This window comes from Octopus sinensis, unplaced genomic scaffold (genome assembly GCF_006345805.1).
Source record: "Octopus sinensis unplaced genomic scaffold, ASM634580v1 Contig12494, whole genome shotgun sequence".
Taxonomy (NCBI): domain Eukaryota; kingdom Metazoa; phylum Mollusca; class Cephalopoda; order Octopoda; family Octopodidae; genus Octopus; species Octopus sinensis.
In genome coordinates this window covers 1762-73850 of record NW_021832605.1, presented here as the reverse complement: position 1 = coordinate 73850, position 72089 = coordinate 1762, and the positions used below count along the sequence as shown (strand labels likewise).

The 72089-nt window shown below is 38.1% G+C and overlaps 3 protein-coding genes and 2 pseudogenes across 3 annotated transcripts; 1 reads left to right on the top strand and 4 right to left on the bottom strand.

Annotated features, from left to right (window-relative positions):
• Positions 1–10867: 10867 nt before the first annotated feature.
• Positions 10868–12921, top strand: LOC115229360 (oxidative stress-induced growth inhibitor 1-like). Its single transcript, XM_036499179.1, has 2 exons — positions 10868–10950; positions 12006–12921. The coding sequence occupies exons 1-2, from the start codon at positions 10868–10870 to the stop codon at positions 12919–12921; spliced, it is 999 nt and encodes a 332-aa protein (XP_036355072.1).
• Positions 12922–21169: 8248 nt separating this feature from the next.
• LOC115229359 (calcium-binding mitochondrial carrier protein Aralar2-like) lies at positions 21170–24613 on the bottom strand. Its single transcript, XM_029799722.1, is given in 6 exon segments — positions 21170–21607; positions 21610–21750; positions 21781–21921; positions 21954–22037; positions 22884–23008; positions 24121–24613. Coding segments are annotated over 6 exon segments (1422 nt in total).
• A 16277-nt stretch (positions 24614–40890) lies between these two features.
• On the bottom strand, positions 40891–42676 carry LOC115229358 (annotated as a pseudogene).
• A 1330-nt stretch (positions 42677–44006) lies between these two features.
• On the bottom strand, positions 44007–44467 carry LOC115229357 (ubiquitin-conjugating enzyme E2 11-like). Its single transcript, XM_029799720.1, has 3 exons — positions 44442–44467; positions 44228–44411; positions 44007–44177 (listed from the first exon to the last, which is right to left on the bottom strand). Exons 1-3 carry the CDS (start codon positions 44448–44450, stop codon positions 44035–44037), a joined length of 336 nt encoding a protein of 111 aa, XP_029655580.1. The 5' UTR covers positions 44451–44467; the 3' UTR covers positions 44007–44034.
• Positions 44468–44935: 468 nt separating this feature from the next.
• On the bottom strand, positions 44936–45644 carry LOC118761346 (annotated as a pseudogene).
• Between the last annotated feature and the right edge of the window lie 26445 nt (positions 45645–72089).

Sequence of the window (72089 nt, the reverse complement as noted above, 5' to 3'; positions counted from 1 at the left end):
CTTGACACACATAAGGATGTGTTCGTTGGTCTAAAAGTGAGACTCCCGGCTGACCAGAAATATATAAGCTGACTTTTCTGACCGACCCTTGACCTGTCGGGATATGGGAGACTCGTAAACAAACGCAGTTGTGTTTTCGTAGAATGTCTGGGTAGCCCCAAGAATGAGTGATTTGGTTGTAATCACATTCTCAAATTGTTTCTAAGAGTTACCCCGAAGGTCTACATAAATGAGCATATTCTTATCTGTGTGAGCGACAGCAGACACAATCAGTTCCATGGCATCTAACTAATAAGCAGAGAAGGGTACCTTTTGTGGGCTTAATGTCCTTGTGTTGCGGTGGAAGTTCTTCCATGTACCCTGAATGATTCAACTCGACCATACTTTTGAGGAGGAGTTCATATCGGGGCACTCTTTGCACCAATTCGAGCATGTGATCTTCAATAGAGAGTCCCGGGTTTTCAGATGAGTCTTTTATTTTGTTCAGGAGAGTGCAAAAGTGAGAATTTTTTTTCTTGTATTCGGTAATAAGTTTGACGGAAGTATCAAAGGAGGTGAGAAACTGTGAGTATAGCTTCATAAACGGGGCCTTCTCTTTGAACAGTTGTCCAAATGAAATTTCTTCTTCTCTAAGGGTCAGCAGGAACCCACGTACGGTTTGTTTGAGCATTCTGTCAACTCTGGGAAAACGAATTCTTTGTGGAGGTTGTAAATGCTGCTCAGATTGGAAAAAATGTCGGCAATATCTTTTTCGGGGATGTTTTTTTGTATTTCTGGGTCTGTCTTGATTGTTTTGTAGTACCCCTAAAGGTTCTCAGGGAAACATAACTTCCTGGAGGAGTTCTAGTTTTTTGATATAAATCTGCTCTGTGTCAACAAACTCATCGACCAAATGTGCTAATTTACTTTTCTAAGTCCAAATCGAGTAAAGAAATAACTGGATTGTCGTCTATTTTCAGCGATTTGGGGGACTAGGATTACACATTAAGACTCCTACCATTGGCGGAACCTCCTTCGACTGAGTATCTTCCTAAAATGTCAAATAAATATTCTCATCAGAAAGATTATTTGGGAGTACTTACACTGGAGACCACACTTACTGCTATCTGAGTCGTCTTGCTTCGCGAAAGTCCTTTTGACTTTCCCGGAGTTTTTGATTTCTTTAGCTTTTTATCTTCTTCTGAGGTTTTTGGTTCTTTGGGCATGTTTCCGCGTTCAAACCGTGCTTTATTAATATATTTAATTTCTATCGCATTTCGCATAAATACTACCGCATTCTCTACGTCGTAAGCCATTTTTAATACCTGGCTGAATAAATCGTCGTTTCATGTCAGAGGTTTGTAGACTTTAAGTTTTACGAGTCTTTGAGTTTAATCTACTTACTTAATGTAATACTGTAAGATTATAAAAGACAAACACAATTTATTTAACATATTCTTTGTTTATTGCCATCTATAATTTGAATAACATCTTCTTGAAAACAAACGGTTTACTTACCTTATTCAACCCCTGAGTGACATTAACAAACAGCCATTCCAATTACAATCGACAAACTCTCAAAGAGATTACTGAGATGACCTAAGACATTTGCTCTGCTATTCTCACAATGCCCAATTCCCTGCTATATTCTGCTGCGATTAATAAATTAGGCAGAATTCTGGACTTGATTTTTTGTTTGTGTGATAACAAAAAATAGCCGTCAACATTCTTCCGTGGTAGCCTGCCAATCGTGTATAAAAAGTTTTGCTTTATGTAACAGGTATATTTCTCCTAATGTACACTTTCTTACAAATCAAATATATTAAAACTATGAGGATTAAATTATTTGTTATTACGTGGCGACTTTAAATTGAAATATCTGCTCTGGGTACTGTCCTAATCAGCTGACAACCCCAGAGAACATATCCTTCCTGCTTTGGACCTTATAACCATTCTGAAAAACCCGATTGGCTATGCAAGAACATCAATCCGAAGTATGGACAATCCCACTTTCCAGACGCATCGTTTTGCTTAAATTGAATGTTAACCCAAATTTACCAATTCGAGTTCTAACACTTATCAAAAAGCGGGATGCTTTAAAGAAATCCCGATTGTGACATGCGAATCGAGTCTCTCCCATACGTTCTCTCAATTCCGAAATCTCAATTAATTCAAATTTACCAAAAACGCAAATGGAACCCTTTGTTGGATTTTATATTACAAAAAATCAAATGTTCCATCTGCCAGTTAGACTCTTCACACAAAGTTGGTTATTCAGGTAGAAAGATTTGAACAATCCAACACATTGCACAGGAAATCATAATCAACTGAATCATATACTTTCTTAACGTTAATCCAAGTGGCACATGAATTTTTTTTCGCGAATTAATTAAAAGACAGTTAGAAAAGGAAGAAGGATTGTTTAAGACTACGCAGGTTAGGGCGCCCTCCCAGCCTCACGGATTGCGGCAATGGAGAGATGTTGAAGAAGCCAAGAGGACTCTCTCGTGTCGTCCCTCCTTTTGGCGATTCTTCTCTTCAAACCCCGTAGGTAACAAAGCGACTTGCGGCCGAAGATCCCAGAGGTCTCAACGGCGATGGGCGTGAAAACGAAGCTAAAGAGGTGACCGTATTTCAGCATTTTAAGATCTTCAACGCGATTGGAAGCAAAGCTTGGGTCGACGGCAGACCTGGCTAGATTCCCGTTGGAGAATGTGTTACAGCAAGTGGAATCCCATATAAAGGATTTTCCCTGCTCCAAGGGGAATGTAGTTAAGCCGTCAGGGCGTTTGGCGTCGCCTCTGTCCAAACCGACCGATTCGAGGACGGACGGCACATAAATTGTTTTCATACTCGGTATTTATAAAATAATTAACCAGTCCCGAAAATCGTTAAGTTCCAGCGGCGAGTACGCAGTGTGCGTTGCCCCGAACAATGGCCAGGCCGATGCGCTGGCGGAACCAGAGGCTCTCTCTCGAGTCCTTGAGCCTCCTCCCGATGGACTGCCCGACCTCTTTGAGGAACGAGTCAGTCTCCTTTCCTGCAACTCCAGCGGTCTCCAGGGCGATTGCCGTAACGCGGTAGCGGTCTGCAAGCGAAGAATATTTGTGTATTTTTATCTTTTCGGCGTGGTTTGCAGCCGAACAAGGGTTTGCCGCAGAAGAATGGATCCTCGATTTCGAAAAGGTATCCACAACGGTGACATCCCATACGAGGGCCTTCCCCGACGAGTACGGGAATATTGTCATCCCGTCAGGCCTTTTGCCATCTCCCCGATCGGGTCCGACCGGTTCGAGGAGGCACGAATGGCCCGCCATTTCGAGACCGGCCTTCACGATTTCATTGAGGGCCTTGTGTCTGTGTTCCCTGCCTGCGCTCCTCTTGCAGGAAAGTGGGTGCAGTCCCTTTTCGTCAACGTCCTCACCGCATCTGCAGCGGTGTTTTGCACAAACATCCAGCCCGAGACGGTGAGCCACTCCGATGCGTATGGCAGCATCGTCTAGCCACGTCCCTATGCTGGAGAGAGGAAGAGCATTCAGCCAGCTGCCAGAGTGAGGGGCGGATGCCGCACGAAGGCATGCCAGGCGGTGTTGATCAAGGGTTGCCGAGAGCTCAGACACACGCGCTCGGCATGCAATAGAGTCCCAGGCACGTTGGGAGGAGAAATCTTCGGGCCTCTCAGAAAAGGAGCGATCCCAGGTAGCGAGCCCATCCGAAAAAGCACCATCCAGGCAAGATCCGAAAGAGTTGAGTAGGATCTCAGAGGCCAGGTTGTTGCACCAGTGCTTGCTATTTTGCACCTTTAAATTTTCTTTGCATCCAGCTGATTTTTAGAAATAAGATCTAATAATTCCAGATAATCAGAAAGCTTAGAATTATCACACCTTGTGAATATAAAATTGGAATTCATGTGATCGGACGTAAATCACGTGGTGATCCGCAAATTTGTTTTTAGGAATTAAATAGGTTACTTCAGTGTAAAACCATATTTCTAGTAAGTATCTTTACTGACAATTAGTCGCATAAGAATCCGTCGAGGGACTCAAATTTTTTGACGAAAAACCATAGAGACCATCGCACCCACAACTATTATTAATAAATTCTCGCGGAATCAAAAAGTTAATTATGATTTCACTGTTACCATGCGACTCGGGACACGCTCTTTTAATCGTTTCCACCATCCCTGTTTCATGCAAGATCTTTCAGATCGTTCGAACAAATGCGGGCCATCAATTTATTTTTGCGCCCCCAACAATATTGTTCTATAGCGCAAGAAAAAAGGGGGAAAGGGGGTTCAAAAAAATGGGAAGAAAGTTTTTTTATGATTCAAAAGAATTGAAAAGTATATTCCTTAATATGTCATGCAGCGATAAAATCGTTAAAAACCTTCTTCGTCAAAAGACATTATAATCTTCAAAAATCAATTTATGATACTTATTAAGTCAATTTTAGAAAACAAAGACTAGATTTTTAAAATCTGAATATGTAAAACGATCATCATTTTTTGGATGTGGCACCACATCCAAAGATTTTCTTTTAATGAGAATTAGTTATCTAATTACTCAACATATGAAACCGTATACTGATGGCGGAATTTTTAAGGAAGCTATTGCAATTTTTGCTAAAGAACGTTGTTCTCAGAATAAACAAGGTATAGTCAAAAAATTAACACTCAGCAATGATACATTTGCTAAAGAATTGAATCTAATTCGGATAGTATTCTCACAAGCTTATGAAATAATTTTTATGCAATAACTTTTTTTAGAGCAGGAAAAAAGTTCTTATACTTTTCATTTGCCATTGACTGTTCTAAAGATATTACAGACGTATAACAATTAATTTTAAGAACAGATACCTTAAAATTCTTGAGAACCGCTGGTCCAGATCATCTGCAGATTCCAATCGACTTGAGTTTAGGTCGAGACAGCGCGGTGGCTTTCGACTATTCTCTTAGTTACTTACCTAGCTAGCATCTAATTTTGTTTTTGATTAGTTACTAAATAAAAAATTTGAGCAACAGAGAATGTAAAGATTTGTTGTTAATCCTCACAATAACCATTTTAGGACGTGTTTTATTTCTTGCACCGTCAATATAATTTTTTGATAAATCTTTGTTTAAATTATTTTCCTCGAATAAAGGGAATATGAAACAAAAAATTCTTATCAAAGCCAGCCGTAAATTCGGAGGAGGCGGCACAATGGTTTAGGGCCTTTAGCCATATCGGGCTCTTTTCGTTCATATCACCACAAATAATTACATTGCTGAAAGACTGAAGGTTTTGAATAGAAGGGCTCCATTTATGAGGACATGACGAGTGATGAGGCATGTACATATTGATGAGTCTTCTAATTAATGACCCTGTTGAGACAGTTATAGTTGTCATTTCAATCACTGGATCATTATCAATTAGCGAGTAAGCTTGGGAGGTACAGTTAGTGAACAGAATGGATTTTCTAATAAGAGTTAGTAGGCTATCCCCATTTACAGGTCTGTCCCCCGGACGTATGAGTAACCAGGGAAAGCGATTTTGGTCGAGAGCTTCGTTTCTTGAATGTCAACATTGTGCTTCTTCAGGAAGGAATAAAGTTCAGCAGTCTTATGAGCAATCCCATTGATGTTGATCTGCAAGATACGTAATAGGTTCTTCTTGCTGGGTCCAGGATTTGGTTCAATGTCTCCGGAAAAGAGAAGGGTGAGTTTGATAAGCAAAGAGGACCTTGGGAGAAACGCCTTCGCGCCTCCTCTGCTGCCACCGACGTCACGGAATCAATCCGATCCGACAGGGGAGTAGTTGTGGGGTCTTTTCGTAGTATGAAACTTTTTTCATAGTATGAAATTTTCAAAAATGATTTTTTTGATTGTTAACTTAGCTAGGAAATAAAATATTAATAGGTTATAATGGACTTAAATGTGGTCACTCTCAACACTTGGTTAATAGCCATTCGTTATAGCGAATAGGGGAGTCCCGATACCCTTCGTCTCCAAAGACAGAAAAACACGAATGGAGGCGATTGGGGAGACACTTTCAAACTGTCCTTATAACGTAGTTTGTCTGCAAGAAGTATTCTAATTATTGACTAATAATAGCTGTGGGATATTAACGACTACCACCTTATTGCTAATACTGCTAGGTTTCGTTATTCTCACTACTTTCTGAGGTATGGAAAATTAGTCATTCATTAAGTGGTTTTTCTGGGTCGGGATTAGCCGTGTTTTCTCGACATGAAATATTGTGGATATCCTTTTATAAATTTACCATGAATGGATATCCTCATCAAATCACACACGGCGATTGGTACGGCGGGAAGGGTGTCGGAGTCGTCAGAATTGATTTTTATGGAAAAACCGTTGATATCTTCAATTGCCACGTTTTTTGTGTTTTATGACACTTCAAGACTATTGCCAGTTATTCGGACACAAATTCCTTTGCTGTGGACAGGAGGGCACAGTTCTATCAGCTGGCCTGTTTTATAAATCAGTGCCACCAGTCGTCCGATGTCGCCATTCTTGCGGGGGACCTCAATTCTCCCCCTCAAAATGAAGATTTCTCATTTTTAAATGTTCTCACCGATTTGCACGATTCTTGTTCTGATCCAAAGGTGGATTTGACTATAAAATGTTGTTAGTTGGTCACATTTGGATTTCCGGGTAACCCTTACTCGGGAAATAATTCCGGATCACGCATTGACTATTTGCTTTACCATTCCAATTACAGTAATCTCATTTTTGTAAAGTTAGAGTGTTCGGTTACGCGATTTGGGACTACTTTTAAGGAAATTGGAACCACTAAATGTTGGTATTCTGATCACGTGGGGTATTTTGCGACATTTTTGATTGATTTTAACGAGAAATTAAAAACTGTAAACACAAATATTGGCTGCAATAAAGGCCCTATTGAAGACGCCGAACAGTTATTTCAGGAAAATATGAAACCAAAGTTATATTTCCGAGGCGTGTCTGTAATTGTCGCATTAATGGGACGTTTGCAGTTTGTATCGTTTTGCAGTTTGTATTTCCTGAAAATCATTACTCCGTTCCTATGATAACTTTCTTATTTCCCTTGCTGGTTATGACAGGATTGTATTTCTATATTATATCTCGCACTGATGCACGAACTACCTGTGCCTTCTACCACGAACTCCTAATAAATTATAAATCCAAGTCATCGCCTAATTACTAGGGCAACCAATTGCAATTTTTTGCAATTAAATATAATTTAATTAAAATTCGATAAATAATAAAGTAATGAATAGACATTAATTTTAATTATATTTTTATCGATTTAAATTTGCAATTTTTGCAATTTTTTGTAGTCATTTTACAATTTTTTGCAATTTTTTTAATTAAAAAAAATTTTTTTATTACAAAAATATAATTATAAGTAAAAGATTATTAAAACGTGTTTTAGTTGTTTGTTGTAATGGGTAAAGGACAGTGTCACAGAAAATTTCATTTTATGCAAGAAATTCCCCGAGTTTGTTATTGACAGTGAGGGGAATTTATTTTTGCTCCAATTGCTCAACTGTTGTACGGTGTGACACAAAATTTTTTGTTGATGCGCACCGTTCTTCAAAAAAAACATTTAAAAGCACACAGTATTTCTTTGAATTTAAATTTATAGAATGGACAAATTCATCTCAGAGTTCACAAACATTTCTTTCGGCGATAACGGATACTCGAAAGGATTGGGGGATCAAAGTAACACAAGCGTTTTTGGAGGCAAACATACCAATTTATAAATCACATCCTTCCCTCATACGGCTTTTTGAGCAGGAAACATATCCTTTGCCATCTGAATCATCTTGCAGGTTTAATGTTAAAGAAATATCAAAATATAAAATTAATACCATTCAGACTCATTTACTGTTGTTTTTTTTAAGTTATTCAATAGTGGGGAATGGTGTTTTTTTTGTTTGTGATGAAGCCCAATCAATGGAACTCGTTTTTTAATTACTTTGATTGGGAAAATCTCCACTCCAAAAATCTTCATTTAGTATCGTGTACCAATCTATATTATCCGCCACTACTACTTCAACAATTGTGTTGAGGTGACAAGTAATAAAGAAATTTTCTATTGAACGTGAAAATTTTATATTATTCGTTACAGATGGGGCGAGATATATGACCAGTGGTATATATAAATAATTTAATTTTAGCTGGGGCATCAATGAAATTGATATACCAAAATCTTTTCCACGTGACTTGCGTGTCACATTTATTGCACAACTGTGCTCTAAAGATTAAGGCATACTTCGCAGATGTTGATGATTGATTTCGTCTATAAAGGCTGCCACAGTCAAAACAAGAGACGTTTGGAGATGTTTTCACGAATCGGAAATCCACCCGAAGTTGTGGTTACAAGATGGGGAAGCTGGCTAAAAGCAGCAAAATATTACTCCCAGAATCTTCCAGAAATTATTAAAATCGTATCTGAATTTGAAGGAGATGGAGTTTTAATACAAAATGTTTTAGTTTTTAATTATTTTAGGCAAAAAAAATCAGTGAATAATCCTACGTTGTTTTCCAGCTTAACCCAATCAGTTCAAATTATTTGGGATTAATTGAAATGATTTCAAATACTGAATGCTTGATTACTCCATTGCAACAGCTTATGGTGATCTAAACACCCTAGACTTTACATCAGATCCATGCGACATAAAATCCTATATATCAAAAAAGCTTGAGAAATCAGGAATACTAAGTATTCTTGAATTCTCAAATAAGAATCTATCGCCAGAAGTTTATTCACATCTCAGAAAATGTAGCGCAAGTTCAGCATCTATCGAAAGGGCAATATCTCTTTTGACGAAAATTCTTAGTAAAGAGAGGAACTTTAAACCTGAAAATGTTCAGGAATATTTGATTTCCTATTACAATAAATAATTTCGTTAATTTTTTGCATAATGTAATGTTTACAATTAAAAAAAATTATTTTTGCAATTTTTTACAATTTTTAAAATTCATTTTTGCAATTTTTTTATTAAAAAGTGCAATTTTTTGGTTGCCCTACTAATTACTATAACGAAAAATAGCCAGTTAATATATAATTAATAAATATGGTTTTCTCACCTTTTACGTATTTTTTGAGCTATTATTGTGGTCTAAGAACACCATCTAGTGATTTTGTTAAAGTGTCCTTCTTGGGGGAGGGAGGAGATTGTGAATGAACTGTCCTTGATTAGCAATGGTAGTTTGTGGTTGTATTCTAGTTAGATATTTCCTAATCTGGTCAGCGCAGTAGCCCAAAGAATGTGGCCGAGGGGAATTGCTCCATTCCTTCCTCATATTCACTATAATGATCGTATTCAATATTAATAAACATTACTCAATGTCTGTGGGATATGTTTATTGCTAAGGTGCGCACAAACATAAGCTTCTCGAAATCAATTAAATAAAAAATAATTTTCAGTATTTCCTGACAACAATGATAGATAAAGATTGTACTTTTTCTTTACAAATTTTGACTACCTGATCAAAAAAGGGATTGCTTTACTACTATATCTAGTTCTAATATGGGTGTTACCCGATTATAGTTTAGCCCAGGGGTTCTCAACCTTTTTAGCTCAAGGGCCAAATCGATAATTAAGATTAGCTTCGCGGGCCGCACAAAAAATATTTTATATATTTTTATATTTTCCAAGCCGGTAACTCGCTTGCAATCCGAAGTGAAGCCACTGCTGATGCGTAATGAGATTTTGGACTCTTTTTTTTCTTTTTTTTTATTTCAGAATAAAAAATGCCACGCTAAAATAGTTTATTTAAAGTTTATTTTAGAATAGAGAATAAATAATTAAATTTTAACATTATTAAAAAATTAAAAAAGTTAGTTACTCTAGAGGGGCCGCAAAAAATCCTGGGGGCCGCATTTGAGAACCACTGAACTAAATTTTAATGGTTTGGTTGTGTTGTGATCTCATGTTTCTTAGGTTTTGACCCGTTTTGTCTCAGATTAAAAATTTTAATCTGAAAATTTCAAGTGACAATTTGAAATCCCGTAGATCTTGCCATCGTTAAGAAGATGTGCTGTCCTTCTGTAAGATGGTCCATTAATTTTTTGACGTTGAGTGTATTTCTCAATTCCGAAGTCGGCGTCATTTTATCACGTTTCAGTAAAATCCACGTTATCAGATGTAATGACGTTATAGGACGTAATGAATGTGAATTTTAATAAACTTTTAAATTTCTTAACAATAGTTTGTTGTCTAATTTTTTTTATTTGAAATTAGGTTTTAAATTTAGTATTTAATTAGCAGCAGAGGATAAGATGGAATGGCAATTCCCACGCAAGATGGCTATTGATATGCGTTGGAAAAGCCATGTCCGTTCCCGACGATCATTTCTCCTTCTGCTTGCCAGGTCCCCCAGTTTAATAAGGAATTTTTTAGTTCTGGGACCGAGGACTCCCGACGTCTCCACTGCGATCGGGGCAAAGATATGGCGGTGAGATAATGCACTGTATTTCTTGATTTTTAGCGTTTCGGCCAGGTTAGCTGCGGAGCCCGGCTCTGCGGCTGACGTAAAGATGTTTCCGGCAGAGAAGGTGTCCGTGCAAGTTGCGTCCCAGATGAGCGACTTGCCATTTTCAAAGGGGAAAGTCGTTAGGCCGTCAGGACGTTTACCATCCTCCCGAACCAGGCCAACCGGTTCCAACTGTGATGGGAATCCGGCAGTTTCAAGAGTCCGCTTGACTATGTCGTTCAGGGCAGTATGTCGAAGGGGGCGTTTGGAGCCTTTCTAGCACGATAATGGATGCAATCCAAAGAGGTCAACGGTCGATCCGCAGCGGCACCGATGTTCCCGGCATACGTTTAGCCCCAGGCGCAATGAGACGCTGATCCTCATAGGGTCTATGCATCGTCTAATAATGTTCCAATAGATCCCATAGGGATGGCGGTCAACCAAGCCCCCGAATATGGTTGCGAGGCAGCCAATAAACAAGCCAAGCGATGTTGGTTAAGCTTAGGCTTGAGGTTGTTCGACTTCTGATTGCAGAGAATCCTGTCCCATTCGTCTTGTGCGTGTGTATTCTGCGGAAGCTCAAGAGACATCCCAAGCCAGCGACTTTCTGCGGCGACAGACTCTGAGTCCATAGGAGATTCGGTAGCGGGTTGGAGAATCGACAATTAAAATTAAAACAATAAAAATTACATTTATTGATTTGTTTACGGTCAGCTGCTATTTGCGGCAGTCAGATCAATAAAACAATTACGAGCTAACTTGTTAATTAATTTACAAAAGTTAGTGGACGAATAAAATACCACTGGGCCGTAGATTGGCCAACACTGACATACAAAATGACCTTATCAACCAAGATATTTTTGGTAGCCAATTCTTTATTCTAATTATGGTTGTATTCTACACCTGAGAACCCTGTTACTAGTCTATACACCTTATAAAATTATTCAAATTTTTAATTAATAAAATTCAAGCATTTTTTCCAATTGCAACAACCTCATTTATCTGAAATGGCAAATGAGAGAACAACAGTCATTATTATTGGTCAAACTGGCTCTCATCATAAGTAGGCAACGGTCCCGTGGGGTTGATGACATCATACTGCCTCTCTGGCAACTGGCCCTTCTGGAATGGACTAGAGCATCCGATTCCCTGCCTTTCTCTCCATCTAAAACAGCACGAACTCCTGTCTTTATTCGAACAACCGGTCTGAGAAATATAAGGCATAGTCAGACATCCCGCCTGACTGAACTCGGAAGGTTCATTGGGGGACGCTCTTCGAGTGCTGCTGGGAACATATACGACTCCCTCACATCCGCCAACGAAATGCATTTTGAGGACTTTTTGCTTTGGCGATCTATGCCTAAGGGAAAAGTAGATCACATTGTTTTGGGATGTGACGGGCCTGGGGGTTCCTGGACTGTTATTTTTAAAAGAAATATTATTTTTAGAGAATGGAAGACTCCTCCGTCAGATCTGTGAGCACTTTCCGTGACCTTGAATTGCCAGGTATGGACAGTCAATCATGGCTGAGATCACAGGAATGGTACTAAGTGATAGAAACTTGTAGTCATTCTGTTGAATTAACAGATCCAAAAAGATATCGACCAACAGTTGATACTCTCCAGAGGTATTACTCTCAATATCCATACGTGGTTGGCATTACAGAGCACCAAAGACCTCCATTTCTTGTCCAATCTGTCCAACAAGTCCCTGCATGTCCCACTGACTGTCCTTCTGAGACATTCAATGACAAATCTCTCAAAATAGAGTGGCAAGTGATTGGAAAGTACAGTCAAACTGGCCAAGAAGTGGTTTTCCGAGCTCGTCATATCATCCTTGCCCTCGGAAGGTCACACGACAAAATCAAACTGCAAGTGGAGACCAAATCTGGGTCAGAATGTCCTCTCATCTCATCCCTCGAAGAATTGAGGACACTCACATACAATCACCCTCTCCTTATTGTCGGTTCTGGATTAGACGCCGCGGATAAAATTCTTTTCTGCCGACGGAATAATATTTCCGTGATTCACGTTTACCGCAAAACTTTTGAGGCTGCCTCTGAATTGTACGCCCCAATGGACCCCCTGACTTACCCCGAGTACATCTGGATAAGGGACCTCATTCTATCCAAACATATGGAAGAGGACTCTTGGACCTACACAGCCTTCGACTCCTCTTTGGTCTCCTACCTCGACGTGGGTCACCAAGTGTGGGTGAAGGGGATCGACAACTGTCATTTCTTTACTGTGTTGGCCTGTGGAGTGTTGCCCTGTCTGGGATACTCCCCGCACGTGTTAGAGGACTTTTGTGGACTGTCGGTTGAGGATTTAGTCATGGACTCCTCCACATATGAGAGTGTTCGATATCCTCGACTTTTTGTGCTTGGATCTCTTTCGGGGGACAGATTTGTTCGTTTTGCTAAAGGAGGGGTCATTTCTGCTGTCTCAAACATTCTTTCGTTTGAAAACTCGCAAAAATCTTAACATTTCATATTTTTGACTCAAAATAGCAAAAAATAAGACTGATTAGAAATTCAGGAAATATTAGTAATAATTGACTAGTTTTTATTCTATCAGTAAGGAATGAATGATCTTACTTAGCATTTTGCCGTTCTCCCATTTGGTGAACTTGAGGGCCATTTCGTTACGTTTTGCTGCCTCCAACTGGTACTCGGTCTTGAGACATTTGCGTACTATTTGTGCACATATGTTTGAGTAACGGATATAACTTAGATTTTGATTATTATTAGCACCTTAATCCTGCATCACGCCAGAAAGACATTGTTCACTACGAGTCCGGAAAATATATTGATATTAATTAATTACATTAAACTTGAAAATTATTATTATTAAATTCATTTTTGCAACATATGGTCGCCTCCAAATATACGATGAATAAGACCGGGGATAGGGCGTCTCCTGTTTGTTTTGAATATTCTGGATTTCTGATTTCCGAGCTGGATGAATAGTTGAGTGGAGGAGAGTAGATAACGAATTATTTTGATGCAATCTTCCTCGAGTAGTTTTTGAAGCTCATCAGGAGCAAATTTCATGAGCTCTGCATTAACATTATCTGGACCTGAAGCTTTTGAGTTGTTTAGTCTGGTCACAGATTTTTCAGCAAGGTTTTGTAGCTCTATTTCGTAATTTTTCTGACATTTTTTCTTGATTTCTCGCATGATTATTTTTCTTTAAATTTTGAACTCAGCTGCTTTCACTTGGCTGTGAGTGTTTATATTTGATACGTATATCCTTTTGTAAATGAGAAAGGTAATCTATATGCGGGTCATGTATTCCTTTGAAGATTTTGGGAATTGTCCCAATCGTATGTTTAGCCGCTGATTTTATTTTGTTTACGGGTTTATTCCATAAACTTCCAGTAAGTAAATTGAGATTTATCGATTCTATGGTTTGTGATATTTTAGCTGAGTAGTTATTTCTGTAGACAGGATTGTTTCTTAAGAGTTCGACAGCAAATCTTGCTTATCTGTGTCCGTTTTTGACTCTATTAATCCAAAATCTTCTTTTTAGGAGAAGTTTGATTACCAATAGTTTATGGTCGTTCGATGTTAGCGTTCCTCCATATGTTCTGGCGAATATTATTATAGTTGATTTAAAATCTTAAAAATATACTAATTTTTCTAAGTTTTAGTAAAGTTTTTCGGGAAAACCTGTTTTTAAGTTTTTTTAGTCACAAATGTCATTTTATAAATTAAATAAAAATCCAATATTCGATCCATCATTTGTAAAGTTGCCAATCATCCATAATTTATAAGTTTTCAGAAATAAATTTAATCATTGACAAAATTATCATCAAATGATAGATAAGGAGTGGCAAACGCCCTGACGGCATGTCCACCTCCCCTACGAGCAGGGGAAATCCCTTATTTGGGATTCTACCTGCTCGGACACGTTCTCGCTGGAAATCTCGCGCTGTCCGCCGCCAATCCTGGGCACGCTTCCAGGCAGGCCGAGGAGCGAAAGATTCTCAAGTACGGCCACCTGTCCAACTCGCTGCTCTTTACTCCAATTGCCTTGGAGTCCTCCGGGATCTTCGGTCCAAGACACTCCGCTTCCTTCGCTCGCTCGGTCGACGGATTTCAAGGACTAGTCACGATCCAAGAGAGTTTTCTTGGCTCCTGGAACGTCTGTCGATTGCTGTGATCCGAGGAACGTCTTCGCCATTCGCGCGGCTGGTCGGGTGTCTCGTGAGGCCTTTAACTAACTTAGCTATCTGTAATTTTTGTCTTGTTTGTTATTTTAAACTTGATAAGGAGTTATCCTGACAGATCAAGGTCTTTTTTTCCAGGAAACATTTAAAACACTTGCTAATTGCCTAAATAACAATGACGTAATAACTAAACAGATTTATTGAATTATGAATCATGTTAAATATTAGCACTGCAACATCAACGTTATCGAAAATTTTGCTACAAGTCGAGTACAACAAATACAGGCATTTCTCGATAGCGAGTCTCAATGGTAAGGAAGAGGGAGGCCACCCCAGATCCGAAACACGTGGCCGAGTACACAATCATGGAGAGTGGCAAAGATGTCCTCAACAAGACCTAAATTTAGAAAAATTGTGATACTTGTCCCACGAAGGGAGTCAAAAGTCCTCCAATTCTGGAAAAAGCCGAACCAATGCCCAACGCCATTCCACGAACGATGGTGGGATAGACCTGAATTAGAAACACAAATCACTTCGATGGTGTACAAAAAGACCGTGTTGATGAGCAGTGTCGTGGAAGCTCTGATAAAGAAGATGACGACCGCCTGTGCAGTGTGAGGCATACAAATAGCCATAATCCCAAAGAGGACTCCATTCGAGAACAAAATACCCGTAAGCGACTGTCGTCTCCCCACAAACAGCAACATTACCCAATTTATAGGAATGGCTAACCAACTAAGCACACAATCATACCAAGGAATTCCCCGAGAGTTGAAATCACTAAATAAACCATTTCGGATGATGTCGTATGCGAGCAATACGAAGAAGTATGATGTTTAGTTCTGCCTGCAGTGCCACAGGCCGGGAGGTTGAATATCTCTGAAGAGGCCAGGACCATTCCATAATAAGAAAAGGCAAAGGAGAACCACATCAAGGGAATTATAGATGACACCACTTTATACCCCGGGTAAAACAAATCAGTTATTTTTCCGCGTTTATCCTTTAAATTAACAAACCTTATCTACAATATCCACAATGGGGAGGAGAGTTCCGCGAGGGAGTGGACGTTTGTTGACTTCGGAGGCTCTCATAAGAATATCCTTTGCATCTTCCTCACGCCCGGCTGCCAAAAGGAACCTCGCAGATTCGGGAAGCAGCTGTGATAACGTCATTTATACATACTCGGAAGAGGAAAATAGACAAGCCGATAGGAATAGAGGAGAAAGCGACCAACCATCGCCAGCTGAGCCTCGGCAAAATAATTGCAGCCAAAGAAATTTCAAAAGCAGTTCCCACTGTCCATAGACCAGTTAAGACCAAATAAACAGTCGATCTCTTGTCGGAAGGGAGGTACTCTGCCAGAAGAGTAGAGCTACGAATGAAGGCACGTGACAACCCCTGAGCAGACCCGGCTATGGAGAACCCAACCAAACATCTGAGAAAAACAAGCCAGAAGTAGCTGGGACTGAGGGAGGACAGAAATCCGTAAAAAAAGACATTGATTGAAGACAAGAAAAGAGCCTGCCACCTCCCGAATTTGTCGGCCACGTATCCCCAGAAAAGAGCCCCGAAACACATCCCGACAAACACGAACTAGGGACTCCACAGAGAGAACAACAGTGGTTATGAGGGCTACTTCGACGTCATTCAACATCCAATAGCAGCGGAGAGGAGGAGAAAGGACTGCCAGAAGCATCATTTCCATGGCGTCTGTACACTTAACTTTTTTCCTAATTTGTGTCATTACCAGCAAAATAGCGACGATTCCGAGAATTTTGAATTGGAATTTCCCCATTCCTATGGAGTCGATTGCTGTTTCAACTGAGTAGAACTCTGATGGTTCTCCGTCTTCGATGAGGTTGACCGCACTGAGGTCCTCACTCTCCTGAGAATATTACTAAATGTCACCATTCAATCAATTCTAATTAGAAATAAATTGATTTTACTTTATTAAAATGAGGGTTTCCCAATGTATTATATTCCTCATTATTTAATATAATATATCATTTTTATTTTGTACAAAATTGACAATTATACTTATAATTTCATACAAAAAATAAGAATTATAAAGTTTCGCAATAAAAAAGTACACTTTTTTCAAAATAAAACTCAAAATATTTTCAATTGGATCGAACTTTGAAGTTTTTTTTTATTGAAAACTCAAAAATATACGCATTGAGCCTTTTGGATTTACCCACAAGGACGATCTTTACTAGTTTCCACCTTCAGTCCTAACTGTTTAATCCCGTTTTAGAGTAGCATCAAGTCCTCGTTCATTATTAGGGGTTCTTTGACGTTTTATTGACCGTTTACTGCACATTTTCTTACTTTCTGAGGTGATGTTAGTTCAATCAATATAAATCTTAAGTGTCATTAGTGAGGTACCCAACAGAATATATTCGTAGTATCCTATGTCATGTCCTTCTATAATTGGGTCAGTCGATATCCAAATCGTCCTGTTACTGTGAAATAATGAATGATCTAATGAATTATTCTGTGAAATAATGAATTATTCTATGACTGTTACAGGAATCTGGGTTGGTTCCTTAGTCTGAATTATATCAAATATCACAATTTTGAAAATAATCATATTCTTTTCAATCTGAACTGCATGTTTTATTTTAAAATACTAATTTTTTTACTAAAAAATAAGGTGTATTTCATTTTGCAACATTCGTTCACTTTTTTATCTTTTATTTTTTTGGCAAACTGTGCTTTTGTTATTTATTAACCCCAATTTTACAATCATGTAAGATAGGGGTCGACAAATACTTTTGTAGAAAAAAAAATTTTGTAAAATTTGAACATTTCGTCGAATTGAAGAGTCACTTTTTACCACTTGTTCAAATCAAAAATCCAATAATAATTAAAAATTCATTTAAAAAATAAAATTAATTAGTTGCATTAATGAGAAATGTGATTCCTCATTTATTTGGAGAATTTATGTTGTCTAGGCCGTAACTAGTCAATTTTAATCTGAGGGATTCGAGTGTGTAATTTTTTTCTTAATTCGATATAATTCATGTGCAAAAAACTTTGTTCAAAATATATAAAAGGACCAAAATATTATCAAAATTCCATATAAAATTTTTTTAATTCTAAAGAAATCCAAGTTTTGAAAATCATGTCTTCAGGTTTTTTAGTATAACATCAATATCTCTCTAAATTTTACTAAATAATTTTTCTTCTCCAAGGTTTCAAGTTCGTTTGAAAAGCGAATAATCTTTGATGCCTATAATTCCTTATATGTTAAGTCTAATAGTTGGATTTCGAACTCAGCTGTGTTAATTTAAATGGCAATTAATCTAAAGTGCTAGTTAGCTTATAAAAAATTTATAAAGAATGATAGAGTTGTCTTTTCTTTTCTAAAATCATAAAACCTATAAATATTTAAACATTCATTTTGAATCTATCAATGAAAGATTAACTATTTTAAGATTAAGCATAAGAAAGAGAATTTTTAAAATTTTACAGCTTTCTTTCGTGAATCATCATTTGGATAAAACGGAAAGCTATTACTGCAGACATAATAAAAAGAAAACGTAATCTTAATTAACAATATATTAATATTGACCCTTTTTTGAAAAAGGAGTGGAAAAATGTATTTTTCATATATTTTTATATATTGGAAAAACTGTCGTGACAAAACAACTGGAGAAAGTAAAAAAGTCTGAAATGTATTTGAACTTCCATCTGGACACCTAAGGGGACGTGCATACAAAGTATCCCCAGCATATTTGAATAAAAGTAAGAATTTGTGCGACAAAATATTCCGTTTTGTCGTTTATAAAAATAATGTCATGTTCTGCTTTGGATTTTTTAGTAAAGCGGAAGCATTGTCGAAGGGTGTGGTCAAAAAGACGGTCAATTCTGAATAAACCAACAACTTATAAATTATTCATATAAAATTAACGACAATTTATGTTTTTCCTTTTCCAACAAGTTTGTAGAGCTCCACTAATAAAAAATTGAGAGAAAAATTGGTATTTGACTTGATATTTGACTGAAACCTATTTCTGTATTCCCCTATTTAATTTTAAGAAGAATATTTTAGTCTTCCTTTTAGCTTGAGCATATCATCTTTATACAGTTTTATATGCTATTGGAAATGAATTTTTGTCTTAATAATATTATGTTTTCATTTTATGATACTTTTTTCCAGAAATGACTCAGACAGTCCATAACCACATAATGCAACCGCAATTCAAAATAATTATCGCAAAAGACAACAATTCCAGTTTAAACAAATTACGATGTGAAATTTTAACGTCACATTATTATGAAATTTAATTGAATAATCCGATCAAATTGCCCACAGAAAGTTAAGAATTTAACTGCATTAAATGATTGAAAAGAATTTGTTAATTTAAAAATAGTTTAAAGAATATTTCCGCAATTTTCACAAATTTCTTCTCTCATGAAAAGGCAGCAGAGGACTCCTAAAGGAAAAAATAAAATAGCCATAATTATTCCACAAAAGCTGAAACTCCACGTCCGCAGATGACACTAAAAAATAAAAACCAGAAATAAAGGACCCCGCAAATTGGACATCCGTAATCCTGTACAACTCTAGAAGACACCAAGTAAGTTTTTTCAGTTGGTATAGAATATTGCTTTTCTATTACTACTTCAGTATAAGTGGCTAAATAATATTTTTAGGTTTAATTCTTACGAGGTTGTGAGCTAAAATTAGAATTCATTCAATAGTGTACAAAGAAAAAGATACCACAACTAATTTAAAAATATTTTAAATATTAATTAATAAAAAAATATTTATTAGTTAGCATTTTTTTAATTTTTCACAAAAAAACTTTCTCTAAGTACACCATCCAAATTTATGACGCAATTGATCATTTTACGCAATTAATCATATTTCCATTCTCATCCGTTTTAATGTAACTTTTTTTTAAATGTCACAGTGTAATAACTATCGACCGTTCTATTCGATTAAAGACTATATTTCCGAACGGCAAATATCCATCAAATGAAAGTTTTAAGCATTAAAGATGATTTTTGATTTCTTTTTTCAGATTTTTATCAAAATCGACTTTGATTCAATAGCAATTTTATCTAGCTTTAGAGATTTGTCAAAATTATTGTCGCAAATACGTCAAATCAACAACAAGAGATTATTCCGGAAGATATGGAGATTGTCAGAAGCATTAATTATGTTCATCATTTTCCTTTAAATTCAAGGACTCAACTGATTGAGATCGATTCGAGGAGAAGGAAATAATAGTTTCACATTTGAATTAGAAAAAATTGTATCAAAAAACATGCACTGGGCCCATTAATTTCATTAATAAATATCTTTTTAAACCTTATTAAACATTGTCTTCTTTTTCATTTTCACATTTTAACACAATAAATTTGGATAACTCTGCGACAAATGTGAAATCTTAGTCTGACAAAGCTTATTTACTCAATAGACTCGACAGATACCAATATCTATTTAAAAAATAAGAACGGCAATGTTCTCAAAAAATATAGAGAAAAATTATGTATAAAATTTGATGAAAACAAAATTAAATTCGGAAAGTCTCTTTAAAGCTATGAAAGAATTTGCTCTGTCTGTATTGATATTACAATGGATTGATTGATATCGAGCCTATGAAATTTGAACGAATGGATAAAAATGTTTTTAGAATCCTTACGGAAAATGATATTTAATTACGACCGCTAAACAAAAAAGGCTTTATTTACCTAGAAATAAACTCGGAAAAGCCCTCGAGTCTATCACCTATCTCCAAGTCATGACCTTCGTCACATTCATGTTGGATAAATCCAATTTCATGAACAATTGATTAATTTCATTGTTCTTATAATACATGTTTGTCGACTGATTGACAAATCTGATCAAATGCTTTTTCAATTTTTCATATCTTAGAACAAAAAGCCAATTACTGCTTAAAAAGGGCAGGAATTCCACGGTTCGTTAATTCAAAGAAAAAACACATGGCCATTATCGTAGAATTCATTTCCCGTAGGTACAATATTGAAAATGTTAATAATTCTAATTTTCGAAATATCCTCGTCTTGCTTTTCAAGGATAGATTTCAGGATGTTTTATTCTACATCAACTTTAACAAACATCGTGGTATAAGCCAGGGGTCGACAAAAGCGAGCTCGCAAGCTTCCTCTCAGAGAAACTTGTCATCCACAAATTCATGAACAAAAATAAGAGTTACAGCATTTCTCAGAGAATACTACAATTAATTTGTGGTTATGCTCCAACGAAGATTAAAGCCTTTTTGAAACTTAGCAAAGAAAATAAATTTCGTACATGTTGAATAAGATTACTATGATGTGCATCTCTGCAGTGTTTTCAAAAGATACACACAATTCCCTTACCACAGTAATCCTTGTAGGTTTCCGTGTAGAAATTAAATCCGGCACTTCCGAATGAATGTGGAATTGTTTAGTAAATCAATAAGTTCTCTCTTAATCTTCAATACAACATCGATGTACGCGTAGAAAAAATTTAAACGACTTTGCTAAATTCAAAAAACATCTTAAATAAATTATCGAAAATGAATTAGAAGTTAGTTTCTAAGAACAAAATCAGTTTTTAAAACAAGGAAAAAATAGACCGAATCTCCGTTCAAACCCAGAAAATGCTTTAAATGCATGTTTGTAATTCCCGATATGGTCGGGATTCACAGAATGATCGGGTTCAGTAGATCTTTAAAATCATAACACAGAAGATATATACTTGTTTCGACCTAAAAAACTGCACAAAACTTCGTAGGTCATCATAGTCACACCAAACTGTGGACACGAACGAAATATTCTCGCTAAAATGAGAAAAATAATACAACCCGCAGATCCTTTCCAAAAAGCGGAAAAACCTTCTTCTGCTTTAATCTTTCTTACACAATCGAAAATCCCGCCATAAGTTGTCTCCCCACTTCGGGCTGCCACTTGGAGACGAGTTTTTATGACGTCGGCAGGTGTTACAAGTCCCGCAGCAGGAGCCCCTGAACGATAAAACTTAAATAAAACAAACCTGCAATTGTTGCTGCTAATAATAAAGTAAAAATTGAAGGAACATTATCGCCTGAAAACTTATGTTTGAGATGGTTATAAAGAGGGAAATAAATGGCAGAAAATGGAATATCACGCAAAAGACAAGCCCTAGCCCCCTATTAATTTATATTCAATCAAAAATAAACTTTATAAAGTCCAATTAAGCCAATTTGTTTAATGACCTGAGCCGCAGTTAAATTAGACGTGTTTTGTAGCTGCCCTGCAACTTGCAGTCTGATTTTTACGATTTCTATCGGATTCGTGAATATTACTTGAGAAGCCCCCGCCTACCAATTTAAACATCTTAAAATGTATAAACCGAGGCTCCTGCGATAATTTCTCCGCCCAATGATATGCTTCCGTCAGATTTGTTAGTCAAAATCACGCGAATTAAATCATTAGTCTTTAAATTACAATTTTGATATCAAACACAAAGTTTTATTGCCTTTTCTGGGGCTACTCCAGCAAGTTGAGGTAATATACCCCTGTATAGTCCACGTACTCCCTCATTTCGAACTACTTTAAGAAAGCAGTCGACGCTATTTTTGTAAAATTCACGACTTTGTTCAGGAAAATGCATTTTATCAACGGAAATCCGCTGGTTCTGAATTCTCGTCTTTACAAGATCGATGGGATAGACGGTGAATGCCCCGGCCCCTGTTTAATGTATTTTCTCAACAAAACCGCCTGCGATTCCTCCAAGAATGAATATAAACAAGGCATCTCCCAGTTTAGACAATGAAGAGTTTAATTTTCCCAATTCCTTTTAATATTTGCATTTAAAATAAAAACATTGATTTTTTGTGACTGTCTATTCTCATTTTTGTAAAAATATTTTGCAAAGTGCTTAGTCTCGTTCTCGCCCTCAAGAAATCCAAGAATTCTGAAAGCTAATTGTGCTTGGGATGGAGTGAAATTATATTTGTCCATCAATTCAACTTTTATTTCCTCTAAAAATTGAAATCATTTTTTTAACTTTTTTCTTTATTCTTGATCAGCGAACCAAAAATATGAAAATTAAAAATCACAAAAATCCACGCGGAAAAGTCGTGAAAGGAAATAAATTCTTCATTCCGACAAACTTTTAGTAATAATTCACTGAATTTAGGATCAAATTCGGAAAATAAATCAGCAAAAATGTTGAGTTTTAGTTTTCCGTCAGAACCACAGAGATCTTTGTAAGTTTTTAAAATAAATAGTGGTCTATATAACTGAAATTCTATATCATGATCGAAGAGAGATTACTCACCTCTAATAGTTCACAAAATTCGTAAAAATCAACTGATCTTTCATAATTTTCACCAAAAAACTGCTTTTCAAATTCAACCTTGAGTTCTGACAACTTTTCTCCAAATAACCCTTTCCTAAACGTCACTATCGAAAGTTAAATTAATTTTATTACCATAATCTAATTCATTGCTATTCTTTGAAATATTTTTGTAGAGTATTGAGTATGGAAAATTCGGATCCCCTAAATCCTGTTCAAGTTGCAAAAAATCGTCGAAGGAGATTATCCTGGTATTCAATATTTATGGAAAGTACGTTTTTTGTAACATTTTGTTGATTTTATAGGTCATGGGAAGTCCAATAAATTCAGAAAAATTTTTCTCCGACATTATAGGCATTCCTTCTCTGTCAGTTTCAGTCGCATGCTTATTTTTTAAGAAATACAATTTACTTTACAAAATATTTCATATGCCCTTTCTTTATTCACCATTACAGAATAATTTTAAAAATCAAAATTTATTGTCAACAATAAATTAATAAGCCACAACGGCGTAATTTTTGGTTATATTGCTAATATCGTACGATCATACCACGCTATTTAATTTATTATGATAATTATTTATGCTAATTGTTAACTCAATATTTAAACTTTTTTAAGTAAAAGAAAGTGCAAAATACAGCGACCGAGATTCGCTGAAAAAGCCAGTTCTCTGGTAGTTTGTATTCAAGGAGATTTTTCTGCCAATGTCGCAGCCTTGCCGATTATTCCAGGGGTTTCGTTTCTGTACTTTTTGTCGTATCAGTACCAATCTCCACAAATTAATTATTATTATTAAACACCAAGACCACAACAAAAACCGAACAAACGTCACATGATGCCGATGCACTCAACAAGGGACCTCATCCTCGCTCGGTGTGTTTGCTGGACCTCCTTTGGCTAAAAGCAGCGTTAGGTTGACGTTTTTGTATAGCCATTGCTTTTACTTCCAGAATAATCTTCGAGAAGCTGATGGCCTTGTCGAGAGAGCTAAAGTTGTACAAATTGCAATTATTTAGTTTCGAGTTCAATATCTCCATGGCCAGTTCGGCGCATTATAATTGTATGGAACAGCAACTTTCCTGGTGACAATTTCCCTTTTGATCTTCATCGCGATCAGATTGTGGTCGCTTCTCGTTTCATAGAGGACTGACCACTCCGTAGTCGATGCAAGGGATGAAGAGCATAGAGTTACATTGAGTGACGTAGGTTTATCAGTCACTCTGAGTGGAATCCTTGTGTTCCTCGCAAGATCGTTCAGAATTGTTAAGGAGTTCAATTGGAAAAGTAAAGATTTCTCTCTCGAATGAGTTGACAGCCAAAGGGGGTGTTTCGCATTGAGGTCCCCGCATAAGATTACCCCATCGATGCGTGCCAGAATAGCTCCTTGGACAAGAACCGATCACTTCAAAGGAGACGTATATGAATTTCAGGTTATTTCTTATTAAAGTGAGCAGACCACCGTCTCCTTTCGTTTTCCGGTCCAGCCTGATAGCCTCGTAGCCCGGGAATGAGGGCGTATGATTGTTAGGAGATAGTTTGGTTTCTTGAAACTTTTTTAAGTAAAAGAAAGTGCAAAATACAGCGACCGAGATTCGCTGAAAAAGCCAGTTCTCTGGTCGTTTGTATTCAAGGAGATTTTTCTGCCAATTCAGGAGTGTGCGGAGTTCTCTGATCTTCCCTTTGATCCCGTTGATGTTTAGTTTGAGAGCCATAAATTGCTTTCTTCTTCTGCGGGCTGTGGATGTCATCCAGGTTGAATCAGTCTTAGGTAGAGTGCATCCTGGAACGAGAATATCGCCAAGGGAACGATTTTTGATGATTTTTCCCGATGGGCATTATGTGCCCCCTGAATGTTTTCAAATACGTCTGAATTGCGAGATTCAAGCGAATTGATGAACCACATAACGCCACGTTGATGATCAAATTAATATTTCCAGCCATTGACTGAACAAAGTGGGTTTTTAATTTCCTGGATTTCTTAATTCCATACTCCATGCATAAATGAAGATTTACAGATTCATTATTTTGTCGTGTCTTAGTCATTATTTCGCATTTGACCACATTTCGTCGCAAAGTGATCAAATGTTTTTTGGCTGAATTAAAGTGACTGCGCATTGCTCCATGCATTGTACAAAGATAGATTATGGCAATTCTTCGGTTCACGTTGAGTTATTTCCATGTGATGACAGAAGGTTACTCATGATGTTTTGATTAAAGCGTTTTAAAATTCCTTCTATAGGAAAATATTTTTTCTTTTATGTATTGTATCTAAAATACATTAAACTCTGCATAGATTTCGTAAAGGCAACATTGTGGAATTCTGACAAATATCCGATTGCAAAATTTTTGAAGGTCCATATAAGTAAAATAGCGATTTAAAATTTTTGAAAACTACATTTAATAGTTTATTGAAAAACAAAAATTAACATATTTCACAATTTCAAGTGACTTTCTGATTATGTAATTTTTAACAATGAAGTAGCTGTCATCACTCAGTTTTGGAGCACTTTAAAAATTTATTCCCCAGACCAAAATCAGATGAATCAGGAATAGCGTTTTGTTAACAGATTTTTACTAATCACATTGTTAAAACGATAAGCACGAAGTGTAGCTTTGAAAGCACGCTTTTTAAGAGTATATATGTGTTTGACGTCTGAAAAAACCCTTATATCGACGACCTGACCCATGATTCAAAAATTTCCATGAATTTTACGTTAAAATTAGGTTTAATTCAATTAAAAATAGTTGCATTCATCTATTTAGAATGACTAGACAGTTTTGGATTCTTTGGTCTGTACTTTTTTACTATAAAAGATAAGTGAAAATAAGACCTTTATTTAAATTAACTTTTTATAATTATTGTAGTCACTTTCGCGATGCCATGGATCATGACAAAGCTTGTGCAGCACAGGAAACAAAACGAGTAATTAGTTTATTCCATTTCCCGCGATCTTGGGCGACGTCCCGTAGTGCATCGAGATCGTCCCCGTCTTTCAATTCTTTACCAGCCCTCTTTAGGTCTCTATCCAGCGTACCCGGGAGAGTATTTCTTGGTCGCCCACGGAAACGTTGGCCTCCAGCTTCGAAATAGCGGCGTTTGCCGGTGCATCCAAATCCATCCTTAGAATGTGTCCAAACAGCCTCCATCTGCATTCGGTAATTTCGAGTGAGATTGGTTTGCTTGATGTTCTGGCATAAACTGTTCTGCTATTCAGCTTTGAATGCCACTTGGAGGCTAGAGTACGTCGGACGTGATTTCTATGGAAAGAGTCTAGGTTATCATTGTCTGTAGCGGAAAGTCCCCAAGTTCCGGCGTTATATAGAAGTATAGGCTTCACTAGTGAATTGTATAGTCGTATCCGTGTTTTTGTGCTGAGTCCTTTGCGTTTTAGCCAATTTTCCTTCAAGCTGCGTAGTGCACTGTTTGAATGTGTTTTTCGCATAATCACGTCTTGTTCGTCTCCCAATAAAGATCCGAGTTTCTTTACTTTTCTCCAATGTTCGTCCAGCTTAGACTTCTGTCTTGCTAGTTCAGTAAATTCTGTTTTCTCCACATTTACATTGAGGAACCACTCAGCAAGTCTATTTGGCATCACCTCCAGTAGGCTTTCCAGAGCGTCCCTGTCGGAGGAAATAAAATCCACGTCATCCGCGTATGCCACCACATTGATCTTTCCTTCATAGTATGGTTTTAGTTCTCTCAATGCAGCTTCCAGATATATGACAAACAGTATAGGAGATAACGGATCTTCTTGAGGTGTTCCAGATGTTGTTTCAAATAGTTTAGAGCACTTGTCTCGTACCCTGACCGATAGATAGGTTTCTGATAAAAGTGCCCTGATCATCCGAATAGAAGATTCATCAAGGAATCCTGCAAGGACTTGCATTAATTTTTGACGATTAATCGAGTCAAAAGCTCTTGACATATCAATGCCAAAAATGTATGTCGCATTTTTGAACCTTTGAATGGCGTAACAATGCCATCTATGGGTCCACACGATGTCAGAAGTCGATCTTCCTTCCCGAAATCCGCTGTGAAAAGCGGATATAAATAGTTCGGTGCGAGGTTTTATTCTTTCTAGCGTAATGATTGCAAGAACTTTCCGTATGCTATTCATAAGAATTACTGGCCTCAGATTCTCCACTTTTCCCTTAGCTTTGTTCGGTTTTTGGACAGGGACCAGTATCCCTCGTCCAAGGGGTAAATGGTTGTTTGTTTTAAACATTCCGTTGAAGAGGTCCGCGATGAGGACATATAGCTTTTCACTTCCATACTTGAGTAGCTCTGGTCCTAGTCCGTCTGGTCCTGGGCTTTTATTGTTTTTGAGTTTAGCACATGCTCTTTGTATTTCTGCAGGAGTTATTTCCAACTCCAATTTCCTTAGATGCCCGGTATATCCATCAATTTCTTTGCTGTTGGATCTAAACAGTTTCTCGAAGTGGCCGGCAATTAGTTCTGCTAATTCTGCGGAATCTGCAATTCGTCTTCCATTTTTGTCATTTATGATTAGTGGTTGTCTGTGTTTACGTCCTCGTAATAATCTGATTGCCTCATAATATCTTCCATTGTCTTTCAAGGCTTCCATGGCCTTAATCTGTATCTCAGCCTCCTTCCTTGACATATAGGAGACGCACTTCTTGATCTTCTTAATATTCGATCTTTCCCACTAAGTTTTTCTTTGATGTGCTTGTCCTCCGTATTTTAATATTGTAGCCAAATAGATTCTTGTTTCTTAACAAGGAGCGATATCTCATTTGTTCCATTTGGTGATGTGGTAACCATTTCTGTGTCCATGAGCTGTTTTTCCGCTGCTCTTCGTATTGATTCCTGGATTTGTCCCCAGAGTTTGGGGAATGGTTGATTTGTTTCCACACTTCCCAAATACGTATCAAGGCATTTCCTATAGTTATCTCCCTTTTGTTGTATTGAGAGTCCATTTAGGTCGAATTTTCTCTTTCTAAGGATATCCTGCCTCCCTTTGATATTTATTTTGTTTAGATGTTTATTCAGTGATATTCTTGCAATGACCATTTTGTGGTCACTGTCAATGTTTGACTCACCATATGACCTTGCGTCAGTGAAAAGAGCTTTGTCTTTAGATCGACAGATTACATAATCTATCTGGTTGTAAATGTTTATAAATTCGCCGGATAAATTCTTCCTAAACCCCGTCCAAGTAGTTTTGTGTCTTGCATGAATGCAGTGTTGCAAATGAATAGACCGTTTGCCTGACAAAAATCGGCAAGTAATGTTCCTGCCACGTTCCTTATTCCTCTCCCGTGTTTTCCCATAAAGGTTTCATCTGGGTTTCTTCGTAGTCCCACTTTGGCGTTAAAGTCGCCAGCAATGATAGTTATTGACGAGTGAACAAGTTCAGAATAAGCTTCAGACAGGCACGAGTAGAACAAGTCTATCTCAGTGGGGTCTTTTTCAATCCATCCACTGTGGGGTCGTATACGTTTATAATGAATAGTAAGCTTTTAGATGGGCAAAGCTTATTCATGCAGATCTCAAATACACAAATCCGATCATTTATGCTCCAACAGCGATGAACCATTGGTTTCAATTCCTTCTTTATTACAAATCCTTGGCCAAAGTGTCTGCATTCACTTCGGAATGAGATGAAGTGATAGCCCGACAGTTCCTCTTCTAATGCAGTTTTGTCTCATGTAAACATCCAACAAAGACTTTGTATCTTTTCAGATCTTCGCACAATGCTGTTCTTTTCCAAGATTTAGCGATTCCTCTGACATTAAACGAGAGTAGCAAAAAAGGTGTTAGTATCCTGCGCTTTTTAGACTCCATCCTTAAAGAACCACGTCACAAGTTCAATCAAAAAATTTTTATAAAATAAAATATAGGCAGGGAGATAAAGTAGATGATAAAAATAACTGAGCAATTAAAAAAAAATTATTTTCTTTAATTTTAAATCAAATTCAAATAATAATATTATAAATTAATTTAAATGTGTTCAGCTCGGGATGCCCTCTACGGACTCCATTCCATATCGATGGCTCTCACAGCCCGACGACGCACATTTGAAGGACTATACCTCCGCCTGACCAAAGACAACAAACTGGCCACCCGACACACTCAACTCCAAACAGCCGCCCTTGCCCAGGGAATTCCTTAACATTACTAAATTCCCAACAATTCACTCAATTCACCACCAAAATGCGTCAAAGTCTTCCCGAATCAATAATCAGGTCACCGAGGATATCTCAGGGGGCATACTTAGTGTGTTCCCCACTACAAAAACTGCAATTCAACCCCCACAAGTGTACCCTGTCAGTATAAATAGTCAGATTTGACTGGAACACTCCTAAACAACTGATAATCGTACTCGACTCAATATCTGTAGGTTTGAAGAATTCATTTTTTGCAGGATCCAATGAATTTATCCTCAGTCCTCAGACTGGCTAACTTCTTCGGACTTGTCCACGTATTTACAAGTCCATTCAGGTAGTCGGGTCACTAAAAATCAGTTGTGGACTCACTCCTTGTGTCAGTAAGTACAGTGCTGGGGCAATGGAGGTCATCCAAGTCTATTCCTGTCACGTAGAAGAACTCATTCGAGTACAATTTCACTTCCCCACTGTCTAGACTGCCAAGATTCACAATTGGTGTGTCATCGGGACTAGTTGTTCTGTACAGGCTACTGACTTGAGTGAGATCCCCTATGGGTCGACTGTTCTTGTCCTGGGTGGGCAAGTGGGGTGATTATTAGGCAATGAACGGAGAGGGATTGGGCCAGAAATTGTCTCTTTGTGTGACTTGGTTGTGAGTGTTCGAGGATGTCCTCAAAGTTGTGTTGGGTCGTTGAATGTGGCCACAGCGGCAGGGATTATTGTGCATTCTATTCTTAGAGGGATGGGAAAATGACTGCTTTTTTGCTGTTTTTTGTGTTTTTTGAGAAATAGGTGGGTGTGGTGTCGAATAAGTATGTTTTGGTGTAAAATATATATTTGAGTATTTATATTTATTTAATTATTAATTAAAATATTTTCATGGCATGTGTATTCAATAAATCGAATAGCATTTTTGTGTTAATTGACGAGCGGTAGTTGGGCTCATATTTTCCTCAATGTTAAACAATGACTCCTCCGGGCTACCCGACAAAGTGGAGAGCATGGATGCCACCAGTCCCTACCCCAAAATGGCCAATCCAGCCCCTCCGCCACTCAACTATTCTTTTCGTATGGGGAATGCTTCAGAATTTGGCAATTTTACTAATTTGAGCAACTTTTACACAACGTATATGCCACAAGTCGATTCTAACTTTATGGACTACCCGGGAAACGTGATTGTCAATCCATTTCCTCGTTCTTACCCCTCATATTACTACGACATGAAACCACCGAGAAATGGAGGGGACACAAAACCCCCCAATCTGACGTACCCCGATTATTACAGCCAGAATTCGGAGTATTCAGAGACTGATAATTCTGGGGAAATAAACACAGCAGAATTGGCCCACGAAGTGATTTCAGAACTGAAGAAACACAACATTCCGCAGGCTGTGTTCTCGTCTATCGTTCTCCGACGCAGCCAAGGGACGCTTTCGGACCTTCTGAGGAACCCTAAGCCGTGGTTTAAGCTAAAGTCGGGGAGGGAGACGTTTCGGAGGATGCGGAGGTGGATGGCCGAGCCGGAGGGGGACAGGATTGCCAAGCTGAGACATGCAGGTAGTTTTCCGGGGCTATGGTAGTTCAAATTCGGAAGGAAATCAACACGATGGGACCAATTTCTCAAAAGGACTGCGGTCGGAAAAAGCCGAGACTGGTTTTTACGGACTACCAACGACAGGCACTGACCGACGCCTTCAATCAATGTTCCAGACCTTCGAAGGAGTTTCAAGTGACTTTGTCGAATAAACTGTCATTGGAACCAAGCACGGTTGCCAATTTTTTTATGAATGCTCGGAGACGACAGATTGATGACCCCAAAAATGGGGAAAAGGAATCGTCGATGTGTGACCCTGAGACATGCCGTGTGTTTCTCAACCAAGACTGACTTGTATACATTTACTGCCTTGTTCATTCTGAGAATATTGATCTTAATTATTGGCTCTATTGATTTGCTGGCATAACAATATATTCCTGCTGTGTATCAGACTGATCAATAATGTCCTATTTTGGCGGGGTTCGGGTTAGACTGGGATGTTGATTATATTTCTGTCACTTTGTTATTTATTGAGCATGCCATTCTTCCCTGTACTTGGTGGTTTTTTGGTAGGCTATTGCCTTTTCTTCATAGTTTCGATGTAAGGTCTGCTCTCATATAAAACACTTTTCATCACTGTTAGTGGATTCTACTAACATTTTGGGTGCCTGCTTGACTTTTAGATTCATTTTATGTGTATTTATTCCCGCTAAACATTGATTTAATACTTGAAAATTAACGTTTAATCGAATAATTTAAAGACAGACTTTTACTTTCTAAAACAGCGCCTGCACACGTTTGCTCGTGTCTTTTAACCACAGATTAATTATTTTATTTACGTAAATCTGATATTTTACTACCTAGGAAGTATGACGGGTACCTGACAGAAGCAATGTTCAAATTTGCCGGCAAAATAATTCATAAATAATATTTCCAGAGATTTATTAATGAGATTCGTGCCTGTTTTAATGATTTATCTTTTTTATCAAAGCTAACCAATTGCTATTGTTTTGAAACCAATTACTTTTTCAAGTAAAATATACTTTTTGCACGTTTTATGCCAACAGTAGCTGTTAATATCTACTGTACCTCCAAAGCAGTGATTCCCAAACTTGTTTGAATTAAGACACCTTTTCTATTTTCTAAAAATTTAAGGTACCCTATTTTTTAAATAATATCTAATATTTCTGACTGAATGCATAAAGGCAACAAAAATAAATTAATGTGACATGTGCAACTGTTTTCCAATTAAATTCTGTCGCAAAAAAGAAACAATTCCAGTTTGTATCCATATTTTAAAATCAGGACTCGATTCTGGTTCCGCCAGCGCATCGGCCTATTGTTCCAACGCACACTGCGTCGCCGCTGAACTTAACTATTTTCGGTGTTAATTTTCCAATTCTAGTAGTTTTATGCAAAAAAAATTTTAATAAATAGTCTTCGGGAAAATTCATTTAGCATAATGAAAATATTCTACTAGTTGCAACCAAATGAAATTCTTAAAAAATTACAAAATTGAGATTTGAGTAAAATGAACAAAATAAGTTCTCTCTTAACACAAAAAAACGAGACAAAATTTTAACTTTTGATAACCACCTTACTTCGGTATGCAATAACAGAGATGTATTATTAGATCCCATTTTTTCATATAAAACTTTTAATAGACGTGATTTTAACTGCTGTGATTTATAGAGTTTCTCCATCTATTTCGAATTTATAGGGATCAAATCAGAATTATCCCAACCAAAATTAGAACATTTATTTTAGCTATTTAATTAGTTTCAATTAATATTACAAATTTTATTTCGCAACCAAAATCAGAATTAGCAGGAACTTTACCTTATGTTAGGATAACTGCTGCTAGAAGTCGCAACATTTCTATTTTACAGCTATATAAAATATAGAAATTTTCCATAAAACCTACAATCATGCTCTGAATGGTGAGAATTTCAAGCGAGGTTTGATATAAATTATTGAATCTTGTAAAGTTACAAACATTGAATCTCCAGTTTTTATACCTGATAATGCACAAATACATCATTATTCGGCTGTAAAGTTTTGATTTGATTTTTCTTCTCTTTATTTGCCGTTCATCAATCCCATTGAAAATATTTTCTGTGCCTGGAAAAATTTAGTTATAAGAGCTGAAGTTCAAAATGAAACTTAATTAAAAAACTGAAATACTCATTCTTGTCTCAGAACCTGCTGAGTCGCATGCACCCCTAAATCAATTGCCACAACTACTGAATGCAAAAAGATGCAGAAGTAATCTTTACTTGTGGAGACGTACCAATTCTTTTCATTCGCAGAGACCTCCAGCACCCTGGGAGGGGAGGCAATCAGGTTAGTTCAGGAGATCGGGTCTTGAATGTTCACATTCACAGGCGACGCCTGCGAATCAAGATGATTTTTTGAGCGAATATTCCTTGGAAATTTTCTCCTCTTGGCAGAACTATCTATTGTCACAGGTAAGAGACGGAACCACGCCGAAGGCGAAACCTGGAGGCGGAATTTTTCAAATTGTTTTCAAAATTAAAATTGTACACTAAAATATTTATTAAAACACTCAAATTTATTTCACTTTTTCCCCAAGTGAAAAACTAACCCTAACGCTAGCCCTAACCGTAACCCTAACTCTAACCCTAACCCTAAATGATTTTCCAATGAAAATTAAATCAACAAATTATTGTTTATTAAAAATTCCGCCTCCAGGTTCCGCCTCCGGCGTGGTTCCGCCTCTTACCTGTTACATCTATTAACCCATTATCACTTTTATTTTTCAAGTTATTTATAATTTATCAATTTGTTTCATCCGAGGGGTCTTCGCAAAATTGGTTTGTCATTTCAACCAAAGGAAGTTTCCGTAATGAATTCTTTTTGAGGCGTATGATTTTTATACCTATGCTTCACCACCATGCTTTCTAGTGTCTCCTTCATCACAAGTGCCTGAACGTACACTTCGATTTGCTTAAGTCTTTCCTGTGATGTGATTCCCACTTCAATTATGGTAATCGCATTCTTCAGCTTCTCGTAGATCAGCGTTTCTCAACGGGGTCCCCAGAATTTTATATTTTCAATATATTTTTTTAATGTAGTTCTTGGGGAAAATTTTCCCCAATTTTGAAGTTTTCGTCAAAAAAAGGGTTCTCCTTAATAAATATAACCAAGACGGACAGCTACAATTTTTATTTTTTTAATACAAAAATCAGTTAATTTTAATCGAGTGTTTTGTTTTTTTTGCATCGAACTCATAATATTTGCTTTAAATCTGAATAGATCAAGTGCATTTTCCGGAGTCTCTTGCTTAATTTAGCAGCATTGTGAATGCGCATTCCGCTTTGTTTATAACTTGTTGATCATCCAAATATTCCAGAAATTGTTTGTTGCAGTCCTCTTCATCAATACTGTTATCATCCCGGAAACTCTCAAAAATCGCATTTTCCACAATATCAGAATCAATCAGACTTTCTCCAATGTTTTCTTTTTCCCGACAGTCACATTCTAAAGCTTTTTAAAAGCAATGTTGTTTTGAAGTCTCTGTAATTTCGTCCCATGCAAATTTCGAACATGAAATAGAATCCGATATTCTGATTCCCTTTATTACTTCATCTATTTGTGTTGCAAACAAAAGAAGTATCATACGTTCTTTTCTTATTTTACAAGATCGTACTGTAATCTCATTCTTCAGCTTTCGGAGATAATCTGGCTTATTGAACTAAGCTTGGGTATCTGTCAATAATGATGTATCTACCCGTATCTCGACAAATTCTACAAAGAAAATAAATTTCCTTTATAAAAAATCAAGAACTTTATTTTGGAAAAATTTACTAAAATAACCAAAAAACACTTAATGTTTTATAGAAAAATGCTTGGTTGTATTTGTATGTCTGAGGGAAAAGAAAGAATTAATGCATAAAAGTTCTTTTAATGAATGTTGTTGTTTTTAACTTTTCTAATTTGATTGCAACAATTCTGATTTTCGTCTGGAAATCCTGATTTTGGGTAACCGGAATTTACTCACGATTTGATTATCAGGATGGATTTCTTTGCGATAAATTTACTTACGAGATAATTACCGACGGTGGATCTACCGTAATGAATTTACCTAGAACCCTGATGTTTGTCCCTACAAATCCGAAATAGATTGAGAAACCCTATAATATAATTTATCATTTTTAAAACATGATTATAAAGTATTTAAGTATTACAAATTTTAACAGCGATAGAATATTTTTAGAAACATAGGCATAATGATTTAAAATATAATGCGAGCTTGAACACTTCGGGACTACTTGCTTTATAAGGGATACTGCTTCAGCAAATTTTCCCATCATTGCTTGAGTACAGTCAGTGCAAACTTCAATACATTTTCCCAACATAATTCCTGAGAAATGATATAATCATCGATTGCGTTGAAAATCTCTGGACTAGTTTTTTCATGAGATTTACAAAATAAAAATTCTTCGTGGATTGTAGAATCAAATAGCTAACAAAAACTAATAATATTGGTAATCGTTCAATATGACTCGTTTTGTCTTACTAAATAGAAAAATAATTTTTTGAACAGGAAAATACTTGGTCTTCAATATTATCGGAAAGATTATCAATGCGTTGTTTTACAATGTTGTTAGAAAACTGAATCGAATTATTTTTTTGAGAATTATCATTTCCATATATGAAAAATAACATTTTTATAAGACAAGGTTTTATTAAATATTCCGCTATAAAGTAGGCTTCTCCATTTTGTCCAATAATATAACTTAGCTAAGATAAATTAAAAATATAATGAATTTCATAGAATACTTCAGTGGCTTTTAAACCTTCATCTTTTGTGAAGATCATCTTGAAAATAAGATGCATCTTTTTTCCAGTTATTTTTGTCTTATCGACACAATTTGATGGCGGATGATAAATTCTGAGTCCGCAAAATCATATGCAAATAAACTATTAAACAAGGAAAGGGGATAATTAAAGAACATACGAAGCCATAATGTTAAAAATAAATAAATTTATAAATGTCACGACCAGAAAGAATCCTCGTCCCTCCACGACGACCTGAAATTCCTCCCAGAACTCCTCCTATCTTCCACAAAATGGTCCTCCGAGAGCCGATTCAGCACCTCCGGAACCTCCTGTCCAGCATGGTTGAGTAACTGCCATACAAAGACACACCCACCTCCACAATTCGACCAACAACTCCCCGTTCAGGTTGTCCCACAAAGGACAGGGAAATCCCCTTCTTTCCAGCCCGACCAGTACGCCCAATTCGGTGGACATAAAACTCAAAGTCCTTAGGGAAGTCGTAGTTAATGACCACGTCAATCCCCCCCACAATATCTGCACGTGACCACCACACACTCACCCAGTCCTCGAGCAGCCACATTCGAGGCCACCAGAATTTTAGTGGCCTGTCCACTCTTCACATTCGAATAACTCGCCAGGACGGACTGTCGGTACTGCTGAGACTTATCCCCGTGGAGTGCGGCCGCCTTCAGTCTGTTTCTACACAGGAGAGTGGCCAGACGGTCACAGGACATCTTGGTCTCACAAAATACAAGAATTCGAGGCACATTGGCCTGCTCACTCCTCAAGAATTGTAACAATCTGATAATAAACAAATCAAACTTTGTGTTCTTGTCACTGTATGACTGATAGGACTCAAACAACTGAGTAATGTCTGGATTGCATGTGACTTCCCCTCCCCCAACAGTGAGCATCACATAATCCCCCGCAAAGACATCCTTAGCCAGTGCCCTGATCTCCCTAGGCCATGTAGCACTCCACATCATCACTTGTCGGTCAGGCTAATATAGAGAGGACAACAAACTCGAATAAAGTGGAGAATGCCTTTGAGTTGTTGGTAGAAACCCATTTGTAGCATATGGTCAGCCTCGTCCAACACAAGCATGTCCACAGCAGAGAGAGATATGTCCCCCGAGTTGATGTAGTCGAATAGTCGGCCAGGAGTGGCAATCAGGAGGTCAGACCTCCCTGCAAATATGTCCCCCAATTGCCTGCTCCTGTTCATTCCCCCATAGGCCAGACACACACTCATTCCTCTCGGCAGAATAGAACGTGCCACTCTCTCCACTTGCAAGGCAATTTCCCGTGTTGGGACAACCACGAGGGCCTGAGGTGAGGGGGACAGTCATACCGCGAAACCGTTGTTTTTACCGGCATTTCTGGTCTCCTGGATGAGTCTGATGGCAGGAAGGAGGTACTGCAGTACTGACAGACCAGCCAACCGAAATAGTCTTCCCTGAGCCGGTCTGGGCAATGCCGACGAGACTGTCCCCCCGCATTGTGATGGGGAGGGAGACTGCCTGGATGGGAGTGCAGTCTTCTATCCCCTGCTTCCTCAGTTTGCCGTCCACCTCGTCTGGACTAGTCACGGAAAGGGAAATACCGTTGAATGACAGGTCGGTGAGTTTTTGGGCCAGGAATGGGCTTTTTACTCCATCGAGTTCTATTTCGTGTTTTTTGAGATAGTCTTGGATGTACTGTGGGGAGAGGGAACTGACGGACTCGGGGATGGTCAGTGGAGGGATTATTCGGGGAGATTTATCCTTGGCCTTCCAGTCGATCAAAGTCGAGTTTTTGACATCGAAATAGTCGGTATACTGCTTCCTGCTACGTCTATTATATTGGCTGCAGATTTAACACATTAAATTATACTAATATGAGGCGATTGTTCTGATATTCAACAAAGTGGTGTTTAACAAACGGCGTGCCAACATGAGTAAAGAAGACTCCTCATTTAAATGTTTTATGACCTTTGGTTAACCAATTTATTTTAATTAAATTCTCAGAGATTCAAATTAGAAAAATATTTGAAATAATCAAAATGGTATTTACATAAGAATTCCATTCAGGCAATCAATTTGACAGACTATTGTCTCTCCAAATTCCTCTCCAAACAAATACCAAACAGTCCTTCAAAAACCAGCCAAATACCGCCAAAAAACCGCGAGGTTAACCACCAATAAATTTAAAAATTTTATTAAAAGAAATCCATTCATTTAAAATATTTGTTTATAAATTTTTTAAAGCGAAATCTCTTTTTCTTCTTAGCCGGAACGACCCCATTGGTCTGCTCGTCCTTCACAGAATTAATCATTTTGTGGACCGTGAGGAACACCTCGTCCACATTAAGCCGTGATTTGGCAGAAGTCTTGATAAGAACCAGTCCCCACCTGTCCACAAAGCTCTGAGCCTCACTGACGGCATCCTCATAGTCCTTGTTGTCCAAATCGAGGAGGTCAATCTTGTTGAGTGCCACCACCATGGGGATTTGACGACTGTCCGTGTCAGAGTGGGACATGAGGATATTATTGCGGAATTCCTCGAGGGAGGCCACACTTTTGGGGTTGTCCACTGAACAGACGAGGATAAAACCCTCCCCATTGATGTACAGCTGTTGTGTGCTGGACACAAAGATCTCCTCCCCGGCTGTGTCGAACACGTCAATGTTCTCTGATTCCAATATTTTCCTGTAACAATCGCCCTTGGTTGGTTCATATTTGTCCACGAACTGGGGTTAGAGGGAGAATTACCTCGTTGTAGATGAATTGGAGGGTTAGGGATGACTTTCCTACTGCTCCTTGTCCCACGATTGTGATGTTGTTGGTTCTGGGTGTTGCTTTGGCCATTTCTAAGGGTATTAGTTATTACTTAGGTTAAACATCCTATTTCACTACGTTAAACAATACTAATAATATTTTATTACTTTATTAGAAATTAAATATCTTTATTTAAACACGTACATAAATTTAATAATTTCTTAAAATGGTTTTTTAATTAATAACTGAAAAAATCACTTATGACACCAATTGCGAAATTAACCTTATAATTGATGCGCAATTAATACTTCATTTTATTAAAATTATATTTTATTAAATCTGGTTTTATTAAATGTTAAATCTGCAATAATTTTCCACCTTCTTTGGCTTCTCCCCCAGTCGAATCTGAGCCAATTCTGCCATAACATTCGACAAAATAGTCCGCAGATGAACTTCAATTCGCTTACAATTCTTTGTTTTCTAAAATCAGTCACTGAGGACTACAATCTGCTCTTCGTTCAGCAGGATCGTGATTTTTCGAATCCTCATCTTCAAGTCCCTGATTTGGTTCCTCAAAACAGTCATGCTCCTTCCACCATTCGTCTATTAATTTAGCTATTTTAAGCACATATTTTCCATTTTGTTGTTTAAAATCAGTTCCCGAAAGATGATAGTCCTGTTTTAGCAACTTTATGTGTTCATTCAGATTTTCTCCTTCGTTTTCCGCCTTTCTAAACCTCTGTCTCCAAATGTCTGTTTCTCTCACTTGTTGGGACAGTCCCAGTTCTTGTAGTGTGCTGGCCAGTTTGCGAGAAGGCTGGTCTACTCCTGACATGACAAACACAACTTTTATTTTCCAGTGTTTCTGCGAGTTCTTTGAGCGTGTCCAGGACTTGTGTCTGTTTTGTGTTTTCCTCTCGTAGACGAAGAAGGTCATTGAGAGCCTCGGCCTCCTCTTTCCCTTCCATTTCTGAGTCTTCAGAGAAATGCCTTTTCGTGGATTTCTCGTTTTCTTCAATTTCCGTGCTTAAGTTTGGGATAGGGAATTACCAGACGGTCTCCGAGGACTCCTCGCGGTGTTGTGAATTCTCCTTATTTCGTCGATTTAGTTCTGCACTGTCACATATTGATGAAAATGGTGTTCTCTTGGTTCTTTGTTGCCCAGTGATTGATATTTCGTGCTGTTTTGAATTCTCCTTCCGTCGTCGATGTAGTTCTGCACTGTCACATATTGATGAAAATGGAGTCCTTTTGGTCTCCTGTTGCTGAGTGATGAAAATCTCCTCCTCTTCACTCCATTCGTTCGATTTAGCAATTGTCGGCAGGGCAAATGTTGTGACTTGGTAAAACATGGCAACTAACCTCGGTTTTCCATTCGACTGGCACGTGAATTGAATTGCTATGTTGAGTAAAATAGTACTAACCACTTTCCCGTCATTTGTTGGAACGAACATTACAAATATTTCGCGGTTAAATGGAGAATCGTTGATGAATTGGTATAATTTGAACTGCGTTTCCTGACAGTCCCTAATCTGAGACTTACTCAGGTAGAATGACCAGAGAGAAAGCCCTGCCCACGTTTTTAAGGAATTTAAAGTTTTTTGAGACTAATTTGTTGCTGTTTATTTCATTTCTCAAATCGTGGAGTGTATAAGCAATGTTCATCCTGTCTTAGTGCCAATAACAATACTTAATAATTCCAAGGGATTTGGCGAACTTGGAAAACTTCAAATGAGCCAAATTAAGTTCAAAGTCCCAGCACTGTATTGGCCAGTCATACAGATGGAACTCTTCCACCTACAGTCAACTGAGTGATTTACATTTATGGATAATTTCCGACGGATATTCACTGATCTTCTAGCAAATTTGGACATGTACATAAAACGCGAATTTGTTCAAATATAGTTAGTTGTAAACGCGAGTTGACAGATGATTTAACATTCTGATTCCATTGTGTTACTCGACTTTACCACAAGCACGTAATTGATGGGTGGTAAACGTAATGTCCACAATTAGGTCACCTAGTCCTCATGAAAGGTCACTTTGAACTAAAATCGTCCATTAATTATTAACAAAGCACATAATTACTTCTCATAAACTAGTTAAATAGTGTTTAGATTAAATTTTGGTTTTTAATTTGTGTTTTGGAGTTGTTTGTGGTTGCATTCTTCTGGGACTTTTGAATAAATCCATTTTTTAATAAACAGGAAAAATAAGGTGAGAGTGGATTGGAATGTTTCGAGAATTTATAGCATACAAGAGAAGGTGGCACAAGCAAAATATTTTTACTAACGTTGTTTTGCTGTAACTACAAACTGATCTCTCAGTCATGTCATTTAGTTATGAACAAGTTAACATATTTCTGAGGCTTGGTCTAGAAATAAGCCATTTCCGTCGCCATTTTTGTAGTCCATTGGTATTTATAAAGCTGGAATGGTGCAATAAGATTTCAATGTTTGTTATAAATGGTATGAACAGTCGGACATATTACTCTATTGCAGAGGCATTGGAAATAATTCGGATTGGTCTAAGAAGTTCTAACGGAATGTTCCTATTTAAAGGCTACTAGATTTTAGCCCAGTTTGCTAAGATATCCACCTCTGGGATATCCCGAATTTATTTTTAGTTTTTTTAAAACAGATTCCAGTTTCTATGTAGACTTGCGGAACAAAGCATAATTTAGTTACTTTCAAATTTAAAAAGTAAGTAAAATAAAATATTAAAAAGATAATATGACTGTTAGCAACACTTTTTCCTGTCATTCACAGTCGGGTCGACAGGAGGCAGTCTGGGAGTCACGCCTGAATTTCCCGAGTCGACAGCAACCCTCAGCACTAAGCAACCACCACCTCACCGACCGTCGATCACTCTCCTGTTAATCTCAGCTGCTATTTGAAGAAAGGCATCCTCAACTTTATCTCCACTAACAAACACTAACCAACAAACATACTATTTAGCACTTGTTTCTAAAAACTCAAATCCTTCCAAATAAAAAATAATAATTAACCATTTTCTTGAGCCAGCTGTTTGGCCTCATCGGTGGAGACCTGCCTTTGAGCCTCGAGGTCAGACTTGTTCCCCACGACGAGGACGACCTGAAAGTGACCCCACACACATACAGTCTCCGGTTCTGCCAGATTTCGGACATCGGTGATCCAATTTATCACGTTGGTGTAGGAAGGCCGACTAAGGTTGCCCACCAAGCAAACTTGGAGATGTCGAACACCACAAGTGCCCCTGCTGATCCACGGAAATAGCTTCTGGTGACTGCCCCAAACCTTTCCTGTCCCGCGGTGTCCCAAATTTGTAGTTTGACCGTAATTCCGTCAAATTCCGCAATTCTAGAGGCAAAGGACACTCCGACTGTGTGTGACGTCACATCGGAGACTGGGATGGGAGGAGGGGACTACATTTTTTGTTGGTAAATTGGTTGACGAGACTGGACTTGCCTACATTGGAGTCCCCGATTGCTATAAACTTGTAGGTGTACTGATAATTGAACATTCCAACAAAATTCCACTAAAACAATATGCAATAATATATTATTATAATATATTATAATTAATTGTGTTAAGTGGATGTATTTAATGAAATGCAAAATAACTCTTTTACGACGACTATCCTCCCGGATAATAAATATTGGAATAATAGCCCACGTGGACGCTGGCAAGACCACCTTGACTGAACAAATCCTCTACCTGTCCAAGGCCATCCCCCACTCAGGCACAGTCGACCGAGGGACCACCACCACCGACTTCCTGGGGGAGGAACGTCGTCGTGGAATAAGCATAAAATCCTCCCTTGTGAGTTTCCACTGGCGAGGAGTGGATATCAACCTACTCGACACGCCTGGTCGGTCTCTTTGATCTCACATTAGGCCACGTGGATTTCAACTATGAGGTGGAATGTGCTCTGAGTGTGATGGACGGGTGTGTCCTCATCCTCGACGCCTCCAAGGGAGTCCAATCACAGACAGTCCAAGTATGGAGACAGGCACTCAAATACAATCTCCCATGTCTCGTCTTTATTAACAAAATGGACAAAACTACTGCCAATTTCCCCTCCTCTCTCCAATCCCTTCAGGACAGACTGGGGTACTCATCCCCCTCATCCTAGAATGGTCCCCGCAGTCCTCAAACAGCCTTATAGAGGAGTGGATGGACGGGTACACCTCCTCGACGTCCTCACAGTCAGATTTGGTTATTTCCTTGTAGGCGGACAGTCCCTATAAGGACAGTCTCCTCAGTTTGTTGGCGGAGTTGGACCATCATTTTTGTAGTCTGTTGATGGAGGACTCGATTGGGGGAGGAGATGTGATGGATTCACTTTCTAAGGCTGTCAAATGTGCGAAGGTGTTTCCTGTGGTGGGAGGAGTGGCCTCGAAAGGAGTGGGGGTGGCACAATTGTTGGATTCCCTCGTCGATCTCTTCCCACAATCCTCCCAATCGACCAACATTTTGATGGAAAAAATAAATTCCGTCCATCAAAAGGGACTGGCTCTCTACGTTTATAAGGTCGGGTATTCCCAACTGCATGGAGGGTTTCTGGCACATGTCCGCGTTCTCGGGGGAGGTGGCCCTATTTCGGGGACCCAACTGAAGAATGTTTTGAAAAAAGAGCGACTGTTTTGTTGGAGGAGGGCGGAAGCTGTCAAAATTAGTGCGGGGAGGGTTTTTAATGTTTTTGGTGACGAGTTTGTGCCAGTCGACTCAGAAAAAGACGTCGTTTTTTGTTCTCTGGCAATTCCCGATGTTTTGGAGTTAATCCAGCCATAGATCTGTGCAGGCGACGTGGTGAGCACAGTGAAGGTCCCCGACTCGGATATTCTTCAATTCCTACCACGGCAGCCTCCCCGTCCATTCCTCGCCCACATTGAAGCAGAGGATTCGGCCTCTGACCGTAAACTAGTGGAGGCACTCAGAAATGTGGAACGGGAGGATTCGTCGATTCGGGTGTTTGTGGATGAGGAGGACATCATTGTTGAGGCAGTCGGGCCTCTCCATTTGGAGGTTGTTCAAAACTCCATTTGGGAAGCTCGTGGACTGCAGTCTAGAATAGTCAGGACTCGAATTTCCTACCGCGAATGTCTTCTGCCTGTCGATGTGATTCGCCCAACGTGGCGGGCCTGTAAAAGACTGGGGGGAGTGGAGCAGTGGGTGGTCATTGATATTCGCATCTCACACACGGGGGATGGGAAGAACTGCCTCACATTCTCCCCTGATTTGACAATACAACACCAACAGGCACTCAAACATGGATTTAAAGTAGCACTCGACGCTGGTTTGTGGCTGTTGAGGACAGTTTAGGGCCTTTAATGGGTTGCCCAGTGGAAGGAGTGGTTGTCCAAGTCATGTCCTTTTCTTCCTCGAAGGATTGTCTCGTGAGTTACATTTCGAATACTTTCACCTCCTACTTGTCTTGTTCCTTGGAGGATTTAGAAATGGCCTTGCAGGAACCTCATCAGGAGTATGTGGTTGCCTCGGACTTGGGCATTTCAGATTTTCTGTGAGAGGACGCACGTGGACTGTGTGTTGGCAGACGTGGTAGCACGGAGAGGGACTACAACCAACGTCCACTATTCGGACAAGGAAGGTGTGAGAGTGGATTGTTCCATCCCTTTGAGAGAGACTTCCACTTATGCTGATAATGTGAGGTCTCTCACTTCAGGAATGGTGGAGTTGAATTGTGTGGGCTGTCGGTATCTCCCCGTATCTGCAGATGAGCAGACCAGAATAATTGATTCGACTCGCTAATTCATTTTTTTAGTTATTAATTCACAAATTATTATTTGCATAAAAATAAAACTAGCCAATAACTGATTGTAGTGATGTCAATAAATGGCCTGTTCGTCATAATAAATTAACAAACAGGAATGAACAAATTAAATATTGACCAAATTAATATAGTTAGTTCACGGCTGTGCATACTTTGAGGTCCATTGCCTGGCCAGTCGCTCATATTCTCTGTGGTTAGTCTTGTACAGGTGGGCAATCTCGGGAACCAGTGGGTCGTCCGGGTTTGGGGTCTCCAACATTGATAAAATCGACAATAACACTATTTATAAAATAAATAATATTATAAAATAATAATAATACAAATAAAACCTTTGGAAATGGTGAGAGCGGCCGACCACTGTTCTCTGAGAGTGTCCAGGCAGATGGATCCGTGGGAGTTTATGTTCGGATGGTAAATTTGGGTCACAAAGTGGATCTTTGGTGGCTTGTAAGGATAGTCGGGCGGGAAATTTATTTTAAGTTCGAATTTGCCGCCCGCGTAGAAACTGCCAGGCTAAACAACCGTGATGACAATAGGGAGTACAGGGGGCATGATGTAGGCTCTCCAAGTGAAGACTACTATAAGTCACTATTCAGCTACCATCGTCTGAGTCAACTGGGCCTGCAGTGCATAAATCTGGGGGATCTTTCTTCATCAGGTTAATCTCCTAGTTTTATGTCCCCTTGCTAGTTACTGTACCTTAATTATCCGATTTCTAGCCGTACTGGAACACTTTTTGCTCATTAACGTGACACACTAAAGAATATGCGAATAATATTATAAAATAAATGTTAAATGTATTTAACAGTTAATAAATTAATAAATCTAATTAAAATGCAGATATTAAAAAATTAATCTTCAACGTCCTATCATAGAACAAACAAGAATTACTTCCAGTGAATGCCACTGAGCAATGGGCCGTCTTGGGTTGGCCAGCATGTCATTCCACTGTCTTTGGGGGATCCCCTTTGCCCGCAGTCCGAGGACGACCTTCCCGATGGGGTCGGAGTTTCCTATTCGATCATAGTCGACGACAGTCACACAAACTGATATTTTCTATAAGAATCAAACAATCTTTCAACCTGAATTTCCTCCAAAGGAATCTCAAAAGTGAAGGACTCGTTGTAGTATGGATTGAGGGTGCACTTTTTGATGGTCGTCTTCTTCTTCTTTATTCGTTTTCCGTTCGAAATGATCCCAATTTTGACATACGGGTCTTGAATGGTCATGTTTCCCAACCTGACAGTCCGGTCACGTCCATTTTTTTGAGGTTTTTGGCCTCGAGGATCACAATGGTGAACTTTCCCGTGGTCGGCACATAGCGAATTGAGAAACAAATATCTCCCAGTTTTTCCTACTGTTTTCTAAACAAAATACCGCGATCTTGTCGATGGGAATCAGGTTTCTCCACTCTTTGAACTGAGTTGACAAATCAACGGAATTTAATGGCACAAAAACTTGGCCAATTTTGTCGTGTTTTGAAAAACGGTCGTAGTCGTACACACAAAACACCAACGTTTGTGTCCCCAATTCGTTGTAAGGGATCTAATTTTAGAGTAAAATTACCTTGAAAATGAAATACTCGTCAAAAACTGCACTGAGGGTTTTGCGGTGGACTTTAGTCTCGAATTTCTTTTTTTTGTCAGGCATCGTGTAGAGTTTTACGTAGGGATCGGAAGTGCCACTCAAATCCATTCCAGGAATGTCCTCGATAGCTAAAACCCCCACATTTAACTGTGGAGTCATCACACTGAAGGGACCTCGGACGCTGTAATGTTATAGTCTAGTGAGAAGTTTAGTCTTCCGACGAATTCCGTGGGGGTCTCGGGAACCACCTCCTTTTCTTCCTCGGCTTCGTCGACGGATTCTGTCAGAATGTTCAGTTCCGTGTCATCCTTGGTCTTTTTAGGGGACATATTAACCTGGACATTCTGTGACAGTCCGATTGTCTGGAAAAACTTGAGTTTTTTCTTTCCAGTCTGTTTTTTGGGTCTTTTTTTGCCGAATAGTTTTCTGCAGACCCACCACAGAAGAGAGAGTACCACAACCCCGACTACGAACACCAACAACACTACTCCCCACGCCGGTACTAGAACTATAATCACGTGGTTAACTTTTCTTCACAAAATGAATTATTTCGTCAGAGTAATTTGTTTGGTTGTAAGACATACCGCCCAAGAAACAAAATTTTGCTGTTTTACTTAATTCTGCATTTACTGCTAATTATATGCGCAAATAAATCGCCGATTTTCTCGGGTCTTTTGCACCCAAAATTTACTATTTGAATTCTTTTATATAAAGAGATCGACAAGGAGGCAAATTGGTGAATTGGGTGTCCCTGTTAACTTTATTGATGGAATTGGAAATCAATTAATTAAGATTGCCTCAGTTCAATTACCACTAATTTGTTTCTGTCGTTCAATAATGTTTATTTATTCCACTTTTGGGTGTCAATTTTTGTTTCTATTTGATTTCACGTGCTAAATTGTCAAGCTACCTGAAAAAATAACAAAAATTATGTTTCCAAGACATGCACTTTAGTTCTTCTAAATTGATTAAAAAATAATCAACTAGAGATCAACGATTCAGGCAAGAACTAAAATTAGAATCTAATCCCAAATCTTATTTTTCATAAAAAATTATATTTTTTGTTACAACTTTCAAATAGCGAAGAGAAACGACTATAATTAAGTCGCATTGAGTTTATAATCATACCAGTTATGTAATGGCTAATCAACAAACTATAAAACTTAATTGAATAGAGTATTTTCGTTGCAGAACATAACTCAATGTGTTCCCACTGCATGAGATAGAAGAAGACCGTCGATCACTAGATATGAGAAGATGTTACATGAGGATTATGTTATGAAGTAGTCATATGCACCCACCTTCATTTTTGTCAGGAATTTGGACTCAAGAATGATAAAAAAACTCAAAACACATTCGGTAGAATTTGTATCGGAAAATGAGAAGGTTGAAATCAGAGTGAACACATTTATAAAGACCGACATCGTTATGGAACATAACAAGGCCGATTTATTTGTTTTCGGCAAGATAAGGAATCAAATTTTGTTGGTGGAAGTTGGGATAACATTTTTCCAAAACTTACAGCAAGTGGTGATCGAAAAAATGAGAAGATATCCTACCTAAAGAGCTGGAATTAATCTAACATGAAAGAGTGAAAATAATGCCTATTGTATTAACATGGGATGGGCTGGTTACTCCAAAATTTCTACAATATGCACGTTCGCTTAACATGAGTGAGAGAACGCATGCATACATTCAATCATTCACTAGGGGTAGTTGGAATGTCAAACTACAGAATTATAAATGTCGAGATAAAATCTCCTCGTCAAAAAAAGTTAGCACCTATGGATAAGTATAAAAAATGAATGATCTCCTCCAGTAAGTGTGATAGAAAACTGTTGCTTACCACAAGCTAACGTTCATACAGCAGTTGAAATAAATATTGTCAATCGATCATTCACTTCGACCGTGTAAAAAAGATTCCTCATTCTAAACTAAATCTCTTCTTAATGAAGTGTCTTTGGTAGATACGTGTATCAATGAGAACCCACCTAACTAACTCGAGTAAATTTCAACAGTGGTTATAATACTGAGTATGATTGTATGATATCTACTTTTAAATTATTCCATATAATCAAATAAAGATATGAACACAATCTAAATTGATGAGCTCATCTTTAAACAAACCTAGATTATATTTTGGCCCAAATTTTCATTTGTCATCAAATATGTTGTTTTTGATTCACTTTGCCAATCATACACGTCAAGTCACAGGTAGAATTGGACCTAGTCCTCTTGAAACCTATCTTCTAGTTTATTTATCTTCTTTCTCTTTGTCTGGAAACTTAGCACGTTTGATTTCTCTTTCTAATGGTTTATAAAGTCAGTGAGTATCATTCGCACTACAATCTTGAGTATATTTGGCTATCTGAGTCAGGGGAAGAGATAGAGAGAAGTTGAGATGACTGAGACAACTCTGCTCGGAGAAAATCATGACAAGTTGGAACTGAATGGGGTCTTAAAGGGAGTATTTGGGGTAACCAATAAGATTTTTTAAAATTGTGAATTTAAATTTTTTTATAAATCTAATGAGATTATGCCTAGTATTAGATCATAAATGAAGTCCTCACTGTTCCTATCATTACTCTAGCAAAACTACATGTGATGACATTAGAGACTCACCAATAGTTACCCCAAAAATCATCATCTTTAATATTCAAAGATTTGATTGGTTTTTGATTAATTTTCAAATTTCGCTTGTATTTTATTAAATTATTAAATAATTATAAATACGACTCTGTTGGTGTGATGAATAATGTATAGTGGTTTTAGCTATTAATAAAAATACATAATTATGAACTATTTAGAGGAAACTGAACGAAAAACCAATAAAACTAAATGACTTGAAAAAACAAGTAAAAAATTTTGTATTCAGAGAAGTAATGCACGGAAATAAGCACACTGACGAAGCAATCCGACAGTTAATCCGCTTGGGGGCTGCAGTATCCGTTTTAATGTACATAAATTAGCCCCCCAAGAATAAGTGCTACAACTATAAGGAATTCCAGCAAATGAGGAAGAACGAAATTGACTATCAAAAATCAAATGGAATCTTCAAAAAGCCGAAGAAAAAGAGGACTGTGCATCGTCCGCCCAGTGGACAAATCGGCCATTATAAGTCTGGCACACTTTCTCTCTCCAAAAGCGACATAAAACGTGTAAAACACACAAATTGATTTGTTCATAAATGATATTAATTTTCTCTCTTATTAAATAAAATGGTAGAAACTTACTAATTTAATCTCAAATGAATTTATTAGTGATTATCGACAAGGAATTGCACCAGCGAGAATGATTTTGTATTATTTTCGAAAATGAATGGTTTTGTATTATTTTTAAAATTGGGAATCAGATTAATCAGGAAATGCTGAGGTTTCTAAAATGTTTAATCGAAAAAAGTTATTTATTCACACACGAAAGAATCGGTCATTAGCGTAGGATTTCAGAAATATAATTAACTAAGTTTATTCTCGTATTTCTAATGGGAATTATAAATCGAATTACACAGTTCTCGTACGAAATGGATTGTGTATGTCGATTTGTTTTATACGATCAATTTAACGACTGTATTTTTAGGGTGATCAGGCTTCCGTTCTCAGAATACAACAAATATGTTATCAGAAATTCACATCCCCAGCGTATGTAAACAAATCAAATATTTTCCACATTTAGACCTTACAAGGAATCAAAAAAAACAGACAAATAACAAAGAAATATTCTCTAAATCCAATTATACATCCCACCAAGTCCACAGACAACTATACTTTACAAAATGTATGTTTGTGTTAATTTAAACAGAAAATATTCACAAGTAACAAGACCAATCCAACAATTCTGCCAATTCTAATGAGTACGAGGAAATACTAAATAATGGATATGTGAGCGTTCCTGGCACATCTTTTCAAATGGTGAGTTCATCAGATCAATGTTACAAAAATAAAGTTTTTAGACTTAAATAATTATTCAAGATTTTTGAAAATATTTTGTCAAAATGTAAAGTTTCAGCTATTTTTGAGAACGTTTTAAGAATTTTTCCAAGGCCCTCAAGTTTACAACTTTTTAAACCCCGGAATCAAGCTAAACTAAAAGTACTGGATTATTACTTCATTTTTAGATTTTAAATCCTCAATATAAATTGATTCAATTTGAATTATACCTGGTGAACCTGTTATAATAAATTATTTTTGATAGGAGGGAAAATATGCTTCAATTGGTTTCGATGTTGTTCGTGATCCATCTGGGTACTTTATTATAAGCCAAATCGACAGCCAGTGCTGTCACGAAATTGCAACCAAACTAAAGTAATCAACATAATTGACAGTTGAGTGTGGGAGATGTTTTAATAAGAGTAAACGGATACAACCTATTCAAAACATCAGAAAAGGCCACATTCAAAGTCCTCGAAAAACTCAGAGGAAAAATCCTGTTGAAATTGAGGAGATTTGAGGAGACAAAATTAACAGCGTTTGCCAACAAGTCAGAAGAGACTGGTAGTAAGCCACATGCCACAATTTCAGGCACATTTGGAATTCATATAGTAAAGGGAATGGGGGATTACAACCCATTTGACTCCAATTGGTATATTCTATATTGCAATCCTCACAACATCTCATCATCCCAGCACACTACGACCAACTCATTGAAGTATTACCACAATCCAACCCAGGTCAACTATCACTCCACCAGGACTATGTCTGAGGGGGATGCCAAGAGACTCCTCTCTACAAATGAATCCCTCATACTCACAATTCTTCGAAATAATATCCTCAATCCTCCACTCAGTTGACGGTAATTCCTCATTTCTCACTCAGACATGGCCGATTCAGTCAAATGCAGAGACATTGTGGTGGCCAGGAATGTATTGGACAGGTCATTCTCTCTTCTATTGCTTAGACCCTCCCCAAACCAGTCCTCCACCACCAACCAACCACTAAACTAACAGTCCAAGCCAACAATCCTGCTGTTCAGAATAGTATTCATACTCTGGGAATAAACTTTGAACAGTTTTGAGTGTATTGTTGACATTTAGACTCAATAAACCCAGAATTGTTATTATTGACAGAAAAAATAATTTTCCAGGCTTTTATATAGAATGTTCTAGAAGACTGGAGTCCTTATTTGTCTCAGAAATAGAAGAGGACTACACACTAAAGGGATGTCTCCTCGTTGGAGATAAACTCCTCTCAGTAGGACTGACCCACTCACAGTAGATTAACCACACTAAAGTGGAACATATGGATGAATCAGCCTGTCTTCAGTTATTGGCTAACACCAAGAACCCAATTTCTCTCCTTGTTTCCTACAGTTTTAAAGGTTTGGTCAAATTTTGAAAAGTTTAGACTTTATAGTGAACTGCGAATCGGGGAGAAACAGACCCTTTTCTATAAAGTTATTGTGTGGCCTAATTCCAGAGCATTATTTGGCTATCCAGATAGTGATGTAGGTGGCTTCACTCCTCAACAAATCCATTTCGGGGACGTTTTTACTGTTCTGCGTGCAATAAACCAAGACTGGTGGTTAACTACGGACAACTCGGTTATTCCCACAATCCTCCTTCCCACCAAGGACACTGGATGTATTGAGTATGACCAGAAGTAGGAAGTACAGCCACAGAATGGTTTACCAGTGTAAACATTCTAGAATGTTCGACAATAGTTTATTCGCTGGTTGTGAAGAGGACTGGTTTGTGTTATTTATTTGTATAAATAGTTCATTACAGAAGGCCAGTCATCCTTGTTGGGTACTCCTGTGATACAGTTGCCTGTTCTCTTCTGTCAGACTTTCCCTCCCAGTTCTACATCTGTCCCCGTGGTAAGTCACGACTAGTACATGCCAGATGATTGGAGAATAGGCAACTCATTCGACAATCCACTGTTTATCAATCCCTCAAAGTCATTCCTGGACGAGCTGGTAATAGAAAAAATATACCCAATGGTCATTCTAATCAAACCCCCCAGGAAGTATACATCACACACTAACATCACAGATCCTGCCATGAGGAATGGAAACGAGTGTCGACTGTTCAGAACGAACTCGGTCATTACGTAACCGGTGACTCCACAATTATATTTGTAGCCTCTGTTGAGTTTGGAAATAATTCCGCTAATCACGTCGTGTCTTTGGTAATGAAGGACATGTCCACGGAAATCTACGTCCCCGTCGACCAACTAGTCTTTCAGACCACATAGGTGTATAACAAATTCATATAAATGAGTTAAATGGTGCCGTAGCCTTGTTGGGAGACTTGGGTCTCAATAGTTCAATCTCCTCAGTACACCCAGTCAGCCAGGACATTGGTGTGGGGAAGTACCCCACCACATTGTTGTTCTCGTAGTTGGACTCGGAGACATCCGTGCCCAGAGTGACCCACCCAGGCCGCAGTGTACTGTCACTCCCAAACAAATGAACTCTCCTTCGCCCCAAACAAAAGTGCTCGATAATAGAATAGATTTCCTCGGGTTTCTTCCGACTTCCAAAGGGGGCCTCCTCGTCCAGAATGACGTCAATGTCGATATTCGAATGAATGAAATTGGTGTCACAATTCCTCAGGACTGTCCCCCTTATCCCCATAATGCAGTGTTCCTTATATAGTAGACTGGACATACCTTAGTGGAGTATAATAAGGAGTCGGTGGGGTTACAACACGTCCTGTTTGTACTCGTCTTGATCCAGCAAATATCCTCACATCGACGAAACCCCCATCGATCAAAACACTGTGAGTGACAGAACAGACTGACCTCCCTCGCCTCATCCAACCCATCCGACGACCCACACCACAACCACACAAAACATTTGTCGGCTGCCAATTCGGGAATGTTGAGTGCCTTAATCTGCCGTAGAGTACCACTCCCACCTCATCCCACGACCAGTAGTCCTCCGTGCAGTACCCATTCCTCCAACGGTACTCCTCCAATGGGGGGTCGATCAGAATCACGTCGAATTTGATTATCAGACTGCGGAAGTTAAAGTCCCTCAACTGACACTTGACTCCACTTTACTCACGTGGTCACAACTACCTCGCAGGAATGGCCGACTCCGCCACTACCTTGTCCTTCAGTCTTATCAACTCCCTCAATTTTGGATATTCCAGGAATCGGTCTTCCAATCCAAAGTCCAGGATGCAATTTTGGGGTAGTTGTCCTGTGTCGATTGAGTGTTGGCAGTAGTCGTTCTGCGGGTTCCCACTTTGTGTTCCCTGCCAGTCAATATCAGTACTATGCCTTCATGAACATCGATGAGTCTATTTTATATAAATTCTGAGGGCATAATGGTATAACAAGACCTTCGAATCAGGCACTGGGACACCCTTCTGGATGTTGGAGGAGAAGAGTCCTAATCTTTGTTTGAACTGGCTTGATTAATTTAGGAGTGTACATTTCGGAGTCTTTTTTTGACGTATTTCTCTTCTTTTCTGGTTTTTACGACACTGTTTATTCCCATCACTAAACCGGTCACGAAAAATAATTTTTAATTAATTAAATTTGTTAATATAATTAATTTTTTTAGTAATTTCCAGAATCAAAATTATAAAAATAATTTAAATGATCGGACAATCACCTGTTAGTGAGGTGGATGTACTACTCTCAGCAAATCCAAAGCACAACTCAAAGAATCCCTTAGAGGAATACGGATCATATGGGGACATTGCAATAACTACAGACAATACAGTCCTTTTGCAGAAAAGACTGGACCAATCAGGCTCCACACACTTCTCTAATCCACGTCTTTTATACAAATCTCCAAACAGAATATGTTAAATCTGTAATCTTCTATTCTCAGTCCTTCCCTCCAATGACAAGACTACTCACACTCCCAACCTACTCCAAATCTGTCCGAATGAGAGAAGTGACCTGCTCTGTGTGTCTGGAACTAAAATAAGTATGGTGTATATATATAATAGACACTTTCAAAATACTAAACAACTCAGTCCAACTCTCCAACACACTCTCCTTGGATATTCCGGTGGGAGATATCCACGCTGAGATGTGTTGTGGCAGGACTGGTAGTGTTACTCGACCACTGTAGTGTGTACTGCTCTCCTCCCTCGGTCGGTCGCTGTGGTCATCGAGGGAGACTGTCTTGAGCTATTCTCCGCTATTCCTACCCCTGAGACGCCCACTTGTGCCAATATCAAGTATTTCTATTAATTTATATTAGTGAATTTATTGGGGAGGAGTGCTTGGTTTGTCAGGCTGACCATCATGTGGGAATTTTTAATATTCATTGGTTAACCTAAAATTAATACATTTTATAACAGCGGGAAAACTTTGTCAGATTTTGTGTTTGACGTGGACAGTGTTGGGCAGAGCAAATGGTGTGAATCCCACTATGCAGGACACCCACGAATTGCCCTTGTGGCCTCCGAAAATAGGATTGCCCTGCACGACTTTAGAGTCAGCATACTCAGACTAATTGGCAGAAAGGGAAGGAGCTATTGTTGTATGAAAGTACCCCGAATTCTCCGATTATGAAAACACACACGATAAGGGACAACTCTCTACTTTCACTGGCCATAACACAGTCACGGATAGTAGGACTGGATGCTCGTATGCCAGGAATACCAGTAAATGGAGTATGCATAAGCAGTAGACCATCAGCTGGGTCAATCGATGTGGGACTGATGTGATCAGTTCGTGTGGTGGAGTAGACAGGGGGTATTGGATATGCACGAGTAGTTCTAATCGGATTGCTCTGTTCGACTGTCAGCTCACTAATTCGGGTGCCTTCTTGGAGACCAATAAACCCCTCAATCTGCCATCGACTATTCAATGTCCAGTAGTCGGACTGGCAGTGACTGGATCTGTTTATATGGTTCGGCTGTGGGGTATATTCAGAGTAATCCAGTCGGGGATATATTTTCCCTGTCCTTGAAGGATAGTCAGGAAGTAGTCCATGATTGTCCCACTCTACGCAGCAACATCCTGTCGTCCTGAGGTAGTTATGTTTAATACATAATGACAGGTCTCACACTGACTGAAAGTCCTCACCCAATGTGTCACGTGTGCGGAGACCCCGAAGGATGTCCTTCATGCGGACATGACGTGTCTCAGACTAGGGAGATTGTGGACTGTTTCGACAATGTTGAGTCCATTGGTGACATTGTAGGATAGACCATACACCACATGTGGTAGTGACGTGGATGAGTTCCCTCCCGATGAAGAATCCCTGCGAATATATTCCCAGAGATTCCCCTACCTTTCCAAGTGGGACGATTAACTTGTGCGACATGACAAAATATTTATTTTGTGTCTGGTTAACCTACAATTAATACATCTGGAAAACTACGTATAATAACAGCGGGAAAACTACAGTCAGAGCAGATGGTAGGAATAAGCAAGAATTTTCTAGCAAAATAATAGAATAAATTAATCAGCATCAAAGTGTCGACTGAGAGCATCATTGACGACATGGTTAAAGTCTCTGTGTAAATACACGTGATGAGTGCCCCCCTTCAACACCTACACGTATCTCTCGACCAACACCAGCCTGCACGTCCACGTCACTACAGCCCTCCATAAAGGTGAATGCGTCGGCATTATTCATATACGAATTGGACCCGTATATAAACAGAATGGGGCAACAGTCCTCCTTCCGCAGTCGTCGAGACACTGGATTGGTCGCATAACCAAAGGGCGACATTAACCGTTTGAAGGCCACCTCTCCTCTACAGTCTTACACACCACCAACGTTGGAGACCGTCGGTTACAGGCGGAGATGTACTTGACAAAACTGGCACTGTCCAGGAAGGAAAACAGAGTGACAATATCACTTCTGAAATAACGGACGACGTATTTGGCTGGCATAATCACAGAAAAGTACCGAGAGGACCAAAAAGACGGAGTAGGGCGAGTGGGGTGAAATATGTGGTCAATGTTTTGATCGTGTAAAACCGCAAAATGGACATGTTTTCGCGGATTAAGGCCTCGCTGGGTGCCACGGAGAATCCCCAGGGGTCCGCCATAATGAGATATTCCACCTTTCGAGGATATTTCATGGCAAACACGGCGGCCTACAGTCTCAGGGGCAGACAAACCAAATATCCTCCAAAACTATGTCCGAGTAAAATAACTTTGGGTAACTTCATTTGGTCCATCCACCCGAGAATGGATTGGGCAAAATAGGACTCCACGTCGGCCGCGGAGGAAGGGAAATTTGGACGAGAACTTTTTCCAAATCCAAGGACATCAATGGCATAGACAGGACGGGAGGACGACAATTCGTCGAGATTTTTGGTCCAAAAGCAAACTCCTGCGCAAAGTCCGTGTAGAAGGACGAGGGGCACTTCCTCGTTTAAAGTGTTTAGAGAAATTGTCCAGATTTTGTTTTTATTATCCAGTTCTACAAATTTGGCAGAATAAGGTGATCTTATATCTATTAATCATTTTATTTAACTTAACTCGATAGAATTGTAGTTTCATGTTCACTGATGTAATCATACTCATTATTTGTGAAATAAGACAAAACCATACTCGAGGTAACGAGAAATAAACAATTACATTGAACTGTTATTTAATTATTACTGTATATTAATCACTATAAAAATAATAACATATTTTTATGAAAAGTGATGTCATTGAATGATAAGTAATTATTAATATTTTATAATGCGGTTCACCTTTTGTTGTGGTGCCGCCCAAAAGAATCGCCATACTCCAAAGTCAAATTCAATAAACCTGACATTTTTGTGTCAGGAAAAAAGAAATAAATTGAAGTGGAAATTACCTCACAACATCGGTTAATCGAGTTGAAGTGGAAAAATTGCACAAATTATTCTGGTAGTCTCGACATCGGATGGAGATGTCTCAAAGTTCTTTAAAGGTTACGTGGACAAGTTATGTATTGACGGGGGACCGAAGACATAGCAAGTCGGTTGTATGAACAGGACGCTGGAGAGTATTCTCATTGAACACAGACATGGAATGAAGGTAGACGAAGAGTACCTCTCTGCCGCCAATTGACTTGGGGAGCTGGCATTTCGTAAGGACACTCATCTAAATAAAATCATTGGCACAGGAAATGAAAGGAAGTTTGTGAAAAACTCTTCCTCCAAGAAAGAATGAAAATTATCGTAGATTTGGACTCCTAATTCGATAATTTTTTGAAAATTTAATGCATCATTTGAATAAAGCATCAATAACTAAACTTTATTGTCTAAAAAGTTTTTCAGAATTTTACTGTTTTTATTGAAAACAAATTTACATTCCTAATCCAAAGGATCCTGTTGGCCGTGTGCGTGGGAACAGCTGTTCCATCCGGCTTGCTGGCCGATTAATTTCTGATTAACTTAGCTTTCCATATTTTTTAAAAAAAAAGTCAGTCCTGTAAACATTCAGTTTTAATTGATGTATTTATGTTTTCGGTACGTCCAAAATATACTGTCATGTGATTTATTATTTTATTCTTCCAATTATCTAGTAAAACCGATCATTATGCGGACTTCCTCGCCCAAAGTAACGGCGGAATCTGGACCGACAAATAATGAACCTTTAGTATTTTTTTTTTATTTTTTTATTTTTTTTAATTGTAAACGTTTTTATTTCTTAAAAGAAAACAGAGAGAAAAGAGAGTTAACAAGAGGACTTCCCCGCCTCGTAGATGGAGAAACAGTTTCCACGTACAATGGCAAGGGAAATCCTCTGAAGAAGCCAAAGTATTATTATGCAGTTTACTATGGATCATAACAAAGCTTGTGGAGCACAGGAAACAATAAGACTTATTAGCTTGGTCAATTTCCCTCTATCTTGTCCAACATCCTGTAATGCGTCAATATCGTCTCCGTTCTTTAAATTTTTCTTACACTAAGGTCTCTGTCCAAGTAACTGAAAGAGGATTTTTGGACGTACACGGAAACGAGGGCCGTTGGCTTCGAACTAGTCTATCGTCGCGGTGTTTGCCGGTGCCTTCAAATCCATCCTTAGGATGTGTCCGAATGACCTTCACCTATAATTTCTATTGGTTTGCTTGATGTCCTGAGAATTTCTACTAATAGCAAAAATAATAACTGTGGAAATCATATTTTGTGTTCGACTTATATAATAAATAATCCGTGCAATATTCACCGATAATATCAAGGTATTTGAAGTCCTGCAATCTAAAATTCAAAAGTCTCTTTAAAGTCTAAAAATAACAAATTTTTCTGTTTAAGTTGAAAACGTGAACATCAAATAATTTATATCAAGTATAAAAACTTTAGAAATAAAACAATACAGCTTATATATAATAAGAGTTAAGAGTAGTAAAGTTTATTATTCATTTTAAAGAAAATGAAAGTCCAAAAACAAGATTAGCTAGATAAATAGCTACTAAAGTTAGATGCGGATTCGTGAAAAAAACATCAAATGATAGGTTAGTTAGTGCTATCGGTCGAGACAGTAGCAAAATAAACCTTCCCTATCTAGCCTTAGGACAAATGCAATACAGTTTCCTACGCGACCTTTAGCCCCAGAATATGATACACAATTAACTTTATGGTGTGTTATCAGATCGTATTGGAACTCAAATGTTTTTACACTCAGAATTCGAGCACATGCTTAAACCTAACTTCAAAAACGAATTGATGGATTTATGAGCCAGCTAATAAACATGTTTTCTCAACGGCGTACTCTGTTTAAGTGTTCTTTGATTGAGGAGACGTACTTTTCTCTTTACATCCAGTAGAGTGGAGTTCCTCTTATATTTTAATTCTATTCTCATATCTATATGCTTTGTATTTTTCATACAAAGTCTAAGATTTTTCTGTGTTCTCGATAGAATGTCAATTTTTTGTTTTAATAAACGAGGCTTTCTTAGCAATGTTTTTAATTCCGTTTGAGATTAAGGATTAGCGATCATCAGGTGAATGTTCGGAATTCAATTTTGAGACAAATATGTAAGCTTATTTCCTTTTTGCACATTGATGTTGAGATTACTTCTCAACAATTCTTGAAGCATATATAATGGGATTGACGTCAGTATAATGGGATTGTAAAATAAGAGCTTCAATCACCACTCCAGTGAACACAACCGTGTGTCATATGCTTGGGGATAAATGAGCATCCCCGAAAAATTTCCTTTATCAGACGCTCATTGGGGTCATGGTGCCTAGTCAGACCAAGTGACAGCGCAGGCAATGGACAACCTGAGGATCAGTTTGGACAAAGTAATGTGTTTAAATTGAGTATGTCGGCGTTGTCCAACACGATGAAATTATTCGGATTTTTCAATGTAATCGTTCAGACTAGTCCACTAGAAGTTCCTCTTATATTTTCATTTTTTCTATCTTTGTCTTCTTTGCCCTAAAAAGGCATATCTCTAATTTATCAACATACAAATGTATTTAGAAAGTATGGAAATAAGTTTAGTTTGTTAATGGGACGTGGTATTGTTGCGTATTCGACTTTTTACAGTGAATTTGTGTACTGTCAATAGCACCAGAGCAGTGAGGAGTAGTACAATCATGATGGGTCCACATATAATTGCTTCTACGTCACTCACAACTGTTCTATACAAGGCTTAACTCCCTGGTCCTCATCAGCCACGTACTTTTCAAATATTGTCATTTCTTTATTCTTTTTGATTTCATGCAATGTCGTTTTTGTTTTTGATGTGTCAGATTTCCCTGTCGGAAGAGTTGTTTCATGGATTTCTACAAATAAGAAAAAATATGAACTTTGGATGAGATCTATGCAGTCCTTTTCTGACAAATCTCTGGAAAGTAAATCGCCAGTCAGAGTGTCCACACAGTCACAGACATTCCCAAAAATAGGGCACCTAATTGGCTTGTAGAATCCATTCGTTTGGCAGAATAGGGATAACATATCTTCTAACTTATTCTCGCGACTTGAATAGTTATGGATTTACTGTTGTACAGTTTTTTGTTGCAGGGTCCTTCGGAATCTTGTTTCGTGGGGGCTATGCTCTAATTAATTAGTGAGTAATATTTAGTTTTGGTAGTAATGTAATGAGTTTTTGAATTACATTCAGAAAAAGGATAATCATAGTCTTGACGTATATCATTGGATACATTTATTATATTAAAAATTAACATCACAGTAGGTGTTTTATTGGAAATAAATACAATTAAAATCGTTTATTGATTGAAATAATTTTGGATTAAAAAAATATATTTCTGAACCTTCTAACTGATTTTTGATAAAAAAGATCCAATAGAATTATTTTTTAAGTATTCCAATGATTTGTTAAATTTTTGATAAACTAATAAAATTAATTATTTAAAAATTGTCTAAGAAGCTCACCGAAAAAGCTCCTTTAGAAGATGATCTCAGAATTTCGAAATTAAAAATCTAATTGCTTAACAATACTTACTTTGAGAACAAATAAATAAAGTAGACTTGAGAATGCAATCCAAAAATTTCAAACATTTTAGTTTTTAAAGTGGCGAGTCTGAAATAGAATGCTTAAAATACACTTAAATAATGAAATGTATTATTCTAATTTTAAGTTCCATAGCTCAGGGATTCAGATTCATTGAAATCTCAGTTAATCATTGAATTTTCTTTCAATATCTTGGAATATACAGAATGATGCAAAGAATGAATATTGACAGAACAATCATTTTTATTAAATCAACTTGGTCCATATTTGTCACAATACCATCCAATCTAACCCAAAACATTTATGGTCTAATCTTTTAAATAATTTTTCCCTTTGGTCATTTGGAATATTCAATTTTATTCAAATCTTATTTTTCCCAAACTTTTCCTAAATATCGCTTAGTCCATTTTCTCTCAATCAATTAAGACTGTACCAGTATGTATCGATAGCAATCTTCGAAGTAACTCGCTTGCTATCCGCGGTGAGGCCACTGGCGAATCCTAATTTCCAATATTAATGTTGAATAATTATTATGTTATATGCCCGACATAATTAATTAGATATTGATATAATATCCATCAAGACTTATTTTTAACCCTCGGTTTTTCAGATTTAGTCATCAGTCAGCCTATTTGCACATTTAATATTCATTCCTAATCACCTTATTGGACTATATAGAATAAACACAATTAATTTAATTACACAGCGTTAATGCCCACTCGTGTTGGGAGTGAAATTAAACATATTTTGGAGCAGTTCATACTGCTGCTGACTAGTCAGATTTGGCATCGACGAGGACTGTGGAGTGGGCAGATTCCCCACAACGGGAAAGGATAGTCCAGGAATGGGCGTCCCTCCAAAATACTGACTGGCAAAACTTTGCATAAAAACCGGATTCCGTAACATGGAAACCCACTGTTGCATGGAGGAGGAGAAATCGTTGTTAATAACAGCAGGATTTGGGGGGAAATATGCATTATTGGGCACTTCTTCAGTAACGAGACAAGCTTGTTTGTCCAAATCGTTGAGACTGCACTCCAGACTGACCAATTTGTCGAGTTTGGAGATGAGAGATGACTCATAATTAACTCGACTGGCCTCCCTCGTCTCCCGGACGTGGCAGGATCGACACAGCAATGTCTCCTTCCACTTTATCCATCCCTCCACGGGGTATCTCCCACAATGCGGGCAATTTTTGTTAATATTTTTCACAATATTTTTCCCGCTATTTTTATTGTCCTTCTTTTTCGAATTTTTGGTGTTATTTCTGACATATTCGAGTCCCACACACTCGAGGTAGTCCCCTGAATCGAAGGAGGGCACAAAGAACAGTCCCTCCACCACCGGAATCACCAATCTGGGCAGAGAGGCCACCGTGTTGTTAATCCGACCAGTCAATTCTTCCCGCGCTTGCTCTGTGGCACTGTCCTGGGCCAACTCACTCGCCTACACTGGAAACCACGTTTTTACTGTTTTGGGTTCCTGTCTGACCTTCCCGTGGGAGGAATTGGTTTTGTGAATGTTTTCTGCCCTTTTCGAGTACTCCGAGTCCCTTCCTTTGTACTTCTTGGTACTTTCCCGCGCTAATTTGGTGGGAGGGGACTTTGGGCACTCCACCTTCTTTTTGGTCACGTTTTTCTGGTGGTTATTTTGGGAGATTTACTTTGATGTTGTAGTTTCGTTGGTGGAGACGGATCCTTCTCATGAGGAGGAGTTTGGCTTCCTCCACTTGGAGGGTTCTTTCCAAGTCGATTTGGGTGGTTCGGTGGACTGGATTGGGGGGGATTGGGGGATATTCTGACATTGGATCTTCACTTCCGTGAGATTGGTTAACCTCGCAGTAGTTCATGGTTAATCAATATATTCTTAAGATTAGTTTAGAAATATATTTTAATAAATAAAAATTATTTATTTATCATATCTAGGCCACATCCAACAAAGAAAAGGAAGTAATAAATACCAACCCACAGAAATATAAAACGATGCACCTGAACGTCCCTATTTAAGGAAATACATGTATCGATTATTGACGGAAATAAATTATTTTGACTACCAATTAAAATTATTTATTTTTAACGTGCCATCACATAAAACTAAAAATATTGATCGTGTTGTCCAAATGGATTTTCTGACTTAATGTCATAATTATTTGTGACTTTTTGGCCTCTCCTTAAAAGCAACCTGTCTACAGTAGTCCAGGTTGCTTCCAAAGAGAAGTGAATGTCAAATTTTGTGCTGATAGGGAAAGATCAGGAGAGTGGAAAAATGATTAGTTAAGTAATCATCGGCCATTGATTTTAGAAATGAGTATTGTTTTGCTGGCGTACTTTTTAGTAAACAGCAATTGTCATTTAGCATGTTTAGAGCAGTGCAAGGGTGGTCGGATAAGAGAATAGGAATTGTGAATCATATTTAAATGTTCTATCGAGAGAAGATAAATTTCAAAATGCAGTTAGTCGATGGGTGTTATTTCAGGTATTCGGGTATAATACACATTGTCCTGTTTTGTACTGATTGGTATTCCTCAGTGGGCTTGTAAATAGACAGGGAATCCAGTTCGGACTTGCGTAATTTAGTACGGGATGGACTAGTTGTTTGTAACTCTTTTGAGAAGGGGTTTCTGATGGGATCACTTATTGCTTTTTGAATGCTTGTACGCCTGATTGCTTTGTCCGAAATGTTCAAGACATGTTTGTTGAATAGTTGGGTCTTCTGTCGAAAATTGAGTTTACTTGGAGTCTGCGTGCAGATTTATGGCAGCAGTGATTTGTTTGTTTAAAAATGAATTTTTTGGAATTAAGATGATTTCATAAGTAATTTCTATACACCACCAGATCAGGAAACATTTATTGGAATGATATTAGACAGACAGAGGATAAATATCGGTGTGTCTTTTCTCCCTAATTTTATACACTTTGGGTTTTCCCGGCTTTTTAATTTTACGTCCAAAGCGTCCTCCCTTCCTCTAAAAAAGACCTCTGCGAGGACGCACACCCAATCTCCTCCGCTGTCCCGCCGTGGTCAACTTGACATCGCGGTGACCCACATTGGACACCCTCCCCACCACACACATGCACTTACTGCTCAACACATACTCCTGTCCACTGGGGAGACGGAGGGACTCCCCCATCTGCACACAGGGAGACTCCCTTATTACACAACACTGCGTAGGTCCCGGTCGACACTGCTATTTTCTGTCCACCGTTGGGGGAGAACTCGACACAGCAGACATGAGACCCCGGAATGAGAGCACCCAGAGGATGGGCGTCTCCTGGTCTGCCGAGGACTGGAAATGAGTGGATATATTACTGGGCACTTTGGGGATGTCTCCGTATGTCCGGACTATGTCTTTCATGTCAGGAGTGGCCACCGCCCACCGCCTGACATCACCCCCAAGGCCAGCGTCGCACTGTGCCAGTCGTCGTTTTTGAGCTACGATTATGACTAGGAGTCACCTCACTCACTCTTTCCTCCACCACTCTCCCGGGAGTGCCTTTCCGTGAACAGGGCCAACAGAAATATTTGTGGAACCCCCCGCCAATCCGGTCGATGATGATTCGGCCTACTCGTTTGCTTGGTCAATCAACCGTGGGCGTTCCTTCCGCCTGTGCGTTGGCATTTCAGTGGGGTTGGAGTGTAGTCCATCGAGCGTAAATCGTAGCCTGCTTTCCTGAGGGAATAGTTGAGAATAAACTGACCTCTCACTTTGAGAGGAGCCTTTATGCCCACGTCCTCACTTTACCACTCATTAGTCATAAATACAGTTTTATTGTGGATATTGATAGATTTAATTCCTCTGTCTTCCTGGAATTGGTCGTGAATACTTTCCTGGGCACATATTCACTCCACTTTCGAATTGACGCTATCCTCGTCCAATTATACATCAAATATATTAATTAATATTCCTGTCTTATAAAATAACGTTTATTTAATGTTATAAAAGCCCGTTAATCTCCTTCATAAACTGATTGTAGGCCTCCCCTCCCCTCCAATCGACAGGGGGTCAGTTCATTTTTCTAAAATAAACAAACACACCAACTCGGCCTATAACCAGTAGTCCTCAATCGCCCTTTTCCGTCCTTGTATTGTCTCTCCACTCTCAGTGTCGTCGGCTTAAAGCAAGTCGCCGCCTCCTTCAGATTCCGGATTTGTGTCGTCTGCCCACCCCAATTGGTAGGCCTCCTCGTAGTGGCCCACAGTGCACACAGGATTCACCAATTGGTAAGGAAAGTTGACATTCTCCTCATATCTGGCCATTTCCCTCTCAAATTCCAATCTAGAATACTCCCAGTCTACACTCCTATGGAAAACACCCAAACTTGTCTCCACTTGGGGGGAGAACAGGCCGGCGGGCGAGGAAGCTTCCCCAAAACCTGCTTGGTCACCCTTTTAGGAATGGTCTCCCTTGATGTTGGATGGTGGGAGGGAGGTCACATAGCAGGGGAATGTCCTCCAACCTCTTTCCTTCTCCCTAGTCACTCAGTGAGGCTGATTCTACCCAGAAGGGCTATTTTCTGCAGTTTGGTGTACTCGTAGTTCTTTAGGAGTTTCAGCAGGTTGTCTGCCTGGGAAGACTCCTCGTTTTGTTGCTGGGATTTAAAAAAAACTCCGATGAAGTTAAAAAAAGAATTAAGGGTTTGGCAAGCGCAAAACTGAATGCAGTAAATATGTTCAAAGCAATTAACGAATCCGCACTATCACTTTACAATTATTATATTGGACTAATCAACATTGAACCACGTGAGTTTGAGGATATTGATGTTGATGTTCGGCGTATTCTTTATGAGACAAAACTTCATTTAAAGCCTGCAAATAAAGAGAGGCTATATTTACCAAGAGATAAACTTGGAAGAGGGCTCACTTCAATCGTGTTCAGAAGTGAATGCATGTTGTTCCAATTCCTTTATGATTTGGAAAGAAAATCTAATGTGTGTCTGAGAAAAGCTGGAATTCTGCGGGCTGTCAATTCAAAGAAAACACATATGGCCACGATCGCGGGATTCCTAACCCAGAAGTATAACTTGGATGATAATTTCTCTGACATGGATGTACGGAAACTTAAAAATGTTCAAATTGAATGGTTATTGACGAAAATTAACACTAAATCTTTTCATTCTATGTTATTCAAATGTTTAAAAGACTTAAATATTGATATTGCATCATCTTGGGCTGGCTTGCAAAAAGGGCCGAAGTCCAAGAGCCGAAGCATTGTATTGTCTTTTACAGGACCGAAATTTGTTCTTTGAGGAAAAAGGATCAAATTGCAGTCATTGTAAATCTGCCAAAAAACAGTCGACCATTTGGCAACGAGATGTAATAAAATGTTAAATAGTGATTATATACGCCGTCACAATGAGGTGGTGAGATGTCTTCATTTAAACCTGTGTCGTAAATATGGAATCACATATTCAAAGAAACTGAAGACTCACTCAGTCCAATCAATAGTAACAACTGAGAATGTTGAGATTAGAGTCGATACGATGCTGATGACAGACATCAAAGTACAACATAACAAGCCGGACATATTTGTTTTCGATAAAAGGACAAGGGAGATTACTTTAGTAGAGGTCGGAATCACTTCTCAGGAGATGCTGAAGGTGGTTAAGATTGAACAACTTCATAAATACGACCTCCTCGCTGGAGAGTTGTCCCAAATATACAAAGCGAAAGTTAAAATTGTCCCTATTGTTATGACTTGGGAGGGAATTGTGAGTAAATTCTACAAATCATACAGTGCTGGTAGAAAAAAACCGGTTTTGCAGTTACTAACTTTTTTTGGCGGATAGCATTTATTTTTTTAACTGAATTGAACTCTTTGTAGTTGATTAGATTTATAATTTTTTTATTTATAAAAAATTCCATTAATCGTTTAAAATTCTAAAGATTTAAATTTTAGGGTGTGAATAAAAAACCGGTTTGCATTATTGAGTGATATTTTAGAAGTTGAATTTTTAGTTTTATAAGCAAATGTTAAATAAAATAATTAAAGGGAAGATTCTTGCTTTTTATGAGTTAAATTGGACGATAAAAGATATCGCAGAAAATTCAAAAAATATGGAACTATTGATAGGATTCCTGGTTCTGGACGTCCTAAAAAGCTTCAAAAAACAGACGTTAAAATTTTATTGCATCTTGTTGAGTCCGATCCAAAAAAATCTTCTAACACGTTGAGGAATGAAATAAACCATTTAACTAGTAAGAGTGTCTGTAGAAAGACAATTGAAACTTATTTAAATTCCAATTTTCTCTTCGGAAGAGTATGTCAACGTAAACCGTTGCTTTCGAAGAAAAACATAATAAAAAGATATGAATTGTCAAAAATTTTTATTTGAATGAACAATGACGCATGGAAAACTATTATTTTCTCTGATGAAGCATCTTTTCAGATTTTTCATACTAAAAAAAGGCAATACAGTTATCGAAAAAAAAGTTCACGTTATGAGTTGAGCCATATTACGCCGACAGTAAAATTTGGTGGAGGGAGTGTTATGGTCGGGGCTGTATCTCCTATCAAGGAGTGGGCAATTTAGTTTTTGTTAATGGAACCCTCAATTCCGCTAAATATATAAATGTTATAACGAATAATTTGTTCGTTTCGGCGCGAAAAATGGGACTAAATCAGTTCACTTTCCAACAAGATTTGGCCCCCTGTCATCAATCTGCAATGACAACCAAGTTTTTTGAAGAAAATAAAGTTTCAATTCTTTATTGGGCTCCGCAATCTCCAGACATGAACCCAATGGAACATGTTTGGAGCATGATGAAGCAGAAGTATTCTTTAGATCCTGCAAAAAATAAACTGGATCTGGAAGTCAAATTAACAAAAATTTGGAACGAATTGCCGTCTGAAAGTATTCAGAAATTAATTGATAGTATGCCTAAAAGGTCATACGAGCTATTTATTAATCGAGGATACCACACAACATATTAACTGTTGATTTTGTTAACTCTTTTTGTTAAAACCGGTTTTTTATTCACAAGCAAAAATTTAAATTTTTAAAATTTCCGCCGATTATTGAAATTTTTTAAAAGTAAAAAAGATTATACATATAATCAACTTCAAACTCTTTATTTCATTTAAAAAATTAATAGCTATACGCCAAAAAAATTATTGACTGCAAAACCGGTTTTTTTCTACCAGCACTGTATATGGATTTTTTGGATGTGGATATTATTCCGAGGGCATATATTCAATCTATTGTACTAAAGAAAACTCTTGAGAGCACGTTAGTGGAGCACCGACATGGGATGAACTTTCAAGAGAGTGATGTTAGTGAAGTCATTCATTTTCTACAACGAAAATCTCTACGACAATTTGAGGACGACGGAATCGTGCCCATGGAACAACAATCCTGGAGTGAGGATCAGATTGGTGATGGTCGACAAGAGATTGCAGTTAGAGAGCTAAGGAATGGCTCAAAAAGAAAAAAAATGAATTAATACGTCAAATCAATTTTAAATAATTTAAAATTAAATTACTATGATTATTTGTACTACTAATTTCTGATATAAGATTTATATATTTTAACCTAATTAACATTTAACCATGTTTTGTTCGGATGGAATATGGGTCAGAAATTAAATGTTATTTATTAGAACACTTCTTTGACATGGGAACAATCGAATCCGAATTTTACGACATGTTTCACGAACGTTGTCCTTATTTGGATTCCTTGTTTAATTTATTTTGTTTTGTCGTTATTATATGTCATCAAATTACTAATGACGAAAAGAGAGTTATTTTTGTTCAATAAAATTCACATTTTTAAAAAGGTTTGCATCTCATCACTTAAATAACAGATTTTTAGCTCTATTTTGTCTGCCGTGAGTTTAATCCACATGGTCTACGCAGTCCACTTGCGACAACAAGAACCAATAGAAGAAATACTTTCTTCCGTTATTTTTGCCATTTCCACGGTTTTTTAATTTTTTTGAATCAAGTTATCTGCCACAATTTTCACTTTTTATGAGGAAACTGCCAATTTGGAACCGACGCCTCATCTGACATTTTTTTGGACTTTTCTATCACTAACTCACATTCTGGTTCTCTTCTCCAGAATTCGGCGTTTTTATTCAAACGTGGGATATTTAAACTTAATCTCAGATGCCACTGTTTGGAAAGGTCACACTTTATTTCAATATTCCCGAATTTGTATTGTTGGTAGTCATGTCTGTCTTCTCCCTCCAGGTCGACCGACTGTCTTCAGATATACCACAAAATGACGTATCCTTTCACTGATTACATATAAGGAATGTTTTCCCGAATACAGGGTTTCCTATTTAAATAAAATCATGTGCTTTTGGTTTTTAAAGTAATAGGGTGGTGTATTATGTGTTAGATATGTTAACATGGCGAGGAAAGGGACGCTGAATGAGACAGACTTGTGGAGTGTCGACTCAAATTTAAACTTTTTGACGCTGATTAAAGAAATGGACCAAAAGTTGGATCAAATCTTGCTTGAAATATTAGAATAAATGAAGAGAAAAGAAAATATTCTGCCATTTCAATGTTAAATACTCTCAAAATAATAATCGGAAATGATTTCAGACGTTTACTGATTGCCATTGTGTTAAATTTAATTTCGGATTTGCTCATCTTTGCCCAGACAATTTTGCTCGGGTTTTTGTTAGTGAATAATAATAGTCATTTGGTCAACTTTATTGTTGTCAAATCAATTTTTAAATGGAAGGGATATTTTTATGCCTTTCTGCTCGTGGCTGTGGGCATTACTTCTGGAATTACTCGAGCATATTCAGAAAAACTGGCTCTCACTTGCTCGGTCTCCATTCGGTCGCGAGTAATGATGTTGGTGTACCAGAAAGTATGCCAAAGTTGTATAATTTAGAGCTTTAAACTTGCCTCTAAAACTCGGAGGGAGTTGTCAGACACGTTGGCTCTTACTTTGATTGGAAGTGACTCTGAATTTATTTACGAGGCCGTATCTGTGATTCCAAATTTGATAAACCTGCCTTTAATCCTCATTATAGCACTGTGGATTATTTATTCTAATGTGGAAAAGTACATGTTTGTCAGCGTCGGGGTGCTTGTAGGGACATTATTATTCACTCTCTTTTTCTTCAAATTTCAAAAAGAATTTCAAGTCAATTATTTTGATCAGTTTAGTCGACAAGTTCAAAACTGACAGACAAGAGGACAAGTATTATTTTCGAATTTTTCAACGGAATTAAAGTTAATAATATTTTTAAATTCTCAGGTCTTTAAGTTATATGGCTGGGAATACCCCATCCAACAGTTGATAACTTCTATTCGAACCAAGGAAGTCAATTTTCTGCTAAAGTCGTTCTTTCCAACCAGTGGGGCGATTGTAGCAATGCTCACGTCTCCGAATTGGGTATGTCTAGCGACATGAGTAAATAGATGGTTCTTGGGACTATTGGACTGTTCATCCTCAAAACAGACGTCACAATCTCTAAAATTGGAGGGATTTATGAGACCTTCGGGTTGTTTAACATTCTCAGAACCGTTTTGATATTTCTTCCTCTGAGTATTTTTTACTTCGTCTTGGTTGTTGATAATCGCTGACGCATAAATAGGCCGGGATAGCTATCAAAAAAATAACTAATTATCTCAACTGTGATGAGTTGACAATTGATCGGGGGATCTGTCGTGAAACTATGCAAGAAGGTTAGTTCCTGAAATAAATTCGTACTAGATGAGCATATCCTCGTCGAAAACGCTTCCTTCTCTTGGATAGACGGAAAACGGACTCTCAAAGAGTATCAAATTCATTATTATGGCAGCATATCATTCAAAGTGCAAAAAAATTCACTTACCGGTGTCATTGGACAATTGGCATCCGGCAAGTCATCTCTCCTCTCCGCTCTTCTCGACGAGATTCCGAGAACTTCTGGAGGATTCTGCATCACTGTAAGCCTATGGAATAACTATAAATAAGGATTCAGTCGCATACTGTCCTCAGCAGGCTTGGTTAAGAAATTGCAGTTTACTCGACAACATTATAATGTTCAACAAATATGATGCCGAGTGGTTTGGTCGTGTCGTAGAACTGTGCTGTCTCGTCAAAGACATTGACATGATGCCTGACAGGGAGTGGACTGAGATCGGAGAAAAGGTATTGAGTGATATCGAATTGTAAGGGGGTCAATCTTAGTGGAGGACAAAAGCAGAGGATTAGCTTAGCACGTGCTATTTATGATAATGCAGATCTATACTTGCTTGATGACGTACTCAGTGCTGTCGATGCTAATGTGGGAGAACGTTTGTTTTACAACCTGATGGGGCCAGAAGGCATTCTCCGGAACAAGGCATTAATTTTTCCAGTTATTTCACAGACAGTCGTTTTTGTGACAAATTCGATAAAATATTTATCCCAAATGAATAAAATTATGTTTCTGAAAGAGGGACAAATATCATTTTTTGGTACATATCACGACTTTGCCAATCTGTCTCTAGAAGATACTTTTATAAAACAACTAGTAGATGCTCAAACAGGTGTGCATATGACATTACTGTTCAGAGACTACAACAAAAGTTAAAAGAAGATCAAAGATATCGAAAACTTTCAAGAGAGTTTCGGTAAAACTGGACTCGACACAAAAACTTGTCCAAGACGAAAACGTAGAACTCTCACAAGTGACTTTAAATGAAAGTAAATAATTAAGTTTTCATTCAAATCGGTTAAATCATACATCAAATATTTCGAAAGAACTGCTTTGGTTGGCTACACGATCTTCATGATCCTGAATATATGTTCTTTTTTGGCACTGTTAAACTGGTTATCAACGTGGACGGACAGCATTATCAAAAATGGAAGACCTGTCGACACACACTACTACATTGGCATATACGGGGCCTTGATAGTCTTATTTGGTTTTAAGTGAGTGTCTAATGACAGCATTTTCTGTACTTGTGAGGGTCATTTTTTTGTTTTTGGGATGCGCCAAAGCATCTTTTGGAATCCACGAAGCACTTTTTGTTTCTCTGATGAAGGCTCCAATATCATTTCATGAGAGAACACCCATTGGACGAGTCATGAATCGGTTTTTAACTGATATACTGAGACTGGACATTAAAATGCCGCAGCAGTTGGCGGCCATTGGGGGGACCTTTATTGTTCTCATCTCACTCTTTATATATATCATCCAAGTGAATTACTTTTCCGCCATTCCAGTCGTTTTTGTGTTTTTTTTCATATTTTTTGTTGCGGTTTATTGATATGTATAATCAATAGAAATATTATACTCTCATTGCAAGGCAGTCCATGAGTCTCGAGTTGTCCGAAAAGTCTAAATTAGTGACCAACTACGTGGAGGTTTTCCGCGGAGGCGTCTGCATCAGAGTCAGCAAAACAGAAAACAAATATATTGAACAATTTAGTGACAACATGGACAAATTTATCACTGTGAGTTGTCTCCGTGTTATGTCCAGATAGTATGCCTAGTATATACTATTATTAGTTGGGTTTTGTCTGTAATCCAATGGATCTCGTCTTTTGTGGTTTTCTTTACAACTTTTTCTGCCGTTATCGAGAGGGACGAATCCGCTTCGTCGGAAATTGGAGTTTCTTTAAATATTTCTATATCGGTTTTAAAACATTTGTTATATTTTAGATTATTTCTGTTTTTGTGCTTTTTTTGATTAATCTCGGGGATATTCAGGTCGGGTTGGTGTCTGTGGAAAGGATATTCGAATATGTCGGTATTCAAAAAGAGGTCTTAACTTCTCGGCAATTTTCAGGCCGAATGGTCTATTTCTGAGGTCGATAACCAGGTTGACGAATCATGGCCTTCGAAGGGAGTTATCGTTTTTGACAATTACAGCACCAAATATCGAGAAAATTTAGATTTCTGCCTAAAAAATCTTTCCTTCCAAATTGAATCACATGAAAAAATTGCTGTGGTCGGAAGAACCGGCGCGGGAAAATCCTCACTGACCTTGGCCCTCCTCAGAGCATTGGAGGCATCCACTGGGAAAATAATCATCGATGGAGTCGACATTTCGACCTTAGGACTCCACAAACTCCGCCAATCAGTGACAATTGTACCTCAAGACACTTACCTGGTTTCCGGGACTTTGAGATATAATGTGGACCCCTTCGGCTATTATTCAGACCAAGAGATTTGGTCGGTCATCAGGACGTTGGAGATTAGCGACTACATCGACTTGGGGACGATGGGTCTTGACTTTGAGTGCATTGACGGGGGCAGTAATCTTAGGTCTTCACGTTGCTAATATAATGCAGTGGTGGATCAAAACAACTGATCGCCCTTGCCAGAGCGCTGCTGAGAAAACCCAGAGTTCTCCTTTTA

Bases quoted from the DNA above. Each gene is read 5' to 3' on its own strand.
- LOC115229360 (XM_036499179.1), top strand. From the start codon at position 10,868: ATGGCGGTCAACCAAGCCCCCGAATATGGTTGCGAGGCAGCCAATAAA. The intron at 10,951-12,005 runs GTTGTTCGACTT...AGAAACTTGTAG, and splicing joins TGGTTAAGCTTAGGCTTGAG to TCATTCTGTTGAATTAACAG.
- LOC115229357 (XM_029799720.1), bottom strand. The intron at 44,178-44,227 runs GTTTTATTTGTA...TTTTATAAATAG, and splicing joins CGCTCTCACCATTTCCAAAG to TGTTATTGTCGATTTTATCA.